This window comes from Diadema antillarum, unplaced genomic scaffold (genome assembly GCF_040938485.1).
Source record: "Diadema antillarum isolate AM-2024a unplaced genomic scaffold, OU_Dant_1.0 seq00001459_RagTag, whole genome shotgun sequence".
NCBI lineage: Eukaryota > Metazoa > Echinodermata > Echinoidea > Diadematoida > Diadematidae > Diadema > Diadema antillarum.
The window spans coordinates 990,185-1,062,273 of NW_027272204.1; the positions used below are offsets into that span (position 1 = coordinate 990,185).

At 40.0% G+C, this 72,089-nt stretch overlaps 2 protein-coding genes across 2 annotated transcripts; both read left to right on the plus strand.

Annotated features, from left to right (window-relative positions):
- The first annotated feature begins 21,052 nt into the window (after nt 1-21,052).
- Nucleotides 21,053-23,939, plus strand: LOC139709699 (solute carrier family 52, riboflavin transporter, member 3-B-like). Its single transcript, XM_071621655.1, has 2 exons — nt 21,053-22,276; nt 23,700-23,939. The coding sequence occupies exons 1-2, from the start codon at nt 21,053-21,055 to the stop codon at nt 23,937-23,939; spliced, it is 1,464 nt and encodes a 487-aa protein (XP_071477756.1).
- Nucleotides 23,940-35,480: 11,541 nt separating this feature from the next.
- On the plus strand, nt 35,481-54,658 carry LOC139709700 (lysosomal phospholipase A and acyltransferase-like). The gene is made up of 7 exons (XM_071621656.1): nt 35,481-35,499; nt 42,450-42,524; nt 50,489-50,645; nt 51,526-51,644; nt 52,108-52,206; nt 52,894-53,121; nt 54,390-54,658. Exons 1-7 carry the CDS (start codon nt 35,481-35,483, stop codon nt 54,656-54,658), a joined length of 966 nt encoding a protein of 321 aa, XP_071477757.1.
- Nucleotides 54,659-72,089: the final 17,431 nt, after the last annotated feature.

Here is a 72,089-nt window from a genome sequence, read left to right on the forward strand (position 1 = left end):
CTTTTGTTGGTGTTTTTCCCGCCGATAAATTACCAGTTTTAGCCACGAGAAGAAGAAGGAATGGAAGAAAAAGAAGAAGAGAGACTGAGAAAAAAACCGTGTCATTGATTGCGAATGTAGATGGTCACAGAGAAATAGGTTCTCATTGGATTGCTATTTACATCGACAGTAGAGGGCGTGGTGAATTTTTTGAATCATATGGTAGACACCCTACTTTATGTTCGCCCTACTTTACCAAGTTTTTGAATGTCAATGCCGATGTGTGGACGTACAATAGAAAATCGCTACAATCCAGCTGGTCTACAGTGTGTGGGCAGTACTGTCTTTATTATCTTATACGTAGAGCCAGAGGTGATTCGATGTGTAGCATTTTGTCTGAATTTAATTCTCGCACACGGGGGCAGAATGATCAGAGAGTGTACCATTACATCAACAATTATTTACACTCTCCGCCACCACTAGTAGATGCGAATTTTCTGTACAATCAAATAGCAAAGTCGTGGATGTTGAAATAGATGCTATGCTATGAAAGATATGCTGGTTCTAACGTGGTACGTCAAAGCATGCCGTAGTAATTAGATGTCTGACTGTACTGCTACATAATAACCTAACGAAGCGTGTTGTCTTTGGTACCCTCATAAGTACCGCGAAGCTGTTCATATATGTTCGTAGTTTGTACGTATAAGATATAGCTCTTTCTCTCTCTCTCTCTCTCTCTCTCTCCCTCTCTCTCTCTCTCTCTCTCTCTCCCTGTGTCGTCTTGTACACTGTAATGATTATGTCGTGACGTGACTTGATCCTATTTAACTGACCGCGATATAGTAACTTGCATTCTGTTAGCAATGTCACACGCGTGCAGAATAATGTCATTGTCTGATATGATGGTATCAGTAAGAAGTATATTCGTAGAATATAAATCGTACTGTCTTGTCAAGAAAATAAAATCTCAAATACACACACACACACACACACACACGTAGGTATATTACGCTATGTATCTTCTGATTATATTGCTAAGATTTTTATGTACATAGGTGCCATAAAGTCAGGCGTAGATATTGTATGCTCAAAATGTATGATGTATAGCTCTGTCTCTGTGATAGTTGATATTATTAAGAATTACGGCGTGAATGTTATAACCTGAAGACTATTTGTATAGTTATTTTTTATCTTATAGAGTTTATGGTGTTGCATGTTAACAATAATATATATATATATATATATATATATATAGTAAATGTACATTTTTGTACGCTATAATGTATTAACCTAACCACATCAGCACACACACACACACACACACACACATACACGCACACACAACTTCACATAAGCTACACGTTTATAATGTATTAGTCTAACCGTATTAATCAACACACACTAACACACACACACACACACGCAAACATGCAAAACCTCGGTTGTGGGAATTATTGCAGCTTAGTCTATAAGATTATAGAATGTGTAGCATAGACTCGGACAAGAGTGATACAGTTGCAAAGTTTTATACGCTGTACATGGTAGATTTATTGTCTGTACATGTTTGACTATAATACACGATTGTGGTCTCAATAAATAAATAAAGCGTTTACAATTCATATTCATTTGTCTTCATCTTGCTTGAATTCACGTGTACACGTCTTACGTAGAGGTTCGTTATGTATTGTAACATTCAGTGAATGCATAAAATATGATTATGATAATCATTACCAACGTCATTTCACAATACCATCGGGTAGGCTGAAAAAAAAAAATCAGTCGTCTTCACATAAAACTTGACGATCGTACACAAGTGTCATAAAAGTCAATAGGTACCGTTGTACTCTCGTTAAATCGTTTCGATGCATGTAAGGCATCAATTGTAATCTATCCTATAACAAAACATTACACCAAACAATACACGGCGAAGGAGCATAAAAACGTTGCGATACATGTATGGTATCAATATGTGTGACCTATCATGGCCATTCGTTTCCTCTTATTCTACCGAGACGCGGTAGGGTTAAGACGAGAAAGATAATATAAAAATGATATAACACAATACACATTCAACAATTGTCTTGATGTATCAACGTATTCAGTAACATTAGCTTAGACATTTATCGTCAAGAAAATACTATACTATTCATTATCATAAACACATTTCTCTCAAATCTCAATGCATTAGGTCGCAATAATTCAGAGACTTTCCCACTTGAAAGGTAGAGTTCTCTTCTTTTTTTTCTTTGCACGTGTAGTCATCATCATCCTTGAGCTTGCGCTCTTAGACCCTTTCTTAGTAACCCTCTTGTCTACAGACGTAGGTATGAACCCTTTAATTTTCATGTCTTGCATTGCGTTGCGTCGTGCCGTATTGACAATAAGTGATTCGGGCGTATTGCTATTGATCAGAATTTTAAGAAATTCTTTCCAACCCGCTGGTTCGTGCGTATTGCGTACCCTCATGACATCGTATATTAGATCTACTACATTTGAGCCTGGTACAATGGAATCACCAACGATCAACTCTCTATTTTTATTCAGCCAGTCGGTGCTGTCTTTCTTTTGCAGTAAATGATCTAATAACAAACTCCCTCGATGTTTTACCGAGGGGGGTAAAATCTTTAACACATCCTCCTTCAAGGTAGCGTATTGATGGTCAGACAATTCGTCGGACTGTGCTTTTGTAGATGTCGGATCATGGGTATCTGCGTGTCGCTCTCCTAAGAGCACTTCGATCGGCTTCTTCCGACTGTTTTGCTTTTGCAATTGCAAGTATCTATACAAGATGTCATTGTATCTTTGCAATTTTTCTCTATCCGATAAGGCGTGATTTTCTAGCACATCACGAATAGACTCGTCCAATATAGACAGAGCTTTACCCGTAGGTGTTTCACGCTGTGGAGATACTTTTTGCAAAGAACTAGCAAAATCGTGAGGCACCAATATCATTTTCTTGGTGTTTTGCATACTACTACTACTATTAGCCATGACAAGTACCAACAAGTTTAACAAAGAGAATCGATTCTGACAATCATACACTCGTTCGACACCTTAAACTTAATCTATTAGTATCACTTTGATTAGAAAATACATCATTTTAATAACATTGACAAAATAGGTCCCAACAGAGATGTGAGAAAACCTCCTCTCTGGACTAACATTGATTTTCGAGCTTTATAATCATTGCGTTTGTTACCTACGAAGCGCAGCTCTTTCTTGTGCCGCGATAATGCCTTCTTCTGACTCTTAGTTAATTGAACGTTACCTTTTAAGCAGTTTGCGCAACATTCGGATAGACATAAAATTAGATCTTTGTTGGCGTATTCTAAAAGAGCCTTTCTCTGTTTAGAATTACATTTATTCAAGACTTGCAGCTCCGGCAAGTGGTTCTTTAATCTACGAGACATATTGAAAGAGTGACGCAAAAATGCTACAAACGTCTATTTTATGGCTACCTGCCAGTCACAATCAACCACCACGTATTATCGTGATGCACAAAAGAGAGTAATTCTCTGATCTTACGTTTTACAAACGTACACAACGGTCAAATCGGGAGGAAATATCTTACTACGTAATCTATACTCTTCCTGCGTTTCGGGCTTCAGATCAATCAACAAATATCCATAAGGATAACGAGTGGCATCTTGGTACGCTTCTTGCAAGTATTTGCCACGCCCCGGGTATAGTTGTTTACCTAGATGAGCAATTTGCAATTTATCTCTGGGGTTCTTAAACACAATCAGATAATGACTGTTTAAACTGATGGTTCTGAGTTCTTTGGCCTGGTGAAAAAGATTTTGTACTATGAATATGACGGAGAGGTTGCGATGATGAGAACCGCGAGTGAACAAATTGGTGATTCGCGCGTCATTACCGCATTCCGACATTAAATCATCTATGATAATAAGATTACAAAATGTAGGATCTATCAGCTCGTCCAGATTGCCCGGTATGCCTTCTATTAACTGTACAAAAGGCATTTCTCGCATCATCTCTTCGTAAGCTTTTTGATAAACCCCGTAACACCATATTATCTTTTCTGGAGGCGGATCGATCATCTCGCGGTGAGAGTTTAGAATTTTCCGGACAAATACTGTCTTACCACTCCCCGTGGGTCCTGCCACTATGCAGGTAAATGGATGAATGAATTTTAACGACATGACAATGACAGTGTTTTTTCCCCTCTTCTTTCGAGAAATCGCGTCTGAACTAACGCGGTTTAGTGTCATCGCAGTCTATTTTATACTCTGATGAGATGGACATTATTTAGTGTTGCGTCTTAATAGCTAAACCAGGATGTTGGATGCGTTGAAAAAGAATGAACGTAAAGGCTTAAAGAGGTCAGTATCTGGAATTACACCATTTTGGAGGAGTTTTAAGATTTTTTCTTCCGAATGATAAGTTAAACTAAAGGTGACTACAAAAAGAAGGGTTAGGAAAGCAGATAGAAAAACTGATTTCCAAGGCATATTTCGCTTAACTGTCAAAATGTCACGTTCCGTGAGTTCTACCGGATACTCCACTTCCCCTATTACCTGCTCCTCCCCCTCGTTCACCCGTGCGCGAGAATCAGACACGTTCATCATTCTTGAGAGGCATACGCCGAAATGGTCTTTCTTGTTGTTAAGAGGTATGATTTATATTATTATTCGTGGGGAACCCATCCGTATGGCACGGTAAACAGGTTGTCTTGAATGACTCTCTTGTCGTAAACAATGCGGTAGTCTTTGCTGAGTGGTTTAGACAAAATGCGCTGTCTTTTGATATCTCTCGTGATGTGATGATTATCGGTGACCGTTACTTTGTAAGTTTCTTTGGTATTCAATTTTTTCACCATGCGATTCAAGACATTGTAATTCAGGACTTGGGAATTTTTGTAATTTAGAGTGATCCCTCTGATTTTGCACACAGTACTACCATCGTTCAATTGATAAGCGTAAGATTTTGGCCCCCTGCCACAAAAGTCACAATATAACGACCATCCAATTCATCAGTAAGATCACCGAGGTAATATCCCAAGGGAGGCGACCATTCGTCGGGAATATGTCCTCTTTCGACATAAATGATGCTATCCGTGTCATAATAGAGCACCCTATCTCCTAGACGATCTAAGATATGAAACAACTTAAGCCTGGCCTGAGCGGTAGTGAAGGCAGCTATGACCACGTTAGATTGTTTAGATAGTTCCTCAAATTCCTCCGCCACTTGCCATCTTATTTCTACCAATTCGTCAGAAACGAAGTTTAAATCTAATATTTGCTTGTCATCCGCTGTGAGAAACTCGTATAATACTGCAGGATCCTGAGTTATCTCTATTTTGGTCAAGTTATTTCTCATACCCCACCTACCCCAAAATGAACATAATTGTAATTTCGCCAGCGCGCGCATGCCTTCATTTCTCTTGATGTTTTCTTTATCTAACGCTATACCTTCGTGACGAAGATAATCCGCGATATATTTATCTCGATCGGCTTCTGACTTACACCAATCTGGCCACCCCGAGGACTCCTGTTTAATTTTCAAAAATTGATCTACGTAATACCGGAATAAACCAGTTTTTGATTCGTCGCGTGGCTTCCCAACCCAGACCTCTCTTTCTTCTTCTGCCTCCTCCTCCTCCTCCTCTTCCTCGCATTTCTGATATTGCGTTCTACGGGGGAAATGCCAGACAGATTCGATCGAGCTAACTTCATAACCCTTCCTTATGGCTTCATTCAGTTCGATAGAAACCCAAGTACCGTGCAACATCCTCTCTTCGTCAGAATGTTGGCAGGTTTGCTGATTGTAATCTCCAGCGCATGTTCTACACAATGGAAACATTAATTTACCATTGATCTTACTAGGTAGAACAGGATGAAAGAGGTCAATTGGAAGAAGTATTTTACATCGGATAAGACCAAAATAGTTGGAAACAGGTTTGAAATTGCTCGTAATTACCTCGGGATGTCCTAAGGGGTATACACCATACTTATTCACCCATGGATATAGAGAGGTGAAGTCCACATACTTGATTTTTTCGTGTTCATTGCAATCGTACAAAAGACAAGTAGCATTGGTTCTACCTCCCATGAAAGCCTCTCTTGGGTCAAGTGGTACATAGTCATCGATACCGGTCAGTGTTTTGATGTGGGGCGGTACCTGATTTTCGTCTTTCATTCTCTGCCAATCGCATTCCCACATAGTGACCACATGATACTCCTTCATAATTTGTACAATGCACGCTTCTCTAGCCAGAGTGTCTAGAAATAATTCACCCATAATCCTATCTTCATAATCTGGACTAGGCGTATCAAATTGGTAACACTTGGGACATCCATGATATTTACACCCGTAGAATTCATAGATAGTTTTGTTGCTTTCGCAAAAACCATCTACCCTGTATCTACCCACCGTTACCTCCCCTTCATTCCTCGCATGACGTATGTACGCATTCTCTTTCTCACTCATGTAAGTTAGCCATTCTATTGAGACTTTAGAGTGCTTGTAACGGAGATTATAGCCTTTAGGGGGAAGAACAGCAATGGTATTCTCGTTGAGAAAATTTCTCCTGTACACATAGTGGCAGGCCGAGGAAATGGTGATGCTTTTCTCAAAGGGGATGACGCCGTTGGTAGCTTGAAAAAATAGGTCCTGAAAGCGCATACAACATTTGCGCAGGATGTCGACATCGCTGACGCAATATGCGTGTAATTGTTCTGCCATGATAAATTCCTTGTTCTTGGATTTCTCGCTCTCGTACCATTTCAAAAATTCTTGCCTTTTGGCGCAAGACATACTATCGGGACCATAATATTTGACATCGGGTAGGGGACCCGTGTACGCCTGGTTTTTGGTCGTGTTAAAAAAGTGAGGAAAGTATCCCTTTTGCAGTTCTTCAATACCGAAAGTTTTGGGCATGTTCGCCAGAGGCATTGGTAAGAAATTGAAGGAGTCGATGATCTTGATGTCATTCAAGGAGATATCAATGCTCATGATCTTTGCACCGTTCAAAATCATCTTGGGAATGATGCAATTGCGATAGAGATAATCAAGAACAAACATCCCATCATACCCTTTCATATTGTGGGCCACTGCTATGACGTTGGAATGCTCGTCTATCAACCATTTACAAAAATCATCGCCAGTCGTGGGACCTTTGAAAATGAATTGTCTCTTTTCTCCACAATGCGTGCAAGGAGTGTCGATAGCTTGGTCACGACATTCAAAACAGGTAATTTGGGCCACGCAGTAATTGGGCACGTGTATCCCACTCTCTTGAGTGCACTCGAAATCAAAAAATATATAACTGTTTTGTTTATTTTTCTCGAGGGGTTCGGGTGAGACATAACACTGATGATTGAACGGAAAAAAGCCCTGACAGTGTTTGCAAAATTTCTTGCTACAGTCATGCTCGCGCTTGTGTTTTTTTAAGAGTTCCACGCTGACATTTCTGTCACACGTCACGCACCTGTACATGGTCTCGCACACTTTATTTTCGACATGATTTTTCAAACAAGTAGCGTTCTTAAATCTACGATTACATTTGTGACATTCTACATATTCGTCCGCTCGGCTGACTGCGGGACAAGTCGAACCGTAACACAATTTGCAAATGCGTTGGCAAGAGTGTTCGCGCCTGTGATCGTAGCCTTTCATACACTTCTCGCAATAGTAGCTTTTGTTCAAAAAGGCTTTCATGGAGGTGATTAAATCATAGTGATCGTCTGTCTGCAGAAGATAAATCGTATGATCTCTATCTTCGGGACCAATATAGGTGATGTAGTTACAGGCTCTTCTGGAAACAACCACTACTCTGTAATTGGTCATCATGGGAGTTTGTTCGAAACGTTTAATTTCCGGAATACCACAGAACTGCTCGATGGGTATACCAGCAGCTTCGTGCAACTGTCTAGCCATTTGTCTCTGTAATCTAGTACCGAGTTGAATAGATCGCTTTTGGGGGTGATTTTCAATTTTGGCTATCATGGTCACGATCGCTCTTGCACAACACATTCTATCATTGTCAGTATTATTAATGCGCAACACACATCGCATGGTTTTCAGTAATTCATCGTAATCCGTACATTTTCTCCTATTCCTCTTACCACCTACTGGCATTTCCATATGTATCACGTTGAAAGCTACCGTTTCGTCCAAGGTTATTTCTTCGTGGGACTGTAAGGTTGCCTCTAACTTTTGCATGAACACATCGTGACTTAGCTGATCTTTTCTCACAAAAGGAAGACTTACGGGCTTGTCTAACTTGGGAGTATTAAAAACGAGTCGAATCATGTCGTGATCACTAGCATCTCTTATCATATCATCTACTATACGTTGAAACAAACTACTGGCACGCGGCAAGGCATCTATCAGTGGCGTCAGTTCGTTATGAGTAGGAAAAGAGACGGTGTAATCAACAACATTGGCTTTAAATTTCTTATTGGTTCTTTGACTCACTCGTCGAAGAAAGTATGAGGGAGATGGCGACTCGTGAGAAGTGCTGGGTGTATCTGCTTCCTCCTCCTCCTCCTCCTTCTCCTCCTGCTGCTCCTGCTGCTCCTCCTCCTCCTTTTCCTCCTCCTCCGCGGTGGTGTTGGTGCCGCCTTGCTGGGCAGGAGCAGCAGAGATGTCAGGTAGTGGTGGTTCGGTGGAAAGCGGTGGAAAATGTGTTTGGCTGGTCCGGGGGCCGGCTTCGGTCGCTAGGGGTGATGTGAGTTGTGATGGTGATGGTGGTGGTGGTGTTGGTGGCAGACGTTGGTCTATATGTGAAGGTAAAAAAGAAGGAAAAAACAAAGATAAAAAAAAAAATAGAGACTGACTGGCAAAACACAAAGACACAGACACAAACACGCAGGAAACCATACATTTCTTGTAGGGATGAATGAACGTATGACACTTACCCTGGTACTGTTCATATTCCATTAACAATGCATTCAAATCGTCAAGCGAATTGCATATTGTCAGTCTCTCGTTAAATGTATTGGAATCCATGCTGCTAGAATGATAATGATGATACGTCAGAACACGGACTGTCAATTTATATTCGAGTGAACATGCAAGGTACAAAAATAGTACACGGTTCTAGGAAAAAAAAAACACAGGTAAGGGTATACTCACGTGGTGTGTGATGAAGAAGAAGAGTTACCAAATGTAATCTTCTTCATCGGGCGTTTGAACTGCCATTAGCAGCTCTAAGGGGATGATGATGTCACCATCCCCATTACGGGGCAGTCCTTGGAACATTGGTATTTGGACTCCCGGTGGTAAGGAAAAAGCCATAGTCCCCGCGGGGATATGGTCTGGCTTCTTCTCCTTCTTCTTCTTTTTCTCTTTCTTGGGGGGTGCGTTTTTCCCCCCCTTCTGAGGTGGCGGTGGTGGTGGTGTTGGAGCAACAGCTCCGTCACTGCTTTGACTGTCCATTTTTTTTTCGAACGGTTGTACTCCAGTTCTCGCAAGTTATATTTATACTGGTCAGAGCAAGGGGCTTTATGTACAGTGATTATGGTACTAGCTTCTTACATCATATTGCGTAAACTTTTTTTTTTTTTTAGGGCTGTGTTTTAAAAAAGGAAAAGCAACGTCCACCGATCATCTTACTATAGTACACTTATTTTTAAAACTTGTTTGTTCAATCTGAGACGTATGAACTCTGTATTTCGACGAAGAAACAAAGGACGCTATCCATGGGCTAATGTACTTTACAATTTGTTTTTTGTTTTTTGTTTTTTGTTTGTTTGTTTGTTTTTTTTTTGAGGGATGTGTTTTTCAAGAAAAACATAAAGACATCCGCCGGTCACCTTACTGAAGTACCCTTATTTTTAAAACTTGTTTGTTCACTCTGAGACGATTGAATTTCGTATTTCGAAGAAGCAAAGGACGATGTCCATGGGCTATCGTACTTTATAATTTTTTTTTTGAGGGCTGTGTTTTTCAAGAAAGACAAAGAGATATCCACCGGTCACCTTACTGAAGTACCCTTATTTTTAAAACTTGTTTGTGCACTCTGAGACGTTTGAACTTTGTATTTTCGAAGGAGCAAAGGACGATGTCCCTGGGCTATCGTACTTTATAATTTTTCAGGGTTGCGTGTATGTGTGTGTGTGTGTGTGTGTGTGTGTGTAATAGGATGGCATGTCCACAAGATCCCTTTTGGATAATTAAACAAATCACACTGTACACTCCTACATGCAAGCTATATATATATATATATATATATATATATATATATAGATATATATATATATATACATATATATATATATATATATATATTAGTTAAATCTCTGTTCCTCCCCTTCTATCTCTCTCTCTCTCTCTCTCTCTCTCTCTATCAATCATTATTTGTGTGTGTGTGTGTGTGTGTGTGTGTGTGTAATAGGTTCTCACACAAGATCCCGTTTGGATAATTAGTTGAACGTATCACACCGAACACTCGTACAGGCAAACAATACATATATATATATATATATGTGCAATTTTTTAACGAAAGACAAAATATCATTCTCTACTTCCCCTCCTCTCTCTCTTTCTTTCAACCTTTCATGTGACGAGAAAATACCAACAGTATGACACATCGAGACTGTAGTTCTTCTTCTTCACATTCGATCCCAATTGGATTGCTCGGCTTCAATTTTTAATGCGTTATTGACAGATTAGATAGTCAATTGAATTATTATTATTATTATTGTTATGATTATTATTATAATCATTATTATTTAATGCATAGTGCATCGCTATAATGTAACATTATCACACACACCCATGCCATAAAGTGACTAGCAGTGTAACTTTATGTATTGCGATAGTTCTTCCACCACCTCTGGTGTACGCAAGTAAAAGTGATAAAACTCCACAGCCTCGCACAGGACTATCAAACGTTCATCCTCCCACAAATTGTCCATGTCGTACACGGCGTCCAAGTTCTCTATGAACTCCGACTCCGTCAGTTGCGATATTGCTGAATCCATGTATGTGTCTATCTTCGCTTCCCAGTCTAACCACAGACACTCGTGGTGTTTCTGACTAGGATGATTCGTTTGACAACCGTAGCATTTCTCCAGTACAAGTTCGTTGATCTTTTTCATGATCACTTTGGTGGCTGTGATGAACGGTCCGGCATAGGTCGTACGGGTGATGCAATGGATATCATTGGGAATATCAATCAGGTTTGATCTCTCCCTCCTTTTCTCGCCGTCCTGATCTGCTCCCATCTCCTTCTCGTCCTTTCCGCTCGTCTCACTGGCCCTCTTCGATGTCACCATCTCCCGAATCTCATCTACCGACACGTGTTTGGCAGCGGGCAATGGTTTTATGCTTCTCATTTCCTTGTGGTGGGTAAGTTCAGCTTTGACCTATCGAAAAATTATTATTATTATTATTATTATTATTATTATTAGCAGTAGAAGTAGTCATAGTGGATATTCATTCTATAGGGGGTGGGTAAAAAATAGAAGCGCGAGTTCTGTTAGACCATCAATGATAATAATCGGGACCTTGCCAAGAAGTGCTGCGAGAATATGAATGGGAGTTGCTGTTCTCCCTCTTCCTTTTCTGCTGTTGTTGTAGTTGTTGCTTTTTGGCCTCTTTTTGCAACTGGTTAATCGCACGCGAAATTGGAAACATCGCATCACGCATCTTTTCCCACTGCTCCACAGTAAGGTTTATACCCCTCAAAGCCGCGCACATCTTGCCAAGATGATTTTGATAATAATCGCGAATGTTCACGTAGACAGTGCCTTGATATATTTTCACTACAACAAAGCGTTTTGAACCCAAGTGAAAGGGAATGGCTCCTTCCTCGAAAGTAAATGGTGACGTCGCTGACTTTCCAGCATATCCACTCGTGGAGGAATTCTACAAAAAAAAATAACAATGAAAGGAATAGAAATAACTAAAACGTAGGATCGTTTGAAACGTAGACTCATAATAATGCAGTATGTCCCTACGGCACTGTAATTAAGTGATAGACGTAATAAACTATACTTAATTTGTATTTTAATTTTGTGACAATCAACTTTTCTAAAATCATCTGTGTTAGACATATCCATAAAAAAAAAAAAACCGATAATGTACTCACCATTGATGCCGAACTGTCACCGTCCTCATTTCGTCCCTTGGAAACACCAACAACATCCCCCTCATCATTCACATAGGCACTGGCATCAGAATAACTGTAAGAGGCCATTTTCTCAGTTAACTCAAACTGCTACACGTTCAAGACAAAGATCGCAATACTGATTTTACCTGTAGAATGATCGATGTTGTTCATGTTCACTCTTTATAAATGTATCAGAGCTCATCACAATCGGCTTATTTTGCATTGTTTTCCTCTATTTTTAACAGCTTCAAGGTTATATTTTTACCATAAGTTTTCTGACCTCAGCAGTGCACTTTTCGCTCACTCTTGCATATTAGCCCTCTTCTATCAGACAACTCCTTCCTCTTCGAGGACATATTTTTACTATCGGTTTTCTGACCTCATCAGAGTATTTTTCGCTCACTCTTGCATAATTATCCCTCTTCTATCAAACATCTCCTTCCTCTCCTATTGTACAACTACGTCCTCTTCAATGTCATATTTTTACTGTAAGTTTTCTGACCTTATCAGAGTACACTTCGTACCCTCACATGTCTTAATTACCCTAGTACCTCTCACAGTTATGGCTTTATCCCGTCAAAACAAATGTTCATCGACACAGCCTCCATACTACATGTCATATTCTGTTTCACTCCCTGTCTGATATGCAAATCGATCATCAGAGTACACTTCGTACCCTCGCATTTCACAGTAGACGTCGTCCATTCATGATATACTGTTTCACTCGCTGTCTGCTCTGACCGTCGGTCATCAGAGTACACTTCGTACCCTCGCATTTCACAGTAGACTTCGTCCAGTCATGATATACTGTTTCACTCGCTGTCTGCTCTGACCGTCGGTCACTGTCTGATATGTCCGGCGCTCATCAGTGTACACTTCGTACCCGCACATTTCTTCCTCACATTGCTCTCGTTCCTCCAGCAGCTCTACGGGCTTTATCCCGTCAAAACAAATTTTTATCAACTCAGCATCAATACTATAGATTTATCGATACATTCATAATTTTCTTTTTCTCACTGTCTGATTTGCCCGCTCCTCCCTATTTTCAAGGCTACATTATTACTATAAGCTCTCTGACCTCTCCAAAGTACGTGACCTGATTTTCAACAAAATACATAGCGATACTATTTTTATATTTATTACTCTCATTTTTTCCCATTTTCTCGGAAAAATCAAGGTCGAATTTTTGACATATAGACGGGCTACACTACTTGTATAGTTTTTTAATTGATAATTGAAGAACTAATGTAAAAAAAAAATAATGCGATTTAGGTTTTGAGTTACATATTGGCTGGGAGATTGAACTGAACTACAACAGCAGTCCTTGAATGATATTATTTTGAAAGACCATATGCCAATTGCCTACAGAGAAGGGGAGAACTACTTGAGACAGATTTCATTACAATAAACGGGTAATTTGATATCTGTTGATCTGATCACTGCACAACAATGACGGCTGCATTGTGGCTGCATTAGACTGTGCTGAGAAAACGCTTGCGATTTACAATTAGGCCTTACAGCGTTGTAGACCAGCACTGATGTGTATGGGACAGTCTCCCGTTAATTAGACCTTTGTCTTAAGACCAGAAAATACTTATAAAATAAATTATCTTAAACGCAAGATCGCTGCAAATGTTCGCCGCCTTACATAAGTACCCAGAACTCAAGCAGTGCATGATCAGCCAATCTCTGTGGTTTCACTTCTGTTCAGTCAATTAAATTTTCAGTGGCATTTTTTTCATGTGCAATTAGGCCCATTCTCAGTAAAAGTGTGCAAATACGGAATTTTGGTGTCGCCGACATTCCATGACCGTTTGCGGTTCCCTGAAACCTATTAGATACTATTTAAATGTTTATGATATATCACGAGGACATTATTTGTTAAAAATAAACACGATCAAATGCGGTTGTCTGCCTTTTTGTATAAAATTTTGCTGTTAAACTTCGTTAAGACCCCCAAAACGCAGTGTCGCCGGCTATTTTAGAATTATGTTTTATTGCTCCTCTCCGTCCACAAACACACTTTCCAAATATCATTTGCATGGACGATAAGCAAATCATATGTGCTAATCACAATACTCGAAAAGTTCCAAAATTTCTATTGACTTCTTTTTTATAGCCTTTTGAAACCTGTCGCCAAATTCACCGCCAGATACGTTACCAGTTTCTTTAGTGTTACAGCATTGCGAAAATAACAAGACTATGCACTGCCCCTGAGTATATGAAACCCTGAGGATATACTTCATACATTGCAAGTACTTAAATTTTTTGTGCAACAGCTTTTTATTGAGAATACGGTACAATGTTTGAAATATCGGTTTTCTACATTTTTATTTGGACAGATACGTTACATACATTTCACGCCACCCACTGCGACAGATATTGCAATGTCAGACAAATTGTATATTATACGCTACTCCTCGGAATGACGCATCGATTCAACATTAAAGTTTAGTACAAGTGAGAAATATTCGGTAGATATCGCTCTCATAATATCATGATCGACCATATACGTTACCACAGATACGTTACCGCAGATACGTGACCGAATTTTGTTCATTGGTCTTGTGCTTCCACGGGATCAAATCTGGTCAAAATTCATCCCTTCACATTACATGCTTCGTTTTGTTGGACCTCAGGATTATATTCTTACACCAAAAGGACAGGAAATTGAAAAAGAGCAACACTTCCACATGATTTTTCTTTCTGCGTCAGTGTCTCACAACTTAATGCCAAGTTTTCCGACAGATACGTTACCACATAATCAAAATGCTGAAAAAAATTGTACATGTTTTGACAAACAAATCTTTGTGTGTTCACAATTTCCAAAGTTCTAATCTATAAAACCCAGCCACTTTCATATTCTATGCAACAACTTTTAAGGTTTATTTTACAAGACGAAGCTATGATTCAGCATAGCAGTTTTTTGCTTTTCAGATTTAGCAGATACGTTACGTATTATTCAGGGCACCCACGGTGACAAATAATGTTATGTAAAACAAAGTGTTCATAAAACAATTCTGCATAGAATGACGCTTCAATAAAAAATTAAAGTTATGTTCAAATGAAGAATATTCAGTAGATATTGCTCTGTAACTTCACCGACGGATTCATTTACGGTACGCCAGATACGTTACCTAACTTTGAAAGAGTAAAAACTAGTTTATGAAAAGCTTCCGAGAAAAGTTTCAGTGTTCTGTTGCATATTTATTCTAGTGTTTTTCAACATATGAAGAACTACTCAAGATTCATTGATAAGTTGAACAATTATTTATTCATTTTCATTAAAAGGGGTGAGCCAAATACGTTACCATAGATAAAACAACTTTTTAGTATATCAAGTTCATAGAGACTGTACCTACTTCCTTCTAAGTGCCTGCAAAAATATATTTTTTAAACCTTGTTTGCATTATCCATCAAAACTTAATGAATATTTATAGTCAGATGGATAAATACATTCAAACGTAAGATGAGAATATTCTGTGAATGAAGAACTCAGCTCTCATATTTAGGGCTCTTTTCCACTACATTTCATAGTTTAAATGTTACGTACAATGTTTAAAATTGTTAATTTGGGCTTACATCATTCATTTTTACATCAATTCATAAAGTAAATAACTAAACAGGTGATATTTATTAATTCATACACAACTAAAATTATTAGTTATATTTTACCAGATACGTTACCAAAGGCAATTCGATGTTTTTCAATAGTTATTTCCCCAGGAAAGCAATTCATATTTGTTTCCTGTGCAAATTCCAGATCGGATCGTTCCCTTTGCATGATTTGTGGCATTCAAAACTTTATTTGTAAGCGAAATTTGTTAAAAATACAAAGTGAATCTTAAGGTTATATTTTATTTCAGCAAAAAACATATTTCAACCTACAACACAGAAATAATTTCTACCAACTAGCAAGGGACGACAACGTCTTTACCTCTTGAAAAATCCCAATATCTTTAGGGGGGACAGATGTCTTTTCCTGAACAGAAATTGGATCAAAACAGTAAATTTAATTCAAAGTTAGGAGTCCATTACAACATGTAAATTTGCGGTAACGTATCTGATTGGTGATCAAAAATCATATATGATGCTCTATTTCAATCCATTTTTACTCAATGAATGGCCATCATTTAGAATGTTCCACTTTTTGTTTCGTATTTGACCGGTTTTGAAGTTACCAAAAACACATCTTTGAATGTATTACTTTGTGGTTGATTTTTCGGTTTTACTCACGTGGAATTGAACACTTAATCTGAGAATGGCCCATTAGTCTTAAATTCAAAATTGTATTTTGAAATATAGAACTGTATAAAATTAGCTGTATGTAGTAGTAAGATCCGTATGTGTTCTCTTTAAATCTAATCTGCTGAATTATTATATTGTTTTATATAGTTTACATGCACACCGATGGCACCCAATTCAGTCTTTGGGATGCTATATTGTATGTACCATTTTTGTTTGACCAGAATAAACCCATGTCTACCTATCCATACAGTGCAATCACATACGAAACATTTCTTTAAAATCCCATCAAAAGCATCAAGTGTATACGCTTGACTACCTTGAGGTGAAACGATAAATTGGTATCAGTAGCTTGAACTCGAGCCTCTGGCTAGGGCTTCACTACCGAAAGCGCATACTACTCATTTAAGTTACCACAAAATACAGATTTCTAAATGGAGTGATTGGAGCGTTACTCACACACGAATGACGAATATATATATATATATACACACACACATATATATATATATATATATATATATATATATATATATATATATCCTGTACACCCAGTCTCGGGTTAAATTCAACTGTTGTGTTGCGTCTAGAAATCACAAAGCCTGGAACTGTTTAATCAGAATGTTGAATGGAAAAATGCTGAATGGCGAATACCTATATTTTCCATTAGCTGAAATCTTTGTGGTTTGGGATTTTACAGGACCTCCATTAGACATCAGAAGAACTTTTTAACACGCGCATCAGCAGTATGCAGTTACGATGCCGCTATCTATACTTGCTCACCTTGACCATAATCAATAGTGTGAAATCAACCAAACAAGACAGAATAATGTTCCTATTTTCATGAAATCGCGACTGCTGTGCAAATTTAATGAGATGATGACTAACTTGCCCTACAACTTTTCTAATGGATAATGGAAACAATCAAACAGCGCTGTAACGATTGATTTCTTTCCATTTGATGTTACGGAACGTATCCTTCTAAACGTAAATGTGATAATTGCTGATAGACTTTAAATCTCATTGGGCTGGAGGCTATAGTTGGCGACCTGCGTGGTTGCGATAACTCAAACAGCGCTATACTCCAGTGGTATTATCGAACAATCACCTCCTCCGTAAGCGTAATCATTGCTAAAAAGTGAGCCAGGCTTAAGCCAGGCTGACACTTGCACGACTTTTGGCCACGATTTTGTCGTGGCAAGTCGTGACCAAATTTTGAACATTTCAAAATTCTCATCCCGACATGGCACGCAGGTCACGACGGGTCTACGCACACTTCACGCCAGTTTACTACTAGTTTGCGCACTGGCACGACTCGAGTCGTGCCAGTGCGCAAAATAGTCGTAAACTGGCGTGAAGTGTGCGTAAACCCGTCGTGACTGCGTGCCATGTATGTCGGTACGAGAATTTTGAAATGTTGAAATTTTGGTCACGACAAAATTTTGCCACCAGGTCGTGAACTATGCGCAAACTGTTCGTGAACTCGTCGTGAACTCGTCGGGACAATGCGAGAGGATGCGTGCCAGTGCGTGGCAGTGCGCGCCATGCCACGACTGTCACGAACTGCCACGAATAATTCACGAACAGCTCAAGTCGAGTTCACGAGTTGTTCATGACTTGTTCACAAATTGGTGCGCGTTGCAGCGTGGCTGTGCCTTCCCACTGACACGGTCATGTGTACTTCAGGCATTGATGGCACGAGCAGTTCACAACTAGTTTACACACTTCACGAACAGTATGCGCACGGCACGAGCTGTTCACGACGAGTTTACGAACAGTGACGCTTGCGTCGGTGCGGGGTATATATAGGGCAAGAAACGCAAGAAAGTCCCCTCACCCACCCCCCAAAAACGAAATCCTTCGTTTCTTACGTTTCTTTTCCGTTCCTCTTTCTTTTCGTTTCTCTTTTCGTTTACTTCCAGTTCTTCGTTTCTTTTTTCTTCTTCTTTTTTGGATGAGTGGGGGAGGGGACTTCTTTTCTTTTATTATTCGTTTTAATTTCTCCTTTTCTTTTTCTTTTTTCCTTTTATTCGTTTTGATTTCTCCTTTTCTTTTTCTTTTTTCCTTTTCTTTTCCGTTTCTTTTTTCGTGTTTTGTTTCTTTTTCGTTTTTTTCCCTTTTTCTTTCTGTTTTTTGGGGTGGGGGAGGGGGAGGGGAGTATTGTTGTTGTTTTCTCGCTGTCCTTTATTCTTTTGTTTCTTTTTTTGTTTCTTTTTCGTTTCTCTTTGGCTTTATTTTAAGGTTAAAAAGAAAAACAAATGTTTTGAAATAAGATAACAATTTATTAACATGAAAACAGCAAACAAAATATGTAGAAGTATTCAGCATGTTGTCTCTTCCACAGCCAATCCAAAAATGACCAGGGGTTGGGGAGGCCCCCTGTTTATATGGCGTGCCCAAGTCAGCACGACACCGTCCGAATTGCGCAAACTCGTCGTGCCACTATGCGGGAAGTGCGTAAACTATGCGCAAACTATGCGTGAACTTGTCGTGCCAGTTCGTGTCAATGTGGACACTGATGGGCACGCATTCGTGAACTATTCGTGAACTCGTCGTGAACTCGTCGTGAACTATGCGTGAACTAGTCGTGAACAGTGCGGAGCCTCCCAGTTCGTGCCCCCAAAATGGCACGACTTGCTACGACAAAATCGCTGCCAAAAGTCGTGCAAGTCATGCTAGGCTGACACTTGCACGACTTTTGGCCACCATTAAAAAAACAACAATACTCCCCTCCCCTACTACCCCCCACCCCCCCCCCCCCCCAAAAAAAAAGAAAAAAAAAGAAAAAGGAAACAAAAAAGAAAAAGAAAAAACACGAAAAAAGAAACGGAAAAGAAAAGAAAAGGAGAAATGAAAACGAATAATAAAAGAAAAGAAGTCCCCTCCCCCACTCACCCAAAAAAAGAAATGAAGAAATGGAAGTAAACGAAAAGGGATACGAAATGAAAGAGAAACGGAAAAGAAACGCAAGAAACAAAAAAAGAAAAAAAGAAACGAAGAAATGGAAGTAAACGAAAAGGGATACGAAAAGAAAGAGAAACGGAAAAGAAACGCAAGAAACGAAGGATTTCTTTTTTTTGGGGGGGGGGGGATGGGTGAGGGGACTTTCTTGCGTTTCTTGCCCTATATATACCCCCACACCGACGCGAGCGAACGCCACTGTCGCGCAGTAGTCGTGAACTGCTCGTGCCATGCGCAAACTGTTCGTGAAGTGCGTAAACTAGTCGTGAACTAGCTCGTGCCATCAATGCGTGAAGTACACATGACAGTGTCAGTGGGAAGGCACGGCCAACCTGCAACGCGCACCAATTCGTGAACATGTCGTGTGCTACTCGTGAACTCGACGTGAGCTGTTCGTGAACTATTCGTGGCAATTCGTGACAGTCGTGGCATGGCGCGCACTGCCACGCACTGGCACGCATCCTCCCGCATCGTCCCGACGAGTTCACGACGAGTTCACTTCACGCCAGTTTACGACCAGTTTGCGCACTCTCACAACTCGAGTCGTGCCAATGCGTGCCACAGCATCGTGCAAGTGTCATCCTGGCTTTAGCCTTGCATAAGTGAGTATCTCATTGGGTTGGAGACTAGTTGGCGACCTGGTTTCGACTAGAGAGTGTCCCTAGTCAGTGCCAGTGGCCATGACGTCTCCACGACGTCTTCTGGAATGTTGCCGAGTCTCCGCAGGGAGTGTGCGAGACGAAAAAATGTTCGATTTTTTTTTTCCGGAGACTCATTCCAGTCTCTAGCTGGTCGCGGAGACGTCTCCGTGACGTCTCTTCCTATGAATAGTCGTGGAGTCTAATGGTATTTGAGAGGTCTCCGAGACGTCTTCGCAACTTGGCGGAGACCCTTTGCCGACTTATCGGAGACGTCGCGGAGACCTCAGATCTCCGCGACTGACGAGACGTCTCCGCGCCCTCTAGACGAATATAGTAATCTTGCTTGGAGACGTCTCCGTTGTCGTCGTAGAGTCGCTTTCTTGGATAGAGCGCAAGCCATTGTGTGTGTGTGTGTGTGTGTGTGTGTGTGTGTGTGTTTGTGTGTCTTTCGAGTCGCACGAGTTGCGGCGACTGATCAGTCACGGAAATTCCCTCTTGTGAGATTTACCTTTTTAACCACAACTCTGCATCAATTTGATCGAGGGTTGTGATGCTTTTGTTTGATTTTAAAAGGAGATCTGCCAAAGATTTTTTTTTTTTTTTTTTTGGTCGGGGCGTGTACTTAGCCGTCATATCATGAGTATGAGTTTCACTATTCAGTGTTGTAAAGATACATGCGGAAGGTATAGGTACAGTTACCTCATTGTATACTTGTTGAGATTTTTTAAAACTATACCCACCATTTTCCTTGACTACATAACGCTGCGGTTTAATTTCATCTTGGATGGACAAAACCTCTGGAATTTTTCAATAAAAAACAAAAACAAAGGACAGTAGCTAAGTATATGCTGATTATTTTTCTATTCGATTATCATCATTGCATTAGGGTACATTCACTTGTTTACTCAAAGGATATTTTCCAGAAATTCAGTTAAACAAAATGATTTTCCAACTTATCTGGAATTGCTGATACAGTGTATTAGAAGAAAAGACCTTTTATGGTTATTGTGACTTGTTAATTGTAAATATTCGTTTTTTTTATTGATCTCTATTTGCTCTCTTTTAGGAGAGACTGAATTAAGGAAGGAGTCAATGATCACAGAGTCTGACGTTTCAAGCCTTGCTGCTCCTCAATGACCACATCATCATGGCGACTGACTCCCGTGTCTCCTGGTTCGTCGCTCTTCTCGTCGTCCTGTTCGGTGGCGGAGCTTGGATCAGCATTTCAGGAATTTGGGTGGAAGTGCCCATTTTGATACTACAGGGTATTCCCGAACAATACGAGATAAATTCTTACATCACGATCGTCATACAGATGGCCCTCGTTGGACCATTAATATTTTTGCTATTCAACCGATTCGCACCGAAACGATGCTACAGGCCGGAAATTCCAGTGATCTACGTGACAACGTTCGTAGCCACTTTTGGAACTCTCCTAGTGGCGTGCACTTGGGACAAATACACCGTTTGGACAGTAGATGGCAAACTTCACAGCACTGCATTTCTGGTTCTTCTATTCTTCATCTCCCTGGTTGATGTATCTTCCAATGTTACCTTTGTTGGCTTCATGTCAATCTTCAAATCAAACTACCTTAACTGGTACTGGGTTGGGCAAGGCACGAGCGCGCTCTGGCCTACACTCGTGATGGTGATACAGAAAGGGACAAATCACAATCAATGCGTTGAAAACTCTACCTTCATCAACAGGACCTGGGTTGGTAATTACTCTGTGGTGTACAATTGCACGGAATGGACGCGTTCGAGGTCTCAAGTTGAGTTTGGACCAACGGCATTCTTTTACGTTCTCGCTGCGATGATGCTAATTTGTCATCTCTCGTTCGTAGGATTAAATGTGCTTCCTTGCGCGAAACGCGAGTATGAGATTCCTGAAGACGGACGCCGTATACACCACGATCCCTGCGGAGGACTATTTAAGAGCCAGGGCGACGACGACAAGGAAAATGCGCTGTTACTTTCAGAAAGTGTTGAAATGCCAGCAGCAGCAGCAGAGACTGAAGCAGAAACAGCGTCTCACACAGAGCCAGACCGCGTGCCACTGTCCACATCACAATACATTTTCCTTTACGTCATCATCTTCATGGACTTCTTTGTGATGTATGGTATAATGTCACCGATTCAGAGCTACTCAGGGAGTGCATATGGACAGGAAACATACCAATGTGTGGTCATCTTTCGCAATATAGCCAAAGTTGCAGGGTTTTTGCTGTTTCTTGTGAAACCCGTTCACAATTTTCCTGTAGTCATTGTAACCTTCTTGTTTGGTTTCGTCGCCTCCATTTACGGCCTGACAGCAGCTGTGATGAGTCCGCACCCGCCTCTAGAAGGACTGTTCATCGGCAAGATACTCATTGTAAGTAATGTAGATGTATAGTACCGTCGGACTTCAAAATGAAAATCAGTTGATCAAAAGGAACATCTTCTGTTAGAGTCTGTATGGAGTTGTGTCAACACGAGTTAGAGGCGGGAATTGTTTCCAGAGGCTGATCTATCTGATTATAAGGGGTGATGATGACGACAATACAAGCGGGGCTTATATCCGATATGGAATTAATTCAGGAATTCTTGCAATTTTCCAAAGTATACCAGCTCAGATAACATCAAAGCCCTTTCACAAACATTTTACAGGGCGGTCAATAAAATTGACAAAAAGAAAAACCCCAACAACAGCAAAACATTTCCAGAAGTTTTGACAGAAAATAGAATTGTTTTACGAGTTACCAGATTAATACCCCTTGAAAACGAGTAACTACATGTATAACGACAATGAAATCATTTTTATAACAATATGTACACCTCATTAACCCCTTACAATTCCTAAACTGAAACACTCGCCCTGTTTGTTCTATTCCTAAAATTGTATTTGTGAATTTGCGTTTGTGTGGGTTGTTTTTATAAATAAGTTTCCAATCTTCCTAGAGATATATCATTAGTTTGACACTCGCTCGATGACGAATTATGTAGGCCTATACATGTATATAATTTTTTTTTGGGTTCCACTTTCTTCTCATCTTCCCCGTTTTAGAGATAAGCTTTAGATTTGCGACGCGGACTTTATGAGTGGAAATTAAAGTGTTCTGCGCATGCGCAAGACCGCTTACTGTATCAAAATCGATTTTGTGTCGTCTGAGTTCATGACGGTTCTGTGCCATTTTAGCGTCCGCTCAGAATCACGACGCAGAGAGCAGCTTGATGCCTGCCAATTCTATGACGGACGACAATGGAGGCGCTATTCTGCGTCTTCGCGAAACGGTCGGCACAACCGTTCGCATCGCAAATCAGCAGCTCCCTATTTTCTGTCTGTTATTGCCCATATTGTTCTGCCTTTTCCCTTATCATTTTTCCTGATTGGACTGATATGAAATATTCTTATAAAATAAAATCGATTTATAACCCCTCAAAAAATCCAACAACCTGATAATTACTCGAACAACATCGTCACCTCGCTGTGAAAGTCCTTACGAGCTTCAACCTAATCATAACGCGCAAAGGTTTAAAATCATTGCTACGTTTTTCCCTCAAGGGTTGTATAGGCGGTTGGCTTTTCACATAGGCCCTTGCCATCTTTCTTAAGATTGGGTTTCATATTGTTTGTGCATTGTAACAACTGACCTTGCCCAAAAGGAAATAGATCTGTACCTGATTATTAAGAGCAGTAACAAGAGATATGATCTAGACGAATGAAATTTAAAAAAAAAGATAGTGCAACTTTATAGTGTTCTCTGTTCCACCGATGCATTACATACGGACAGTAATGTTCTCTCGTGTACTTTCAGGTCATCGCGTGGATTTTTGAAGGGACGTTTTTCATCTACTGTCAGGCAGCTACCATGTGGATAGTGCGAAAGGGGAACAACACGAGACACCATCTCATATGGACGGGACTAACGAGTCAGATTGCGGCCGTGCTAGGAACAGTGCTGATGTTTCCCCTAGTCTCAGTCTTTCATCTCTTCCAAGCAAACAAAGCCGGCCACTGTGACGGCACAATCACTTGCACGGAATTCCACCTTTAGGGATTTAAACCATTCAATATTTCAATATTTTTGTCTGTTTGTTTGATTTGATTAATAATATACAAATATCGACTGCTGCAGAGGGAGATAGTTTTACCATGGCCCGAAATAAAGCAGTCGATATTTGTTTTATATCCCTCTCGAGCATTTTACTATGATTATGGTTCCCTTTTGGAAAAAAATGTGCAGGTTTCGTTAGGCCGTAGCAGTGGCAGTGCAGCAGCAGTGCTTGCAGCGCGTAGCGAACGACACCGTTGGTTCCTACACACGAGCTACACTACAGCGTGCAAAACTCCGAAAGATCGAGGAGGTCCAGGACTACGTTAAGCGTTAGAAGTAGGTCTAAAGCGGCTTGGTTACCCACATCATCTTCAAAATCGCTTTTAGTTTATTCCTAATTCGTACCTGATCTGATATGGTGTCCTTCTGCTGCAATCATTCCTCCGTTACTTAAAGGACAAGTTCACCTTCATAAACATAAGGATTGAGAGAATGTAGCAATATTAGTAGAACACATCAGTGAAAGTTTGAGGAAAATCAGACAATCCGTTCAAAAGTTATGAATTTTTGAAGTTTTTGTGCAGTAACCGCTGGATGAGAAGACTACTGCAGTGTATGAATAACTTAGAAGTCACATGCGTACAACAATATAAGGAAAATATAAAGAGAATTTCACAAAATTCCATCTTTTGAAAAAAATACACATTCCCTTGACTCGTTACTGACAAATGTTATGGGTAATATTATTCCCCCTACCTTTAGAAAGAGGCAAGTCAAGAGCTCCTTTATTATGCGAGAAAAGTGAAAATATGTTGAATTTTCTTTTACATTTTCTTTATACTGTTGTACGCATATGACTCACAAGCTGTAGTAGTCTCCTCATCCAGCGGTTCCAACACAAAAATTTAAAAAATTCATAACTTTTGCATCGATTGTCCAATTTTCGTCAAACTTTCACTGATGTGTTCTACTATTATTGTTGCATTCTCTCAATCCTTATGTTTATGAAGGTGAACTTGTCCTTTAAAGCGCAGTCACTTTGTCAATAATTAGCTGAACTGAATTGATCTCACTAACGAATGGTCTACACACACACACACACGCCATCGCACCACAGATTTACTTTCTGTAATGCCGTCGCGCAATTTTAAATTAAGCGCTGCTAGCACTAGCTGCAAGCCACGCACAGGACTGTCGCTCAAAAGTATCGCTACTACGCGCACTGCGTACATTCTTAAGTGAGAAATGTCAATATCGATCACACGATCACGATTGGGTGCAGATCGTGGATTCCCGAAAGTACTATATCCCGCTGGCTAGTAACCAATTGCACCGCATCCAGCTGCTCGTAGCTAGCTAGTAAAACTACACCATGTTCGTGCTCTGTACAATCCTATGGCAAGAAGCTTTACATGAGGGATATAATAATCATTAATGATATACACGTACTTACTATACATAATTTATGACCTTGAATGCACTATAATTGCATATTAAATGGGTTAGCCAAATACCGGTTAGTGATTGGCTAAACAGAGTCACGTGATGGAGGTACATTCGTTATGTTCGCCCATGGGCGAACATTCTTGGTAATGTTCTCCCATGGGAGAACATTTTCACGTAACAATGACAGAAGGACTAGGACCGGCCACCCACGCGCGCCGTGACAGTGAATTTGGCTCTGCGCGAGCGAGCGATCGAGTGCGTTGTGCTCTGCATGCATGCTGGTGGTTGCACAGATCGTATACTAGTATACACTGTAACTACAGGCCAGTCGCTGTGTAGCGCACTGCGTATTGTAACAGCGTCTGATCGGGCTACGCTAGCTACGCGTGAGTACACTGAATCTCTACGATCTTTGGTGGTTGACGTTGACGTATTTGACCAACCCATATAATATAACAGATGGTGATTTTTGTTGTCGGGAACATGTACCAAACGTTCCATCCTCAGGGTTTGAAATGCTATTTCGGGAGGCTATAAGTCCCTCGACTTCGTCTCGGGACTTATAACCTCCCTCAATAGCATTTCAAACCCTTCGGGTGGAACATTCGGTATGTTCCCTCCCCCGCCAGTCATCATCTATATAATGTGCGACAAAATAATGCGCAATTAGCCAATAGTGCAGTTTTATCAATTTTCATCGAGGCAGAACGACGAGATGAAATTTGCACAAGGGCTAATGAATGCATTTTGTGTGGAGTGTATATTGGCTAGAATAGTGCATGAAAAAGCATCTACCATTACTTGTGAAATGAAGTGAAATGAAATGTAGTGTATTTATTACATTCATTTGTCTTGGCTAGAGGGATTCTTCGTCCAAGAATGAACAGGGTATAAAGGCCTATTGTTCATGACGTGTAATCAAATCAATGAATTTTACGTGTTACCAATTCGACAAATCACAAATTTTCATATAAAATTCACTATTTACTGTAAATGACAGAACTTCACAAAATATTCAAAAATCATGTAAATAATAGGCCTATTACATATGAAAACAATTATTTCTCAGCTGACAAATTCGTTACAAAAAAAAAATATGATGGAGGAAAACCTGAAAAATCATACCTTGTATTCATATATAGGTTATACCCTTAAGTGACGTTATGGCTAGAGGTATGCACAACAAACATAATGATAATTACTGCAATATTCTAATACACTAACTACATAACTCTACACACACTGATTTTTTTTTTGTCTTGCACAAAACGTTCATAAAGACAGCTATCATAAAGATATTGAGTGCTATATGAATGAATGACAATTGGAAAAAAACTGACATGCAAAACAAGAATATATATTATATTATTACTATAGCTGAGACTATAAGAGACTATAGCTGTATTTGCCTATCAAGGCTTTCAGTTTGCTTATAACTTACATGTTTGGAATTATTTTACATGAGAGGATGTGGAATTCCAAAATCAAAGGCCGTTGTAAACTAGTGTCCTTTGCGTTCTTAACAGAGGTAAATGATGAGGTTGATGATTGTCTCGTGGAGTAATGATGAAAATGTCTTTAACAAAATAGAAATGCTGCTGGAAGCTCTTGTTTGTGTTGTAGGTTTAAAAGTAATAACTCAGATGTGAACATGAAATAGATCACCACTGTTTGAGAATAAATATATTTGATCAGATCATAGAGATAATCTACTAATTATTGTAGCAACCATGAAGTATTCGAGTCAGAGTTCCTTACTTTCTGGCGAAACTTATTACTTAACAAAGAAAAGAAAAATCAGAAGAAAACTAATGTAAGAGATGTATGATGCGCGTATAATACTATATGTATACTATGTGTGGGGTATTTCCTTCTTACAGCCAGTGTATTGGACATACGATCTTTCTGACCTATATATAAGCAGCTTAATTCAAGTGTGGAAATATTTCCTTTGTAACGTTTACTTTACCTCCCGCGATGATAGTGTTATCTTCAGATCTTGGTATTTGCTTGAGAATAACCGAGGGATGTTGGAATTTTGCTTTGAGTAAGGTGTTGGGAAAACAGTAAGTTATATAAAGATATGGGACTTGAGAATGCCATCGAGGTTACATCTGATATTGAGGCATATGCGAGGTTGACTTTAACATTATTGCATAAGTAATTAATGTTTGTTTGCAAGGAAGGAACGACAGATTCACGTACTTTGTCGAAGGATGTCATGTGTTAATGTTAACCACAGTGCAACATAATAACGACACTGATTTGCTTAATTACGTGTATGCTGTCTGCATCTCATTATTTGTAACCGTCTCATGAAAAGTATAGATTGGTGGCTTTTTTTCTTTCAAAAGATTCCTGAAATGTAACAAATCTACATTTTCTTTACTGCTGAAGATTTGCATGCATTTATTGGAATAACGTCGCAACAAAAATAAAGACTAAAAGAAATGACTATTACGATTAATACTCAATGTCTCTAATTATTATGAATTGTATGTTATAACTGGAACCCTGTTCAGATAATTGGCGACTTCTAGCAACACTAATACTGTATGTAAAATAGTTTGTCGGAGCCCTGTGTATATGGTGTATGCGGTTAAAACTTCAGATTCTTACGTTTGAAGTCCTGAATTCGAGTCCCACCTTGCGTCCTGCGTCTATCGGTATTGTGAAAGGAGACCAATAAAGTTGACTATTATACGTAATTATTATATAATTGATTAAAAATCCATGAATGAAATCGCAGTGAACTGTTTGTGATGTTCTTTTCTTGCAGGATATAATGGAATACCCTTTTTCGTGAAAAGAAAAAAATATATAGGCAAAAAACCATCAAGGATAGAACAATGAATCTTGTATAATGTGAAGAAATATTGAAATGTAATGTTTCTTTTGCTAAACTGCACATTTCTTTTTGCATTTTACACCCTCCACCTATACACTGAAATGGTGTTTATATATATGCCCGTATCCCATAATGATGCCAGCATAATGATGAAAGCAGATATTACATACATGTACTTGCAAAGCGTACAAAATCTGTTTGGAAGGCCCTCTTGGCGTACACTAACGGAAACATACAAAATGAGACCTGCCTTCTTCTTCTCGAGTCACTATGCTGAAAGCAATGTCAGATTCTTCCAATCTGCCATAGATCTTCTTGTGCAAGTTGTGTGCCAGGCTCTGATAAGGGTGAACGGGCAAGGAAATGTTGCATAGTCTGCTCCTCTCAACACAGGCAGGTGATGTCATCATTCTCACTATACCTCTTCTTTGCTAGTTTGGAGTTGCAGCGGCCAACAGCACTTCTAAGGCGATTGCAGTGTAATGACCAGACAGACCATGCCTCACTGGTGCCAGATGGTGTAGTTTCCTTATAGGGCTGATAGGAGACACTGGCATGAGTAGACCATGGACCTACTCAGATTTTGGGACAGCGAGATCAATATCGAGAAAAGGGGTCTACTGGACGGTAGATGTCTCTCTTATTTTGTGTTTTCACTGATCCAGTCCTTAAACTACTATTCGCTAACTGGTTTACAGCAATTAGCGATGTTGATTGAGTGAATGCAGCACCATTAGAAGAACACATGGACAGTGACGTTTGCGGAAAATCAGATAAACCATTCAGAAGTTATGAATTTCTCAAGTTTCGGTGCTGCCATCGCTGGATGTCTTTCACACATTTCTTTATATGAAAGTGCCAATATACCAAAGCATTTTTGATCAGGCACGTTCTGGGAATTTACGGCGTCACTCAAAAGGCTGAGCCAGTGCATGTGCGGAGCAGTTTGATCATTTGCCTACGTCTTAGCGCAATATTCCAAGACAATATTACACTACATTTTGGGCCGTATCATAGCATTATACGATAAAAACAAAGTCTTCAGATGCAGAAATTATCTAATTTACAAATGCTATATACCTGGAATAATCACTGATCATGACCTTGGCCATAATAATCAGCATAGTAGCAACACCCGTACAGCGACGGTGCCCCTGCCCTAAGGGCCTATATTGATATCGATTTAGTTTTTATCTGACACAAAATGTATTTCATTACCCATCCCCCTTCCCCTCTGAAAGAAGATACAAACCCCAAAATCAAAGATAAACGCATTATCAAAAAACAAACAAACAAATAAACACCCTAACAAACAAAGACAGAGACATTACACATCACATACTATGTCATAGACGTAATTGGCGTCTGAGTCTGAAGTTTGAGGTGACGATGAATCATGAAGAGCAAATTAAGTAGGTTGTGTCCTGACTCCTGGATCAGTATACCGGTAATTAACTACAGTGGAATTCAAGCAACTGTAGTCACATAAGTGAGACAGAACACGTCGGTCCAATTTGATTCCTTCCAAGGCTGAACTTCAAATCAAGAGGTATATTATTATTATGTAGGTCTACGATGTAGCAGTATTATGTCGAGCACGACAACCTTAAGCACCCAAGTGAGCGCATTCAAACCCTGGCCATTGTTTAGGTGTAAATCACACACTCCCATCAGCATATATCATACACATCATTTTATTGACCCCAGTGCAGATTTAAAGTTTTGTACAATGAGTTGAAAATAGAGCAAAATCTGAACCCAACTTTAAAATACATGAATCTATTATTCTTTAGCCCGTTTTTGTCATTGTTTAATTCAATTGTTAAAAATGTGTTTTCAAATTTGTCCCAGACACTCTGGAATGTGCGAATCATGCTCCATTCAGCTTCATCTTTTGTTTATTAATATTGTGGGTTTTTTTTTTTAGCTCACCTGAGCCAAACGCTCAAGTGAGCTATTGCGATCGCTCTTCTTCCAGCGTCCGTCGTCCGTCGTCCGTCGTGCGTAAACTTTTTACATTTTCATCTTCTTCTTGAGAACCCCTTGGCCGATTTTCACCAAACTTGGCATGCAGCATCCCTAGGGTGATAGGATCTCAATTTGTCCAAGTGGGCACCATACCCCACCGGGGGGTTCCCAGAGGGGCCCAAACCCCCCAAAATTAAGGAATCTTAAAAAATCTTCTTCCCTAGTAACCAGAAGTGATAGAGCTAAGTAAATACTATGAATTAGTATATTGATGACTGTAGTTTCAAGTTTGTTCATGGCGGAATCAGGGGTGCCCCCGTTGGGACCCAGGGAAGGGGGGTGGGGAGGGTTCCTAATGGGGCCCATATTGTACATTTTCATCTTTTTCTTGAAAATGCCATTATGAATTTTCACCAAAGTTGGCAGGTAGCATCCCTAGGGGAAAAGAATCTCATTCCCATCAAATGGGCACCATGCCCCACCTGGGGGGGGGGGGGGGGGCAGGGGGCCTAAATTTGGACCGAAATTGTAAATTTCCATCTTTATTTTTTTGAATACCCTGTCACAAATTTTCACCAAACTTGGCAGGTAGCATCCCTAGAAAGATAGAATCTCAATTCCATCAAATGGGCACCATGCCCCACCTGGGGGCCCCAAAGGTCCCACCCCCCCCCCCCCTCCTGTAAGGAATCTTTACAGATTTTCTCTGGAACCAAAAGTGAGCTAAGTTGATACAATGAGTCAGTATATTAATGACTGTTGTTTCAAGTTTGTTCATGAGATGTGGGAAAATCAGGGGTGACCTCCCCCGCCCCCACCCCCTTGAGACCCAAGGAAGCGGGATGGAATGGGGGGGGGGTCCAAATGCGGGCCTAAATTTTCATCTTCTTGCTGAAAACAACAATGGGTTTTCACCAAATTTGGCAAGTAGCATTCCCATGGGGATAAGATTTCAAAGTGTTTGAATGGGCACCATGCTTTCCTTGGGGGCCCCAGGGGGTCCAAACCTCCTAAATTAATGAATATTCAACCATATTTTTCTCTAGTTCTAATCAAAAGTGATAGGTCTTTATGTCTTTTTTCCCCAAGCTGCATAATCCAACATTCTATAAAGTACAGTGTAGGTATTTTTACCAATGTGATGGAATATGTAAATGGACACCATGCCCCCACTCTCAAAGCTACCCCCACCATAAGTTTCCAATGTTCTCAGGAAAGAGTCTGCAAGAATGCATGGAAGGTGAATTTGCAATACTCAGGTGAGCGCGTGACCCCGGGGTCTCTTGTTTTTCATTCAGTTTCATGCTTTAGTTGTCACCCAACCCATTTTTATGAATTACGATGTGCAAATATTCGTCAGTCACAGTATCTGAGCACGAGACAGCAAAATCAGTTTCGTAACACCTTCCTAGTTCAGTCGAGCTGGTGGCATTCAATTTCGTCAAAGTTTCACTCAAAATCGCATCACGTGTACTGTAGTACACGTGTATACAGTATTTTAAGTAGTATAACGCTGTAATCATTGCCTCAGTTGAATCATTTTCCTTCTACGTTCCTCAGAAAAACATGTTTTCTTTCCTTTCTAGCACCCATCCAGTTGCCTAACACCTGTCCACTCGACTGACACACAGAACTAAAAAAAAACCATACATCGTGATACAATAATGTTCTTAGAGAAAAGATGCAGTTGAAGCATTATATAACTCATATTAGATAGACGTTTACATTGTACATAGCATTCTTGATTCAATAAAATGTCTCCATGAACGTAAAATACAATATACAATAGGTAACATACTCAACGAGCAATGGATAAAAAGATTATTAATGAAGGTCTCCGCCACTGGAAGGTCCACGTAACACTATAACTTTATAAATTTTTAATGGCAAAATTAATTGATTTAGTTGAGATAAAACAAAACGACAAATTTAATCCCACCATTTCTGTCTCACTAAGTGGGCAGAGGTAAGTTTGAGTCACAATCAAAGCATTTGAACTCTGATTTGAAAGCATTTGAACTTGAGTTGAAACTGATGAAATTGAATGGAGAGGCGACGAAAATGGGCCGGGTAACCTATACTTATTAGTCCACAGGAAATGATATTGTGTCTGTTTTTCCAACAGTTGTGATGAAATTTGTGACATTGCTAAATATTCTAGATATTTCAGCCGACAACTCATAGTGATTTCAACGCAGACGAGAGCAAAAAATGCAAGAGAAATTGAAACTTTTAACATTTCTGTTTTATGAAATGAAGTTACAAAAAACCCAACTCTGAAATACTATATGATAAGAAGTAGAAAAATCGGGCTTGTCATTTTATTAACAGGGCTGTAGGGTCAATAGCTGGCCTCTCCCAAAGCGTGTTGGTTACTGGGCATTTTATTCTTGCTGAGCTTTCTCGTCGTTTGTTTGTTTGTCTGTTTGAAGGCGTTTGTAATATGCAGCATTACAGTCTTTTTTTTCTTTCTCTCTCTCTCTATCTTTTAAACAGGACCATGCGGAGAAACATTTTATTTTTGCGCATATCTTATCTTCCCAAATAACAAGTATGTGATTGAAATTCAGAGGTAGCATTATACCCAGAATTTATCTTCTTAGAAATGTGGAATTTGTTCTCCAGTTCAATATCTGTTATTGTCAGATTATTCGTATATATCGTTTGCGGTTTCGCCACTATACTCAAGGAATCTTTCCTGGTTTGTTATTTTATGTACACGTACACGTATATGTATTTGATCGAATATCATCTATTGACCATTTTATTTCAGGGCCCCTCAGAAAACAGTGTGTTCTATGGAGCTACCCTTGGCATTACTGAAATAAATAAGTAAGTGAATAAATAGATAGATAGATACATACAGGTGCGGATCCAGCAATTCTGTAAAGGGAGGGCGCAACAAATATTTCTGATGCCACTTCCGGGTTTCATCTCATCTTTTTTTCTTTTATTTCTTTTGATCCGCCACTGAGATACATATGACAAGGCAGCATTTTGCATGAGATATCTATCCCGGTTGGAAATAAGATACTGTAAAAAGATACCGAGAACAAAGACGTCTGCTTTAAAAAAAAATAAATAAATAAAAACCAACCAAACAAAAAACAACAACAACGAGAACAAATACTGTGCATTTGATCATGCTTGTCTATACTCTTTTAGAAACACGTTGGCAAATCTAACAAACGTGGCTAAATTATTTACTGTATCCGCTGCAGGAGCAAAAGCAACATTGCTAGCAGAGTTCTCTATGCCACATCCCAGGTGACCTCAGATTCATTCAAGCGTATGGCACAGTGAGCCTGGTTGTTGCTGACTTCTACTATAAATAGTCACCTGGAGTGGAGCAAACCACGAAGGGTTGGCATCTTTTTCGTCGTCTCGTGTCAGTAGGCCCACGTTACAAGTAAGTGGACCACTTACTAGGGTTAGCACCACAGAATTCATGTGGTTAGCACCCTGCTTATATTGCTAGTCATGAACGAAGTATAGTTATTACGTGCGTGAGTCGTGGGTAATTCACACCAGGGAGGTGGATCTCTTTCCACATCCCTGCTCACACACTGGACCCGTCCTGATCATGGGGGTAGGAACCCCCCCCCCCTCTCCCTGATCTGACCAAGGAGGTTGAAGAGATGGAGTAACGACAGTTATAGGACCTACTCCCTTTGATCTACGTTCGAAGCCGCCGCTGAAAAATATTTGAAGCATGTGCCAAACAGGATCTGCCGCGCAGATACGAAGACAATAACTCTTGTCTCATCGCATAATCACCAGCCACTTTCAAAGGAAGATTGTCTTTGTGATGGTAATTACTTTTCGCTATCCCTTCTTATAAAAGGTAGGTGGTACAGACACGAGGATGTGCGAACAGAAATTGAGGAAAAATGCTGAAATGAAGATGAAAGTTACTCGACTGGGCATACCCGGGCACTAATCGATATATCTATCAATAAAGAATTATACTTGAAGATTATTACATATTAATTTCATTTGGGGAAATTAAGTCGAAAAGTGATAAAACCAGCTTTCCAGGATAGTACAGTTTTAAACATTTTCACATAATACAGCTCTGGTTTACATTTTTGCGCAAATTTCCGAACGCAATTGACTTTTGTTTTACACGCTTTCTTATTAAGTAACATTTCATTTCATTTAATAAATAAATAAGCAAACTATGGCCAACATTATGATAACGTTCAAAATGAATCTTTAGGGTGCTCAGCAAGACGGCGGCGTGGAACATAGATTATCAAAGGCACAAGTGCACCTGTGGAATTCTTTTGTACATCAATAGAAATCTGACAAAAGTTTGAATAATCACAGCCACTGGGAACTCCATGTATAAAACCTTGATCACTGATCTGACGGAGCGTTTTGTCTTACCAGAGAGAGCGGGATGTTTGCACATAACATTACTCAGTGTGCGACTTGGGAATCGAACCCGGGTCCTTTGATTTTATTGGAGGACCGACTGAGCCACATCACCGCCCAGATAACACTTATTACACTATACTACACTAATTAAAATCCCGCGTACTTAGCCATGTTAAGACGTATTTCTAGTCGGAGTAAAATTTTATGGCGCAGCAATTAGAATTCAAATTTATGCTTATCTTACCACGACCCTGTGTCCACACGACGGTCGTGGGAAGAAACTCCGACCATTTTACCACGGCCTTCGCGGGGATCTGACACCATGGAGGGTCGGTGTAACTTCCGGAAATGGTAGCGCCGCGCACGTCTACCATACCATTGTTTGTTTTTGTTTGTTTGATTGTTTGTTGGTTTGCTGTTTGTTTTTTGTTTCGTTTTTACCAGCGGCAGTTGTCTTCTCCATTCTTGTTGATAGAAATAATTCTGAGCACTAGCTTCTTCGTCGCGATCGACTAAGTTAGAATTGCACTACACGCGCACGTGTACTCGCAAAAATGTCAACATTGCGATTTGACCACGGAATTATTACCTAGGTCGTAAGGTATGTAAGTTCAGAGGATACTCCGAGGGCTCGTCAGCACGGGTAATTTACTCCGACCAGGGAGGTGAGACACCTCCCTGCTCCGACCGGCTAGTCGTGGTAGCGAGATGCTCCTGAGAAAAACTCAGGAGTATCTTGTTCGGAGGAAGAGGTCGTGGTAAGTTCCTTCGACCGGAGGAAGTTACCACGACCTTGTTCAGACGGGCACTACTCCGACCTCTCCTCCAAGTTACTCCGACCAAGCTTCCTCCGACCCTTCCTCCGAAGTTACTCCGACCAAAACTGCCCTCGTCTGAACATGGCTCTTGCCGGAAAAGGTGTGACAAGAAGTTTTCCTGCTAAAAGGTATGACAGGAAAACTTGGCTGCGGGTAAATAAGATTTGCGTGCGCACCTCCGGGCAACCACCGGCGAGATACTGCGTGAAACGGGTACTGTTATTTGCGGAGACCTCCGGGTAGCAAATTTAAAATTGTTCCCCGCAAGTCACACGCAAGGCTTGCCCGGAAAGGTGTGACTGTATGTCAGGGCCTGTAAGAGATCAAATCAGTTTAGACCTATCATTTGACATTTTGATATCTGGGATATTTTATGTTCATGAACCCGCTTATTGATTAAATAAAGTTTGACAGCATAATGTTATGTAGAAAGAGTTAGTGAGATCAGTGAATCTGGATTAGTGAAATGCCAAGCACCTTTGAAGTTCCCTATTGAACAGCTAAAGGCCGTGTCACACCTTTCCGGGCCAGCCTTGCGTGCGACTTGCGAAGAACAATTTTCACTACCCGGGGTCCCCGCAGATGACCCTCACATGAAAGTTACTAGCACGTATCTCACCCGTAGTTACCCGGAGTTGCTCACGCAAGTCCCGTTCACCCGCAGGCGAGTTTAAGGCCCTGTCATAAAACACCTTTCCGGACAAGCTAGGCGGGCTTGTTGCGTGTGGGGATTTTCCATCACGCCATGACAATGTTTGCAGGCGGATAAGGATTTGGGCAAGTTTTGCATGCGTCTAACCTGCTGGACCCGTGCTACTTTGGGCCCTTATACGCTCTATTTCCGTGTGACTTGCGTGTCAGGCGCGTGGGTGGCGAGTGAGGGCTGAAAAGTCGGTGAAGGAATGGCAGAAGTCCCAAAGAATGTCATTACCTTGACGCATACGGGGACTGCAAAAGTACCTGCGTTATCCACAGCTGCGAAGTACCTACGTGCATGGGAGTTGCTTGCGAGGTGCTGCCCCAGTATGTCACTCGTAGCTGAAAATGAATCGGTTTCAAAGGTCTCACGCATGCAGGTCACACGGAATACACCTAAGTAGCAGGTAAATAGCACGCGCCATAGTAGCAATAAGAAGCAAGTACAGAACTCGCCAGCATTCTTGTCCGCACGCAGAAAATTCTCCTGCGTGCTGGGAAATCCCTACTCGCAACAAGCCTGCGTAGCCTATACCCGGAAAGGTGTGACAGGGTCTTAAACTCTATTACAGAACACCAGAAATCTGCGTTAACTATAGCCGAAGATCCATCTTTTCCCCAGTCTTTTGACAACAATTCATTATTAATTTTTGTCACAACGGAGCACAAGTTTGAACAGTCGCACATTTTTTTTTTTTTTTTTTTTTTTTGTCAACAGAGGGCGGCTATCCCCTGTGGGCAGCAGTGCCGTATGGTGGGCAGGTTTAACCGCTCTGCCTGTGGGACATGCGCAACGATCCCCTATTATTGGGACGACACTTTGTCAAGAGTTTTAGCAATCAAGTGGGGTGATGATAACAAATTGTGTCCTATCTAATTTTCCCGACTTTGACAAAATGCATAGATTCCACTCCTTCCCGTTGCGTTGAACTTTTGGTATTTCGCACTGGATGGGTAAAACAAGCGAATCTATCACAGACTTGAAGAGGTCTGGATCACTTTTTATTCAGTTTGTACCAAAAAGTAAACGCGAAGATTAAAAATATCATTTAAAGGTAATTTACACAATAATTCTTTGTTAAATCAGACAATCGAACTGCTTAATTTATTCGAATAGTGACCCGTTCTAGTTACAATCATGTAGATTAGTACGAAATTGGGAGGGGAGAAGGTGTGGAGAGAGAGAGAAAAAAAAAAAAAACACAGACGACCACCACAGCCTTTTCATACGACTTTATTACCCATGCCTAAAGAATGCAATTCTGCTTTATACCACCTTTTGAAGTTCCAGTAGCGCGGGGATTCGTACAATGAGAAAACTTACCTTATTAGGATATATTCGAGAAAATGTGAATGTTTGTTTATAGTTTTTATTACTGGTTTCTATGTAAATACACACGCAATCTCGATTGGAGTCGAACGTTACTGATGAGCCAGCATACGCTTCGGCTTTATACACAATCTGTATATAACTCGATGACGAGCAAGCACACAGCTGCGTATAGTAATATACAGTTGAACCTCTCGTATCCGGACAAGTCGGGACCGGGGCTCATCCGGATAAGGGATTTGGCCGGATACGGGAGACTCAATACTTTATACATGTACATATACATACACATGTACTGATGTAGCCCATTGTAGTACCACATGTAGTAATGTGTATACTGCAACCTTTTCATTGTTACATTTTGGGATGTTTGGGGATGTTGAAATGTCTGAAGGTAAGCAATTTGGAAGGAAATTTGATGCAATGTATGTTAATCATATTGGAAGTAATATGTAATTCATGTGTGTTTGGGTAGGAGTTCTCAAGGAGTTGGGAATCCCCTTTTCTTCCCGTAATTATTATTAAAAAAAATCACGGCGAGATTGCGTCCGGATAATAGAGAGATCCGGATAAAGGGAGGCCGGATAATAGAGGTTCAACTGTACTAGTTTCGAATGTGCCCCAGTTGGGCATCGGGTGTGGGGGGGGGGGGGGGGGGGGAGAGTGATTCTATCCGTACCCTGCTCTCCCCACATATCTAGTTCGTTTTCCTCTTCTCTATATCAATACGCTACATCTTTCAGCTTACTCTTTATAAAACTCTACTAATTGTTTATATATAGAGCTATTCATGGTACAGCACCAGCGTACATACAAGAACTTGCAGAGTTAAAAACATCATTTCAAACATTTTATCATCTTCGAAGTTCACGGGATCAAACATTATTGAAATATCCACCGGGGAAATCAAAAGTTACTCTTGGTGACAGGGCATTTTTATACGGTTCGCCAAAATTATGGAAGGCAAGCAGTTACAATTAATGAGTTTAAGGCCAGGTTAAAAGTCATCTTTTTAAGTAATGCATTTTCTGTTTGAATTTCTTGTATGCATGTCATTTTGTAATGCGCAGTAGAGTATATTATTATAGTAGCTGCGCAATATAAATGTCCTTTATTATTATTATTATTATTATTATTATTATTATTATTATTATTATTATTATTATAGCAACTCGGGAACAGTGCCTCCTTGCATGACCTTGATGAATATGAAATGTGCTTAACCATGAATGTAATTGAATTACAGCATTCTATTCTCTGTGAGTTGCCAAAGTTTATCAACGTGATCCCAATGATATCTTCTAAACGTATATTATCCCTTAATTCTACTTATGTTTAACTTGCAGGTCCCATGCATAATGTCACCTTGACACAATCCCGAAATAAACTACAAGTAATCTTGTCTAATTACTAGAGTCAAGATTTTCCACAACAAAGCCAAACTGCAAAACATGCTCCTTTGTATTATTATGTACAGGGCTCCATGCCAACTTTTTCTTTTGGTGGCCAGAAGGGGAAAAAAAGAGAAAAACATTAAATTTCCTGGTTTTTTTTTTGTAATGAGTTCAATATTTAAGTTTTACCATAGTAAGAATTGGAAGCTGGACATATCTACTCATATAGACCTCAACAAACTCGCAACACTCACTCTCAGGCACTCATTCAGTCATTTTCATCCATCCTTTAACCAAATTTAACTGCTGAATGGTGAAGACGAAGTATAAATATTCATTGACAGGCACATGGGTTGCAAAATCTAAACATAAATAAATGGCATCAGATTACATGCAAATAGTTAAGAAGCTAGAAGAACATTATAATTTATTTCTATTTCTCAAAACACAAAAGACAAAGTTACTTTTATGTCCTTTTGAAGGTTTCAAAATTGACAATATGAACATCTGATAGCCACTTGAGGTATTTCAGGAAGGCAGTAAGACTTCCTAAAGTCAAACTAAACACACTCACTGCATGCATTTATGCATTTTCGGCGCAAAGAGTTACGACACTATTGACATACTTAAAAAAAAAAAAAAATTGGTGGCCCGAGGCCCAAATTTGCCCTTGTTTTAAATTAGGTGACCCGACTTTCATTTTTTGGTGGCTCCGGACCACCGGGCCACCGTTAGTGTCGAGCCCTGTTATATACAGTCACACATGAAATAATCTAAACTGGAACTTACAGGGCCTACGCTTCATAAGAGCTGTAATCCGATTGATCTATAGTTTTTAAAGTATTTCTTTCAACAGTTTTGGAGTTACTTGTAAAATGTACAATTTCTGTAAACCTTATAAAAATCTAAAAATGTTCATAAATCATGTTCTATCTAATACATCTCGTGTATGCGTTACTTGTAAACTGTATTGATTTCTGTAAGCCATACATCATCAAAAATTAAAAGAGTTTCGTTATTCTCAACATCTAACAAATATTCCAAATCTTGCATCTGAACAGAAAGCTGGTATAGGCCTATTTGCAGATAGTAGGGCCTATAATATAATAACGTAACTGCGTGGGCACGTAAAGCGACAGGGCTGGCATAATTAGGATCATTGTAGAAATAATTTAAAATGTAAGTAACGTACAATTTTTCCAGGCCATATAGGCCTACCCTTTCTTTCATCTTACCCAAGTGGCAATTACACATTATAACTCTTGAATTTTCGTTATCAGTCGACGCAGGCCAAAATATTCTTTATCCCAGGCCAGGGCACGCTCCGGGGGGGGGGGGGGGGGGGGGGGGGTGTTTCACAAAGGTGTTCTTAAAGTTACGAAGGACATAAGAACGACTGGTGATAAGTTCTTATGTGCTATACTTATCAGAATCTCAATAATTCAGCACAAGATCTGATCACCAGTCGTTCTTAAGTCCTTCTTAACTTTAAACCTGTAAAATAAAATGGAATGTCCCAGACCCCTTCATAAATTCGTACTAAAGATACCAAAATAAATGAAGAAAAAATTAATTAAAAATCATTGATGCAGTTTAGCATAAAACTGAATACATGTAGTTGCAGATTTTGAATATGAATTCCTCTACAAACTACATCTTGGTGTGAAGATGAAAGCTTTCCTCATGGAATTTGAAGGGACTATATTTCATTGGGTGCGTGTACGGAAAATACTAGTAGGTGATTTTTTTTTTTTTTTTTTTTTTTTTTGTGTGAAAAGAACTCGTAGTCTGGCTTTGCGGACCCCTGGACAGAGTTTGAGCCAAAGAATCTGCCTTGGAAATTTGATGGATGACAGCTAGGGTATAGCTCACTAACGAGTCTTATCCAGGTTAGTGAAGATGAAACACCTCATTCCTCTCAGCTACTAGTACTGTATTTGACATAATTTTTTTGAATTTTGAATTCTAAAACACGTCTCTATGCGGAATTTCCTATAGGGGGCATTTCATGAAGCATTTTTGTCCGACAACTTGTCGGACAAATTTGCTCTCAGCCAAAACTGATGCAAGGATTTGTCAGACGAAATATCTGACAAAACGCTTCATGAAATGCCCCCTCAGCTTGTGGACGTCTATGGCGCGCTATTTGCCCAATAATTCCGATAAACTCAGTTTATCGCCGATAAACTTCGTTTTTCGACGACCAATAAACTTAGTTTATCGCCGAAAAACTTTGTTTATCGGTCGATAAACTCAGTTTTTCGAGAGAAACTCTGCTTATCGACTGAAAAGCTAAGTTTATCGCAATAAACCTAGTTTTTCACTCGATAAACCTAATTTATCGCTTGATAGACTAAGTTTTTCACTCGATAAACAGTTTATCGATAAGTTAAGTTTATCGAAAAACTAAGTTTAACGATAAACTCTGTTTATCAAGCGGAAAACTAAGTTTAACGATAAACTGTTTATCAAGCGAAGAACTAAGTTTATCGATATAATCATTGTTACTTCAGCTTTCTTGGCGAAAGGGGGCGCTAGTACGGTCGAAATTAGCTGCAGGATTAGGACGTAGAGTTTGGCACGCAGTGCCACGTACTAGCCGCACACTTGCGACTACAGTACCCAATAGTCACGACGGCATCCCACGTGAAACATTAACGCAAACCAACACAAAGGGCATGTTGTCTGTCAAGCCTCAATGGGATGTGATAAATCCTCTATGAACTGGTCCTATACACGACCACGAGCAGTGGCAACGCTCAGAGCCGTACGGCTCTACTCTGGCAACACTATTCAAAGCTCAAAGCACCCACTACTGACAAATCTTGAATAACTCTGATTATCGATAAACTAAGTTTTTCGGCGATAAACTTAGTTTATCGCGACAAACAGAGTTTATCGCCGAAAAACTAAGTTTATCGACAGAAAAACATAGTTTATCGCGATAAACTGAGTTTATCGCCGAAAAACTTAGTTTATCAGTCGATAAACAAAGTTTTTCGAGAGAAACTCTGTTTATCGAGCGAAAAACTAACTTTATCAAGATAAACTAAGTTTTTCGCTTGATAAACAGAGTTTATCGAAAAACTTAGTTTATCCAAGGAGCTTCAAACACAAGCTCCTTGGTTTATCGCTCGATAAACAGAGTTTCTCTCGAAAAACTTAGTTCATCGACTGATAAACTAAGTTTTTCGGCGATAAACTAGTTTATCGGCGATAGCATAAACTAAGTTTTTCGGAATTATTGGGCAAATAGCGCGCCATAGACGCCACTCCCACAAGTACACTCCTTCCGCGCGCGCTCACATGACTCATGACAACAACGGATGAGTTTGTTTATTACGACCACCATGGTGTGTAGGTAGGGTTGTACCATGGAGCTACCTGTAGCTCCATGGTTGTACGTTAGGTCCATGTTATGACATCACGTTCACCGGCACTTTACAAGAGGCTAGCCCGCTAGCTAGCCACGCACAGTACACACACGGGGCTGGCACACCGCCGCGCCGGCTGGTTTCGTTCACGTGATCCCTCACATTGTAAACACGGCGCAGAAGTCCAACGTTCCGCTTTTGATATTCCTGGGAATAAAAGAAACAATGTGTTATTTGCGTTGGTTTCTACTACTAGTCGTGCTATTTCTCTCACTTGCAAGACACTCGTTCTCTTTTCCTCCATTCTATGAGGGTCCTCCGGTTGTGCTGAGTAAGTATGATTCTATGATGTACAAGTGAAATATTGATGTCTCTAACCCTGGCTGTAGCTCCCACAGTAACCGCAGCAGTGACCCTATTTATGTTACAGCGCCCCGCGACGAGGCGGGGTTACTCCCACAGTATACTAGTAACTGTGTAACGGTTACAAGGAGCGTCCCGGGATTACTGTCAAAACATGATACATGTATATTGTACTGTACTGTTAGTTCAGGAGTTATACGTTTCGTTTCCTCCCTTGCTCTCCGCTTGGGGTCTTTTGGAGGACCACTACCAAGTACCAAGTACTGGTACGGCGGTAGGAGCTGGCGCCTATATTATAAGCCAGTTCGGGGTTGGGTAGCCCCGGAGACCGCGCCGCCAGGCGCGGTCCTGGCGGCTTCCCCGCAGTTTCGCTTATGTTACAGTTCAAGTATTCTGTGCGCTTGTGCAAGTGATTGTGAATTCTGTGAACATCGGTGAGCTGCTTATAAGACATCATTTTGTGCATCACAAGCAATGAAATGCATCAAACAGTCGCCGATGATAGTCATTTAGGTTTCATCGACCCATGTAAGTATTCCTAGTAGTTTCTGTCGAAAAATTAAGGAAATATAGCGCCGCAAAGGCACCCGTTTGTTCAACATGAAGATCTTTTATGGGAGCACGGCGCAGCCGCCACACTGCGTGTGGCGGCTGTCGCAGTTAGGGGTTGGGTTCCACTTTGAGCATTAACAGGAAAAGGTCATCTGTACCAGCAGAGCATGCTGGTTTTCAAATTCACTAAGATAAGCATCTGTCATGTAAATATAATGATTATTCAAGTGATCCTCTGTGGTGCTTGCCAGCCAGCTTGCTGCAGCACATCCACCTGACAGCAAAAGCGGTATCTGACAATATTAAACAATAGAAAGAGATTGTTAATACATTCAATGCAAAATAATGAAGTGGATGCTTTCCAAAATGCCAATGGAAGGATCATTCTGGTCACCTGGTCTACACAAGTTCATCCTTTGTCTGAACATGACCCTGTTGAATTCCATAAATTGTTACGTTGGGCAAGCCGATGTCTTCTGTCGCTTGAGACTAGTGGCCTTACCTAATCAGTTAAGAAAGAAGAAAAGTCATTAGTACCCATGTGCCCATGACTGATGAGCTAACCCTGAACTGGCTTATTGTCAAACCATCATGCAGCAACCCACACCCTCTCTGGATACAAACTGTATCAGATACGGCGGCCTGTCTGTCTTGCAAACCACCGCTGTTTACGCTGCACCAGGTCCACTGCTCTGGCACTGCACTGTACTGTGTGAAATTGCCATCATATTTTATATCTGGATCTGGTGGGATACTGTACAAACTCCACATCAGGGATATTAAACGTGCAGGCGTGGTCAAATGAGCGGAGTGTTTATAGTTTATAATGTGCTTTTTGGATAATTTTCCCCAAGTCAAATAAATATAACTTCTGTTTAAATGTGTTTAGGCTGGGAGCTTCTCTGATATCCGGTGGAAGAAGATTCCATTCAGCACAGGTTCTTGGGAATAAAGAATACTTATAACAATCATTTTTCTTGATGTTTTTAACTTTTAAAGGAGATAGACTGTTGTTGCCTTGTCGTCCTGCTGTTTTCCATTGGGCTTGATTGCAAGTGAGACGTGTCCAGGGCATTAAAATTGTAGACCGATTTATAGAGTAATGTCAGTCTAATAAGGGCAGCCCTACGATGTTCAAGTGGTTTCCACTCAAGGCGTTCAAGCATGTCAGTGACACTGGAGGTTCTGTGGTGGATGTTGAGGACAAATCTAGCAGATCGTCGTTGAATAGCTTCCAGCTGAGTTACTGCTGAGTTAGTCTGGGTCGTACAAGGGTTTTGTAGGCGATGGATTTGACTTTTGACGAGTAACTGAAGAGATTTCTTCGCAGGAGGCTAAGGATTTGGTTTCCTTTTGAAGAAACACCTCGAATGTGATTTGCCCAGTTCAGTTTATTGTTTAATTGGATCCCTAAATAAGTATGATCTGTGACAGCCTCCAAAAGAGAAGGGGAAAATAGAGAACGACGTGTAGTTATAAAGTTTGAAATGACAATCTGTCGAATGTTTGTGCCCTGTGTGAGCTTATTCTACACCTCGTATAGGGGTTGACATAGTTTTTAATAGACTTTCATACTTTAAGTTTAAAGTAGTTGACAAAAAAAAAAAAAAAACCACGTGAAATCTGGTGACTGGCACCACTGACCCTATTAACCCAGGCGCGGGGCGCTGTAACCCTATACGGTACATGGAGTCGCTGCTGCGTTTACACTGACCCTTGAACTCATTTGGACAGAGTCTAGGGTCTAGACTAGTTTATGATAAATTTGTATAGAGCCTAATTGACATCACACAGACCTTGTCAGATTCCCCTAATTTACTGTAAATAGTCTACCCAAGATATGAAAAAAATTGATGTAGGGACCTAGGAGTACAGTGGACATGAATGTTGTACTGCTACTGTACTGGACTCAACGTATACAACAGACAGCTGACATCAGTGACCCGCTACAACAAAATGATCCTAAAGTCGGGCGAGGTCGATTATTTGAAAATTGCATGATGTAATCCCCTAATCTTTCTGCTTTAAATTGATATATAACACATTTTATAAAAATAATCGGCTGCGGAGATATCGATGTTTATAAAATGGGTTCAAGAATGTAGCCAATAGGAAGCGCTGAAATGAGACACACCTCCTTCCTTTACTTCAGTACAACTGCACTGCCTGTAATCCTATGGTAGATTGCCGATCGTCTGTGCGCGCGGCGGCTCCTTTGATGAATTGCATGCATACGCGTACGCGCTGTCAATCCTGTAAACAACTTCTAGTTCGGGCTGCCGGCCGGCCGGCCTGTCTTCCCTTGTGCATAACATATGTTGGCGTACGTACGTATACTGTACTGTCTGTACGTACACTTTGTACAGTACAGTAGACCAAGCGTTATGGGACCGGACGCGTACATGGAGTCACTTTGAAGAGCAAATCCAACGATTTAGCAGGTTAATTCTCACGCCGTTTTCAGAGTATGTTGTCTAGTAGGCCTATATGAGGAGTCTATATCAAGTCTTTAAGGTAAAGGGTGCATATTCTATGTAAAATAAGTAAGTTTTCATGCGGGTGTCCGGAAACCCAACCCGGCCCCCATTATACTTATACACACTGTACTGTATGTGCGGGACTTCCGCGAGTGCGACGTGCGTAAAAGTTTGGGACGAACATCTTCGGACGTCTTGACCCACAAAGGTACGTGAAAAACGCTGAAAAATGATGTTAGTTTTCGAATTTTCGACCCATTTTATAAAACAAATGATGCACAGGATTATTTCGTGGCGTTAGTGTAGGCGTAGCTCACTCTCGGGTATTTACAATGTAGTGCAACATGCACTCGGCTTCGCCTCGTGCATGTTTCACAATTGTAAATACCCTCGAGTGCACTACGCCTACACTAACGCACTCTATCCTGTGCATCATTTGTATATTAAAAGAGAGCATGTCGAGACGTCTGGAAAATCACTGTTTCGAGAAAAGCGCCCTAAAAGTCTTCCTTTCGACGCAATCGCGATCAAGGGACACGCAAGTCAGTTTTCACCTCTGGACAATAGAAGGTAAGCCCTAGCAACCCCCGAAAAGTTCATTCAAGCACATCAGCGTCGGCGGTCTCCTCACCAACCAATCAGTGACCAGGATGTGAGAAGCGACTGAGCGTAGCGCACCCTGCCCGCACGCACCAGTCGACTGGGCAGTGTGCGAGCTTCACGCTTCGGTTAGCAGCAAGCAGCAAACCAAACTGACCAATGAGATCACTCTGGTCGTTGTTAGGGGCGGAACCTATCTGTGGCGCTCAATCCAAATTTTCGAACCAGTTTCTGCTTCGTTGAAACGCCAAAAAACATGGCTCAGAAAAACGCTGTTTTTTGGTCTTTCCTTTGATCATTTTGCTTCAAATTTTCGACAGATGATAGAAGACATGTTAGACTCCAATAACATATCAAAATCAGAAAATCGTAAGTTTTGACCAATTTTAATGCTCTGACTTCAAACTCGATTTTCACGGCTTCGACCGTGCGAGACTTTAGGACCTTTTTGTTGTAGCAGGTCACATATTGTACTGTAGTCTGGGATCATAGGAGTGTGTGTGAACCATTCAGTGACTGCAGCCCACCCTCGGGTTTATTTTGTTTTTTGTTCGTGCCTGTTCACAAATGAGATCCCTTCAACAGTCACCTTGACAGTCATGTCATGGTACTTCCATTCTAGTCCGATGCCATGGCAAACATAGACTACGTGTGAACATATCAGAGGATGATAAAAGGTTCTGCTCCACCGGTATTCAAACATTGATGAATCTAAACACATTATCTTCTTTTGAATGAAAATATCTAATTGAGTTTCTCTGTCCTTGAGATCAAGACCTGAAAATGAATTTTTAGTCTTACATAGAAATTCATGTTTTGAGCTGATCTATATGAGTCATGGAGGATTTTTGTCATGAATATGTACAATGTAATTCTTATTTCCACATCAATAGATTTCATGTTCTTTGCCTTCCGATAATGGTTAATAGCATATTCAGAGTATCATGATAGACGAATACGTGTTATGGTTCAGCAGGTAATGACCATGGATGGTCCAAGGTCTCTTTCCTGGTTGTCGTCTGGCTGCAGTGGATGTTTTCCCATTTTCATAGGCTATATGGACACTTTTATCTGCTGTATTGCCTAGATTGTGGTCCTTCGAAGGAGCAGGAGACTCTCATCTATTGGACCTGCGGTCTCTTGCTCTCACAAGTGTTCATTACTTTGTTACGTTTTAGCAGTCATATGAACATTCTTATTGAACTAGAGTGAGATTTCACCGCAATTTTTGCAGATCGAGTCATATGAGTAGCTTCTGGATCAAGACTCGTTCCAACTTGGCTGCCTGTACAGTAAATTCTCCTCCAGGCCAAATCTTGTAAGATGATGTTCATGTGGTTACCACAAAGTTCACCTGCAATGGCTTTTCTTCCCACCTCCGTGGTCTAATAATTCAATATGTGATATGTACAGTCCTGTATATACAGGAACCAGCCTGATCCAATACAGACTTTATGAACATTTCAGAATGTTGTATGAAATAGGTTAATCTGTATTTGAAAGTAGTTGAGTGCACCATCCTCCCCAGGTGGAATTTTGCATTAGAATTTACTGTTTATAGATACCAAAGAGTGGCTCATTGAAGCATGGTACCATCATTGTGCTCGCAATGCATACTGGTAAAGATCTTTTTGTTGACAGTTGTTGTCCTTGTGGTCCAAAGTTCAGCACTTGTTTTGCATGATTATATCATCATGAGACTATTCCATATTCTGTCCTGTGTGAACACTGTTATCGGAGCTTCATAATTGATGCATTTACAGGCTGTAAGTGTAAAGGAGAATGGCTGTTCAAATACATTCTAATCAACTTTTGTAGACATGCACTTGTTTGTGTTATTTTGGTCAAGGCTCAAGCATTGCTCTTGAACACTAGTACCACAGACAGTGTTGTAGGCATGTGGTAGAGGGAAGACAGCTCCACCCTGGGCAGTGAGATAAACCTCTTGCCATTTGTTAGCTTAGGCTAGATTACAAAACAACAGCTGTTTTCGGCATTCATTGTATGTGTTTATTCACTGACATTATTTTTGCATAATCCCAGCTCACAATGATATTTTCATGAACAAATTTCTTGTATGAAAGCATATATACATTGTGATGTCTGGCATTGTGGCCCTGTTTGAATATTATAGACCATATGTATGTCAAAGAAGAAATTTGTGCATGGACCACATGATCCAGAGTATGTGGGGCAATCACGCTTCCGCCATGTGATATATTGTGCTTTGGTAGAAAATCAACAACATGCATGATATTCAAAAGTTTGTTCACTGGCACAAGTTAGTCAGCCAGGCTTGCCGTTTCTTACACGTGCCTCTAATTGAAAAAACAAACGGTGAGAGGAAAAGGAAAGTAGGAGAAAACTTAAGCAAAATGAAAAAATACCCCCGGGTGGACTTTGCCTCCGAGGTGACCTTGAAGCAGTGCCTGCTAATATCATCTTAGAAATGCTTCTGATTACAAACAAAAGTAAATAAATCTGGGCATCTATTTTGTCATTTTGTTGAGAGAAGATAGCAGTATTTGAGCTATTGATTACATTTTTCTCTATCATAATAACAATAGCAAAATTCACATTTTATGAGATGTAGATGTCCAGTGTACAGGGCTTTGCATAAAATCACCTCTACCAATTTCACAAGTGGACAGTCACTCATACCCTATGCATCCTAAAATCCCTTTCACGCTAGTCACTCAAGGAATTACCGGGAAAATTCAAGGGGGAATCAGATGTGGAATACCCAGGAAAAAATTTCTATCAAACTAGTGAGTGAGACCCAAGTTGAATTTCTCTAGATTCTGCTCTGTTGCATTATAAGCACACATTATGGTGCATGCCTGAAAATGCCAGCAAGATGTTGTTGGTATCTTCACCTTCCCTTTCAATTGGGAGTTTACCTGTGATGTCTTTCACACGACAGCATCACCTGGGACAGTAGGAGTCCCTGGGACACTGGGGAGTTTACCAGGGATAATTTGAGGGCAAAATTTCTGAAAAAGTCACCTACATGTACAGATGTAGCATTTTTCCTTGGATTTCACTTGCGAGATCTTTGATGCTACAAGATCTCCCTTGTGAAATCAGGGAGATCTCAGGTAAAATTTTTTAGGTTTTGAAGTGGTGTAGAAGGCAATCACCCATTCACTTTGACTGTCCAACAGTAAGATTGTAGTTGCCCTGGGCAAGCAAGCATGTAAGTTTGTAGCACACAGCAGTGTTCTGTTTTCATCCCAAATCAGGAGCACTCTCAGTATCAGGGATCAAATTGTGTGTTAACATGCTGTAAAAGCTACTGTAAATGAATGACTTTACTCACTCTACAAAAGTTTTGAAAGCAGGAAAATTATGCACATCCAGGCAGGTGTAGGGCAATATACCCTTGGCAATTACCCCGACCCTTCCCCTGACCCTAACCCTAATCCTAATCCTGCTCCTAACCCTAACCCTAACCCAAACTCTAATCCTAAACCTAACCTTAACCCTAATCTTTACTCTAACCTTATCACTAATCAGTATTTAGCTGGGGGTAATTGCCCTGATAGGCATCCAGGCACTATATTGCTCTGATAGTGTGCATGCATCATGTACAGGGCTGAACTTAAGTACTGATGTGGCTTGCATATGATATGCACTTTGAGTGTCTAATAGAGATGTATCATACCAGATGGACATTGGATTTCTGCCAGATCTCATTTTGAGTTTTTGATCTGTTTATGATCTGTTTTTGGTTTGCATTTTTCAATGGTGAGAGGATGGTGGGATGATTATGACTGTGCAAACAGCCAGATATGATATTCAAAAGTTGTGCAGGGCAGGGATGACAAGGGCTCATTGTGTTGGTCAAGACTTTGACCAGTATGCTGGCTTGGCACCAGACACCCATGTGCCTGATGATTTTGGCCTTATGAAATGTGCGCCATTTAGGCACTAGAATAATCTCATTTTCCTTCAGAACAGAGTATGTTTTCATTTTTATGTACGGGTATTTCATTCAAAAACACTGAGAGATTTCTCTAAAATCATTGTCATGCAAAGTCTACAAGACTATTTTCTATTGTCTAGATTTAAAGTCATATTGTTGGTTTTTTTTTTTTGTATATTTTGATACACTAAAATATTCTAAGCTATTCAGTTTTTCATTGCCTTTTCTGTTTTTATTTATCAGTTTTAATACAGAATGCCAGACCTTGTTCTAGATGTGCTTTTAAAAGTTGTTGGCCCCATAACCATGGAAAAAAATTTCTCTTCTGTAATGATATTATATTACTTTCATTATGTTATTCCACACTATAATCTGCAGTTCCCGGGGATGGAGGCTGCCAACTGCAGGCCACCCTGAACAGAACGACAACCTTGCATCCTTACATCTGTTCAAAAAAGAGCGACTTGTTTACGCTGTGGCTCAACCTGGACGAGTTTGTCCCCTACCTCTTCGACTGTTTCATCGACAACATCAAGTGCGTGCCCATATTATACAGTTAAACCTGTCTATAAAGGCCACTCTTTTTGTTTCCCTTGGGTATAGGCAGGCGTGACTACTAAGTATATTCTCTTCCCATCTCTTTAGTAGTGTTTTGACCTGTGAAAATGTGCTGTAAACGCCAAACAGTGTTTGCAGAGTTCTGTTGTTCCTCTGTCAAAACAAAATTAACTTTAGATATCAAACATGTTTTAACACTGAAAATGACTGTGTAGGATGGAATTCCTACCAGTGTACGAGTTAATTTGTTGATTAGAGTAAACGAAATACCATTTTATGATGAATGGAAATTGCCAACCTACAGTATACAATTGTAGTTATTGCATGTCCCTATCTAGCCTTATTGAAGTCCCAAATCGATTTTTGTGTATCAAGTTCCCCCCCCCCCCCCCCCCCCCCCCCCCCCCCCCCCCCCGTTTGGTTAATCACATGGCTTATGGGTATATAATGAGTCCTGTATAAAGTCAGTTTTTCATTTCGGGCCACTTCATATCTTTTTTCGGCTGCCAACATTTCAGATTGAAAGGTTTTAATGGTCTGAATGGATCGCCAGAAAAAAATAGGTGGTGTTAAGGCCTTTGTGTGTTAGGTAACTGCAAACTCACTCGTAGCCATATCATTCATCAGTTACATTATATTTTGGATCAGTCCTTTATAAGATGTGGCGTTGGTTTTCCTAAATTGCAATGTGACGTAATCTTCCTGTTGCTGATTTAGATCAGCAAATTATTCAGTGCTGTGATGATTTTAGTTCCTCCTGTACTATTATCTCACACATTTTCTTGTTTCTTTCACTTAACCCCCCCCCCCCATCCCCCCCCCCCCCCAACAACACACAACCAACAACACACAAACAGATTAATCTATGATCCAGACACTCGAACGAGTCTAGACACACAAGGAGTTGATGTCATTGTGCCAGGCTTTGGAAACACCAGTACAGTGGAATGGCTGGACCCAAGCAAAGTATCCTATGGTAATGTATGCTAAGATAGATATATGATATGCTCTTATAAGTATGTGTGCTTTGATAATGCAAACTTAGGCTTTTCAATGTAATTCATGTTTGTAGCAGACAGCTTAAAGAAATGGTATAGTTTTGGTTTAGAGGGGCTTCAGATTTCCAACTTTTTTCTGTGAAATGATTAGAAACCACTTATTAAATATAAAAGAGCATACAGTCATAAGAGGAATTCAAAGTTTCTTTGATGAAAATTGGTTTTGAAGGGGCTGAGATATCCAAAACATGAGATCTTAATAGAACATTGGTCCCCTCTTTTGTATAGATACCATTGACTTGTCAGAAATACCACTTTCTCATATTGTTATTGATGGTATTGATGCTTAATGATGTAACACTATTGCACGGTAAACCTGTGGGAAATATTTGCATGACTTTTATTTCACAGTTCTATTGACTCTTTTCATTGGGTCTACAGGCTCCTACTTTGTCCACCTGGTTGATGCGCTCGTCGATTTTGGCTATGAGAGAGGGGTCAACATTAAAGCCGCTCCCTATGACTTTCGCAAAGCACCAAGTAAGTTTGCGTACAACTTTTCTGTAATACAGTGTCTTTAGCTAACTATTGCTTCACTATTCTTGTTTTAAGTGTTCAGACAAATGCTACATGTTCACATCATTTGATTCAACCATCGATAGCTTATTTGACACCTGTTAAACACCGCAGACATCAGTTTGTCCATCATTTTTACTGGGTACTGTAAAAGTGGATATTTTAGTGCGACTAATTTTTCGTTCCTTTACCATTGTGTACCGCCCGTCGTTTGTAAGTAGGGATAACGAAAAGTAATTACCATCACAAAGACATATCTTCCTTGGAAAGTGGCAGCCTTCCCACTCCATGGTATCCCAGGCTACTGGGTCTAGGCAGCCTGTTTGTTGTCAAGTGCCACATTAGGAGACCCTCTCAGAGTCAACTGGTGTCATTCTGGTGTTTGAAAGCATACACAACTTTCAGTGAGCAATCTGGCTTGCCTGTGTGTGAATGATGAGTGATACCAAAAGAGAGCGGAGCTCTGACAGGTCAATGACCTTTGCTACTTCCTCTGCACTTTGAACCTATAATGTCTGAATTTATAAAATATGATGCATGTATTATAAATGTACGTACTGTCTAGAAAACTAATATTTCTCACAAAAGAGTTGACGAGTATTGCATTTAACCCACACCAAACTGACTCCAATCTTGTCTTCATTCGGAAAGACGAGGGAGCCACGTACTTCTGGAAGCTGCAGCAGCTGATCGAGGAGACGTACGAAGTGAACGGCAAACAGCCCGTGGTCCTTATCTCGCACAGCTTGGGGTGCCTCTACACTCTCTACTTCCTCAACCAGCAGCCAGAGGCCTGGAAGAATCGCTACATCCAGGCCTGGGTACCCATCTCGGGCCCCTATGCGGGGACCACAAAAGTCATGAGGGTGTTGACCTCAGGTAAAGACCATTTAATGATGAACTATACTGATGACGAGTTTGTAAACCTTTCTCCTTCTTGCTGGTGTTGAAAGTCACACCACTTGATTTTATGTGAGGACTCAAAAAAGGTGAAATGGGTCAACCGAGTAAATCCTGAGTTTTTTGTATTTTCTGAAAGAGCTATCCGTCTACATTATTTTTTAGTTTGGGATCATGACGTGAATGGGAAAGTGTGTTTCAGCACTTTTTACTAGTATATACCGGTAACCCTTTTTTGGGGGGAGAGTAGAATGATCAGGTGTGTCTTAGAGGCCTTTTTTTCATTTCTTGAAATCCTTTGCACACTCTTCACTTTCAAGTCTAATAAATTTTGAAAGGATAATGCTACAGCTTTGAAAGTTGGCATTAATCATGGACAGAATGTGTTAATAGAACATGCTCAATTTCAGCATAATCTGATAATCCCTTCATTGTTCTTGCTCCACTGGTTTACATCCTGTGTTTTGTCCCTTTCATCGCTTGGCCAGCATGGCTTGGTAAAGATTAAACGCTTGAATAGACCCTGTACTTCAGAGCCTCTTTTCTCAGTTCACACATTTCCAGAGTGTGTGCTTTCTTTCCAGTATTTAGATAGGTTAGAGGAGTCCATTTGAATTGAGTTATACATCATTTTAAAGCTTAGTTAGAGTTTGCTCTTTCAGAATCTGCCCTTTACTAAAAATCCATGTCTGGTGACTTTTATTTGGTTTTGTGATGCAGGGTCACAATTTCTACCTGGAGTCATACATTGATCAAAGTTACTCAGTACATCATTTTGATTTTTATGAATAAAATGTGTGTACAGTGACATAGATCTAATGAAATTTGAGATCTATGAATGGATGCATATGTGGTCAATCAGTGAAAATCAGAGACTGTCCTCTGGAAGATGTAATTCTCTCTGAGGTACATTTTCTTGTGAGAAAATGTTCATTTGTAAACATTTATATGAATGTCTGCATTCACATTCAGTTTACAGTTGCTTTCTTCCCACATGCTGTGATACTGACTCGACTCTATTTCATGGCCTGCACAATCTTTGCTCAAGTTGAGTTCCTGCCTTTCTCCAATGTCCATTTTAACTCGATTGACTAAAACTCACCAATGCATTCAGTAAACCAACCATACAGCAGGTACGGTAGAGCTGTGAGTAGAGGTAAACATACATTATGTATGTAAGCCCTAGCTGCACAATTTAAGTAGTGATTGCCAATCACTCCATGTTCGTAATAATGGTCATCCTGCAGGGGACAACTTCAGTGAGTACGTCATACCTTCCTTGACCGCACGCCTAGCGCAGCGAACCTACCCCAGCACCTACTTGCTCCTGCCCAATGTGGACTACTGGACGTCGGAGGAGGTCATCATCAGCACGCCCGACGCCAACTATACCACCAGGAATTACACTCAACTCCTGAAGGACCTGGACTATCCCACGGGACTGTACCTGCTCAATGACACGGCGGGACTGGTCCAGGATATCAAGGCACCACGTAAGGCTGTGCCAATCTTGTAAGGGAGTTATAGAAAGTAGATCTGAGCTTGGTAGCGGCAGAAGTTAAATCTTGCCAAGGTAGAATAACTTCCATTTCCACAAGTTTGGGATATGATACTGTGTCAGCTTGGGTATGAAGCAACAATCCTCACATCTTCTGTATGCTGCTTTCACATTGTATACTTGATATGCTGCATAGAATTCATTGTTGGCAATGCCAGGATTTATCATTGTAAATTCTTATTTAAAGAACCTCACAGTCAACTGCGTTTCACAATTTATATACTTTTGTTGCTGTTGTTAGTTTGTGCATGAGTGTGTTACTGTGTGTGTGTGTGTAGTTTATGTTTGCCAGAACAATGCTAAAGAATTAATGTGAATTATGACTTTGATTATTATTTCTCCTGATGTTTTGCAGGTGTGCCCGTGTTTCCGATCTACGGCACACAAGTTGAAACGGAAGATTCCTACACATACACCAAGTTCCCCGACTCGCAACCAACGATTAAAATGGGTCTCGGAGACGGCACCGTCAATCTACGCAGCTTGCGAGCGTACAGGAAGTGAGTGAAGAGTTAATTTCGTGCTAACCAACCATTCTGATGAAAACTGAGCTGTTCAGATTTCTAAGGTTTTGGGACCATGAAAAATAATGTTCTGATTTTTGAAAAATTGACATAATCAGATTTTTTTAAAGAACAGTCGATTAGTGTATCATGAATATAAACCAACTTTAAGACTGTTATCTGTCTTATCCAGATGGATGCCTGTGTGAAAATCACCCGTACATAGGTTTTATATTTTAAGGAAAATTGTCTCTAAAATAGGCCCAGATTGCGTCACAGAGCCTAATATAGAACCCCAGGCCTTCCAGAGCTCTGAAGGTGAGTCCTGGACCCGGGCCGAAGGGACTTTGTGTGCATTTTTTTTCCCTTTAAAAAGTGTTCAGATTTCTGAATTTCAAAAGTTGGCAAGTACAATTTTGCTGAATCCATTCCTTGGTGGTCTTTGTCTTGTCTTTGAAATCTTTTTGCTGTACGGTCTGGTTCCATATTTTAGTTGGACCCAGCCTCATGGAATATGGCACCAGATCGTAGGTATTTGCCTGTATTTTGTGAACAAGCAGAGGGTATTCACTAATATTACGTGCCGCTTCCACTAACTTCCACTTGAGTAAGATCATCAAATTTTGATATTTCAGATATTTGTGAAAAATCAAGATTTATCAATTTGATTCATCAATTTGAAACAGTATGATGAATCATTGCATTATTTTGGTATTGTTTGCTATTTCCCTCAAAAACACTCCTTCTAGAGAAATGCCCCAAAAATGTTCAATCCAAGTCAGAATACTGCAAATAATCGCAACTGAGTACCACTCCTCTTTATGTAGGGACTACAAATTAAAAGCCTGATACTTCCTGGTTGGAACAAGTGCCCTGTATCATTACTGCTTGCCGTCATTGCACCACTGATGTTTTGCAACAATATTGTTCAGACTTGGCATGTCGTTAAAGGGGGGGGGGGGGGGTGGGGAGAGTCTCTAAAAATATGGCAAATTACAAGATACACAGAACCAATCTTGGCACACAATTCCTTTTGGTGATCACTTCATTTTGACTGAGTTCTATACAGATATATGAATAAAGACTGGAATGTTCAGACATATTGATTCACATTGTGACATGACATCCACAATGATGTGACATCATCTGGATAAGATAACATCATTTGGCTTTTGAAATTGGTATTAAACTTAAGATCTCAATGCACACTATTTACCTCCACAATTTTTAGCTGTCACTGCTACAGCCTGCACCAGCAGACTGACCCATCATCACCTTATCCTGTTACAGTCGATATTAAAGGACAAGTTCACCTTCATAGACATGTGGGTTGAGTGAATGCAGCAATATTAGTAGAACACATCAGTGAGAGTTTGAGCAAAATCGGACAATCCGTTAAAAAGTTATGAATTTTTGAAGTTTCTGCTCACTCACGGCTGGATGAAAAGACTACTATAGCTTGTGATGTCACATGAGTACAACGATATAAAGAAAGAATAAAGAAAATTCAACATATTTCCATCTATCTCGCATAAAAAAAGAATACTCGACTTCTCTCTTTCAGAAGGCAGGGGGAATAATATTACCCTTAACATATATCAGTAGCAAGTCGAAGAAATGTGCACTTTATTCAAAAAGTAAAGTTTTGTGAAATTCTCTTTTTATTTTCCTTATATAGTTGTACGCATGTGACATCATACACTGTAGTAGTCTTCTCTTCCAGCAGTGACTGCGCAGATACTTACAATATTCATAACTTTTGAACGGATTGTCCAATTTTCCTCAAACTCTCTCTGATGTGTTCTACTAATATTGCTGCATTCTCTCAGTCCTTATGTATGAAGGTGGACTTGTCCTTTAAGTGGGTCACAGGGTGTCAAAAGTTTATATTTACCCCATTTTCGTTGAGAGAATGCGCAGTCTGTGACCCACGTATCGTCCATCACTTGAGCAAAGGTGAAGACAAGTTGGGCCACTGTGAGAGCTGTTGCATTGACAACTGACAATTCCAGAGGTAAATCGTGATATACATGTATTGAGACCAAAAGTTTAAAACCAATATTTCAAATGAGGAACCAATATGGATGAGCTTCTACTCTAATCATGTAGCTTTCATAATTATCTGCCATTCCTCTACTAACTTTCCATCCTCTGCTCTTACTCGTGTGAAGTCCCATTCTCCTTTAGTCCGATTTACACGCAAGTCATTTATCCAGCACTTCTCTCCCCGGTTCACACCCATCTCGTTTTCTGCCTCACAGGTGGAGACGCGAGCAGCCCCAGCCGGTGAGGGAGCACGAAGTCGAGGGCGCGATCGGCGAGCACTCCCTCATCCTCACGGACCAGTCCGTCTTCAAGTTCATCATCCGGGAAGTCCTGTCTCCCTTTGTATGGCACCACCCGAGGAAGAATCCCCGTCACTGACGAGATAAATGATGGCCTGTGTGGAGGATTTCAACGCTCCCCTCTCAAGCGACTCACTGAAATATATCTCTTCTGCAAACTAGACTAGAGGTCTACACTCAACAGAGTGAGGACCACTGAAGGGGAGATATCTATTTTATGCAGCTCCACATTGTATTTACACACTTTGCCGGCTTCCAACGATGTATGGCCTTGCCATCCGCGATGCAGAAAGTCAGCTTGCGTGCGCTTGAGGTTCCCTGTCAAATTTGAAAATGTCCAAGGTACTGCTACGCCAAAGATGTCATTGTTAATCAGTAACAGTTGTCGATGCAACTCTTGATTTCCGTCTTTATTAGTCGTTACGTATGGAATGAATGCAGTGCTCTCAAAGGTGTTTTTTTAATGACATTCCATTGATGATTATGTTTTGTGTATAATTGTGTGTCAATAGATGGCCTAGCAGAATCTGTTATTTGCTTGTTAATCAGCTGCAAAGTAAAACATGCAAAGATGCAATTTTACATTAATATATGCACTTTGGACATTCTGCTTTCTTCACTTTTACAGATTTTTCATGTTTTATTTTAGAACCTGTATGCCTCCGATTTCATGACAATCTTAATATTTTTACTTTTAGTTTGCCTTTTTTTTTAGAGAACTTTTTAGACTGCATTCTTTGGTTTTGTGTGTATGCTGGATTGAGAGGGTGGAATAACAAAGTACTTGTCTTATCAAGTACATACATGTGTGTTCGTGTAACAAGATCGACCCAGTTTTTTGTGGAGTGATAATGGCAGTGCTTCCTGATGTGTTCTACTATTTTGCAAAAAAATATGTGAATTTGAACTAAAATGGCAACAAGGATTGAACCAATGCAATAGAAATATCAAGGTGAATAAGTGGCAAGTGAATGAGGTACAGGGTGGCATATATCATGCAAGTAAGTCATGTGTAGGGAAATTTTGAATGTAAGAGGCATGGATTACTGAAATACTTTGTGGCTGGTTTTGCAGAGACCCCAACCCTCCCACTTTGAGACTTTTACATGTAGAACACAAAATCTCCTGCTCTCCCACTTGAGTTTTTCCCACTTTTTGAGAGTAGCTTTCTTCTTCCTAACTTTAGTTCTGTCATGTGTGTTCAAAAATATGAGAATATTATAGCACCAGAAAGCATATATAGCCTAAGAGCTTCCAGGGCCAATAAGCACGTCATAGACCCCAGCAAAAAGGAACTTTGTGCCCCTGATGTGCAGTGCGCTTAAATAATATCGTGGACAATTTTGTGCGATCAGAGTCTCCAGTTTGCTAGGGGGTCCCGGCAGAAGAATCTTCATTAAGAGATGCTTTGGGTTGGAGCCTAATATGTCAGGTAAATAAAGAGATTGGGGAAGTAATTAGCAAAAATTTGTAAGATTAATTGACAAATTAGAGGAAACTTGAAAAGCGTGAAGATAATTCTGTATAATGAACGACAGTTTTCTCCTTCAGTCAAGACTTTTCTGGCAACAAATTCCTCTCTTTGAATCGGGCATGTGTCAATGGAAACTTCCCCATGTATCATGTTGTATTTGCCTTATGACACACCATGTCTTCCAGTCAACAGTTCATGTTTTCTTTGTTTGGTCAGATCCAGGCAAGTTTCGTTTCGGACAGCGTCAAGTTGTATCTCAGATAACCATACCGTTAAAAGGGAAAGTTGCGTGAGATTCCCTTTTTCGGCTCTCTAATGAATGAAATGAATTTGTAATGGTACTCTTTTAAAAATATTGCTTCCTTTTAACATGTTACAGCTAATCGTATTGATCCTTGCTGACAAGATAGCAAAGGGTTTTCAGATTTTGTATTTTTGCATTGGTATATTTCATGCCAGAAAATTTCCACGATATGAAGTATTTCCTCATTACGTGCATGGTTTCTGTTTTATGTTCCTGTTTTAGAAATTCTTCCTCTAGGCAGGATTTCTGTGACCTGCAGAAAGGTTGTCTCAGGTTTACATTGTACTGGTATTGGTGTGGTATTAACCCATTGAAGACTAGGTCCCGAGTATATTCGGGTGGGTATCTATGGGAAATGCGTGTTGTAGCACAATCAGCCCGTCCTCAACGGGTTAAGAGAAGTCCTGCACTGTGTTTTGTTTTCGATATACAGTCTCTGTACTATACATATGTGTACATTGGTTGCTGCAATAAGAGAATGCTAGAATGGATTGTATTTATTGGCCTATATCTCACCAGAAATGGGCATTAATTTGTAGAAATGCCTTCATTTCTCAAATATCTATATTTCTGTGATGGTGTACATGTCAGAAATATGTTGGAATTTAATGATTGATAGTACAAAAATTATTGATTTCATGGAAGAATTTTTGTATAACGAAGTGGTACGTTATACCATAGTTGTTACATACAAACAGAATTTTGCTTGTTGCGACATGAAAAAGGAAATGTGATTGCATATTATTAAAAGTACATTGTCTTTGATTTGTTTTCAAATTGCTGCAAGCTTGATGAAAGTGACTTTACTGACCCCTGTGATGCTGAGCAATGGGGCGAGTTCACCTATATATAAGGTTGTTTCAGCAGCAGTATCAGTAATGGTTGTATGAAGATGGCACATCCATTTTGGAAAAAAAGTGTCATTTGATTGATCATGAGTTATTGATGCCAGCCTATTGGATGCTGTGAATGATACCTCTTGGTTGTTGTGATGACTTGGTAATCTTTGAAGTCGTAGTAAAGGCAAACTCCGCTATAGTACACTCCTGTTGTAAGAGACACATGGTTATAACAAAATTCTGGTTACAATGAAGTAAAGAGTCTTACTGCTACATTATATGCTCAATGTTCTTTATTGCTTATTCATTCAGTTATAACAAAAATTGAAATAACGAAAGAAAACTGCTGGTCCCGAGGATTTTGTTATAATGGGAGTCCAATGTATAACAAAGTTTGCCAGGACCACCGATTTTACCTCATTAGGACAGGTACCTTGTTTTAAATGTACTTAAAGACACTAGATGAACATGGTAATGGACAATAGGGACTGCCAATTTCACCTCATTAATTACTTCATTGTAAGCAAGCCTGTTATGACGCAGTTGCCCTGTACTGTAAAAGTGGAAATTTTCACGTTATGGAAATTTTCACGCCTTTCGCGCACCCAGAAACTAGCACGAAAATAAAAGCACACGAATATTCTTGCTTCCCATATGTTCCTGTGCGTGATGTCTTGATTCTGCAGAATTAAAAGCACACAAAACTCTTCTTACCCAGCCAAGCGCAAAAAATTGTTTGCGTGAAAATATCCACTTTTACAGTAATTAATATCCTCATGCTTTGATGTACTTCTCTGCAGGAGTTATCCCCCTGTCAGTTTCCATGTAGTGCCATCAATTGTGTGTGTTCTGTCTGTGAGCACAATCCGGTATATGTTTTACATCTTTTCAGTTTGCATGTTATATTTTCAGTGCTCTTCTGAGCATGATACTAAGACTTGCTGCAGGGGATGCCTTGGAGTTCTTATTCACTTCACTCAAAAATAAATATGGAATAAAAATGTTGTGACTATTGTACTAATTGCAATAATTTAAAGATGATTAAATTTAATGTACTGTACATTGAAATGCAGTAATTTGTGAAGTTGTTTCTGTTGTTGTTGTCTTATTATATGCTTGTGTGGAGGTTGGGAAAATTTTTTGGCAATTACACAACTTGAGCTGCCTTGGATCTATTTTTGTAACCAGTGGTTTCATCGGTTATGCAAGCCTTTTACTTGTGAATTACTGCATGTACACTTACACTGTACATGCGTGAGAATGCGTTTTGATGTGTAGGAGTCATCTTTATACTAGATACTGAAACACATTGTTTATATCTTCCTCATAACTTGGTGAGTAGTACTGGTGCAGAATTGTTAGCTTTATGAATATGATTTACTGGAGTTAGATTAATTGAAACCAAATATAAAAATCCTTGATGCTGGATTCAGATTGGCATGACTGTGAGATAGATAGATAGAAAGATAGATAGATAGATAGATAGATAGATAGATAGATAGATAGATAGATAGATAGATAGATAGATTGATTGATTAATAGATGATAGATAGAAAGATAGATAGATACTGTATACGCCATATATTTCGCTAGTCTAAATTTTTGCCAATCGGGACATCCCGACAATTTCACGAGTGGTGAAATTCACAATCGTGGAGGCCTGTATTGAACGGAGAGGTGTACAGGCGTAGGTCACATTCACATCGGGATCAGAGTTAATGATGTAAATGTACAAACACAGCAATACAATACAATAATTATTCACATTCAACAGGTTATTAAAAGAAAATGAGCCTTATTACATTTAATGAAAATACACTGCATTTCTCTTTCGAAATATTTGGTTGTGTTTTTTTTTTTTTTCAAAAAACAAGTTACACACAACTAATTTTTTGAAGAAAAAAACCCCAACCTATTTACACATAAGTAATTACAACTGAAAATAAAATCAACTGATTTAGAATACAACTAGATACATGATTTAGAGTTACATCTAATTCTATAGATTTCTCACACTCTTTCACACAATGGGGCTTACAGCACTGTAATCTGCATCTAAAAAACTTCACTTTAACAAGTCATCCACAGCACAACACACCAGTTGGCCCTATGGCTATTCCATACACACATATACACTGATGCAGGCACATTACAAAAAACATAAACCCAACTTTATCTCAACGAAAAGAACTGCACTGACAGGAGTCCAAGATAGATTTGAATGGATTCACTTTATTGCAATGTTCAAGGTGATCATAAAAGCATCATATATACTATATACATGAAATATATCATTGTACAGCATACACATTAATCATCAGTTGCACACTAGAAGGCCACAAACTCTTGCAAAGTCAAGGGTGTGAATGCCCTTTTCCCTTGTGTTGCTATGACAGAATGTGAAAGAGTGTGAGGTAACTACATTCATCATTTCTGAGAATTCTTTTTTAAAAAAGTCCTACATATTTTGATAAAGATGAATACCGAGTCTTTCTTACAAATTTGAAACATGAAAAATCAGCCTTCAAATGTTCTGTTCATGACAAAAAAAAAGAAAAAATGTACTGATGAAATAAGGTGCATGTGAGTCACTGTGTTGTAATCACATAATGTATCCGCAAATGAAAAATTGACAAGTTGAAAATCGGGTAGCAAAAGATGGACTCGAGTAGGGTTAACTATCTAAGACAAAATTAATTAGCATGGGACTTGGCTTATATATAGTGTACGTATGTATCTATATGGGAAGTGAATTTCTAATTTTCTGGGTTTGACCAATGACAGAGCTCAGTCACATCAAACTAAATATGTAGTATATTTCTTATGTGGTAATGGTGATAATAGTAATTTAGACTGTGCAGTCAAGAATCCATCTAGGTTTGCAATTCAGGTGCACTAGAGAGAATCCTTCAGAAATAAATACCAAACAATTTCTGTCCAAATGGTGGGTTCGTTGAAGCTTCATACAGAAAGCAGTATGATAGAAGGAAAATCACATTTCAATTTCACGAAAAGTTATGTTTTTATGGAAGGAGTCTAAAAGCTACAAGCCCTCATCATTCATGCATTTCAGTATGCTGTATAACACATAAAATCTTTTAAATTCCCCCCCTTTTGTGATTCTATACTTTGAAATATTTGTTGAAAATTTGTTTGTGAACCCCACCCCCCTAAAAAAAAAAATTAATCTAAGGAAATTCTTTGCACTATGACTATGGCTGGTTTAAAGTCAAAACCAGAATTTGGGGACTTATGGATCATAGCACATTTTTATTGTCTTTTAAATCTAATTATTTTCAGAATGCACTGACTCTGATCCATGGCATATATCCTCAGCATCTAGCCAAGAAAGCAGAAACCATGAGGGTTTTTGCATGGAATGCACTCCTCAAAAATGCAATTTTCTCCAAATGCCCATGCAATGCAAAGTGTGTGACATGCTGTCCATACTCGTAACTATCTCTATCTCTATCACTATCTCCTAAGCAAGGAGGTTGAAGACAGCCATGACCGAGGTAAGGCATAATGGAAAAGCCTGGCTGAGGCATTGGGTGTAGTGGTTAAGGTAGGGGTCTCGAAAGCTAATGATCGTTCTGAGACCACTCCAAAGGAAGAGGAGGAAGCTTCACCTGATAACACAGCCAGTTTTGACCAGCCTGACAGCAAGCCCCAATTGGTCAGGTGGAAAAGAGATTGGCGAGCCGGGTCAAAAAGACAAATTGACCTTCTCCAGTGTGGCCTGTCAAATTGAAGCTGGACTCCGAAAAGGATACCCAGAAGATGAGGTGGTGGAAGCTCTTTCATTTTCTCTATAGTTATACCTGCTGCCTTTGTGCTTGTATGTTTTATTTGCATGTATCAAAAATATTAATAGGTCCAATAGAATCAAGCTGATTACCTCTTCTTTAATTCCATCTTCAGATGACCATATGGAACAATCATACCACCAGCATGAACCAGCATCTTCATCTGATCAAAAACCAAAACTGCCTTAGCAACAGTAGAAGGTGATTCCATGTTACCCAGAATTGGGTCCAATTCTGGTCATTTAAAGAGCAATTTGGTGAATTTTAAAATCAAAAGGCATACATGTAGTTCTTAAATGTAACATTGAAAAAAAAAAAGGAGGAAAAAATAGAAATGACTGGTACTTCACATATTTGTGAAGTAATTTCATTATGCCTTACCTCGGTCTTGGCTGTCTTCAACCTCCTCGCTTAGGAGATAGTGATAGAGATAGAGATAGTTAGGCATGCGGACAGTTGTTGAATTTAAAAGCATGTGAGGTTTCACTCTTTTTTTCCCCCATTTCAATCGAATTTCTCTTTCATCAACACATAAACTATATATGCACATTATGCACATTTCTTAATGAAGAAAATTTTTAAAACCTGTTGTCCTTGTTCTTTTCTAGTGCACGGCTCCAAGGTCGTTAAGAGTGTCGTGGAAGCAGGGTATGACATCTATAAGGAAGCACTTGAAAGGGTACAAAAGGACGATCATTTAAAAAACTACCCTACAGGCCGAGAAGTCATTAGAGTTTGTGAACTTTTGTTAAAGTCCCCGACCGATGAGAGCAGGAAATCAGCCCTCGGACTTGTTGAGAGCGTACATACACAGGCATGTGCTGGTGATGCATTTCCTGTTTGGACCAGCAGCCAACGAGAAAATTTGCAGTGCCTTTCACCGCCTTCGAACACAGACATCTCTACAACATACCTCGCAGACACTTCTTTTTCAGAGCAACATAACATCCATACCCCAAACTTCACATCCTACTTCTTCACATCATCACACTACACCAGAGACTCATTCAGCCTGATGAAATCCAGACCGATGACTCAGCAAATCTCACAGAGCATGATGAAAATGTCTTGAGATATGTGGCTGGCTACATCCCTTTTGCATTAAGTAAAAGATACACCAAGTCAAACTCCAAATTCTACAGGACTTTACAATCTTGGAGGGGTTCAGACGAAGACATTGTTGCAGATACATTTCTTGCGCACACATGTACTTGGACGAATCTTGTTAATAGAGGGGGGCTTTTTCCCTCTCTCTCCCCCAGCACAGCTACCTCCCACCTCTTAAGACATCATCTCTTCCCCCCCCCCCCCCCCTCTCCCCTGGTACTCACCCTGGCAGGTTGGGTTCTTATCTATATATGTTCAGTAAACATAGGGCAGTAGCTTAAAACAAAGAAAGTGTAGTGAAAGTGGCAGCCTCTCTGGAATTGACCATGGACAAAGCACAGAGGCAGGGGCAATGTCAAGGGTATAAAAGGCCATTGCACTGCAGTCTTAGATCCAGAGAGCTACAGAATTCAGAGAGCTACAGAATTCAGAGAGCTACAGAGTTCAGAGAGCTTCAGAGAGTTCCAAGAGTTCCAAGAGTTATATCATCAGGAGCTCAGAGTTATACCAGAGAGCCCAGAGTTTGTACATCAGAGCTAACAGAGCTACTACAGGTGATCCTGCAATAAAAGGAAGCAGAACAGCAAGGAAACTACAATGGCTCCTACTTTTCTTATTTACTAGCCTGATTCTTGATCATGTTGATGGTGTATGAGCTATGATCTGTATGTGTGAAGAAAATGCATGGCACTGATTGTGAGAGTGGGTGACTCTGTGATGTGCCTGATGCATGCCTGTGCTAGCTGGTATATTTTCAGCTCCGAATCCTAGCTTGCTGAAAGACACACATAGACCACACAGAGAAAAACACTACAAATGGTGGCAGCGGTGGGATGTCACTGTGGTATGATGGCAATCACTTTGTTCACCAGCTCTGCAGTCAGAGCCATGCATTTATAATCATGTACGTCGTATTGGTCAGAATTACCAAGTATTATATATTGCCCAGAATAGGCAATAGACTACATGACATGACAGATTTAAAACTCAAAGAGATGCATACAGGCTTTGGCTCTGAATAATGCTAGTAGAGTATTATACAAGTGACATGCCTTAAAGTACGAAAAGCCATAGTCTTTTAGACTAATTATAGAAAGAGGTATGTATTTGTGTCATGACAAGAATTATATCCTCAGCAATGGCTGTAACTATTTCTTTTAGAACTCAGTAAAGAATATCATATGGAATGCAGAGGTATGTAAGACTTATGAAGCTTGCCAATATACTCATAGCCAGCCAGTAAGACCCATGAACCAGAACCCATATTTGTGAGGAATCACAAACCAGAACTCATGAGCAATAGTGTTGGACAGTCATGAGCATTCACTCATGAACCAGAAATTGTTGAGTATACAAGCAAGCTATGATTTGAGCGTTACTTGCAAGCCACTATAATACTGAGTAAGGTGTGACTTGAAGTTATACCCAAAAAAAAAAAGGAATGTGTGCAGCTAAGAAGAATAGCTACAGCATAGAAAGCAGATGAATTAGAAATCTGTTCAGGAAAAGGAAGGAAAGAACATAATTATTATGATTATAAATTGCAAGATAGCAGCCTTCTTTCCTAGAACAGCAAGAACAGATTTGTATATTACATCATAGAAGACAGATAAGTTTTGCCCTATTGAGTAGAATGTGCCATGTTCTGACAAACATCGATATGAATCACGCATGCTTTGTATGATATGTGTGTAATGTGGTTAGAATACGTTAAAGGTTGTAGTAGAATATTGTATAGTCTGGTCTGGCGAGAGAGTATTTGCCTAATGCAGAGAGTATTTTCCAAGGTACTCTGAGTAGTTACAGAACAAAGAAGCATACATTTAACTTGATCACTGATCACTGGTAGTCTGTGTGGCTGATTAAATGGAAGGGTAATTGTGAAAGTCTGCTGTGTGCGGTACTTACAAAAGAATATACCCTTAACATGATGAGCGAGCATACAGAAAGAGATCAGGTGGGAGGAGGTGATGCTGAAGTACTGAGACTAAGAGAAGAGTTGAATCGCTCCAGAATGGAGAAAGAACTCCTAGAATGGCAAAATGAGAACTTTCAGACTAGACTTAACCACATAGAAAGAACAATGGAAGAAATGGACGAAAAGCAGAGCACAAAGATTCCACAAAGCAAACCAGAAGTAGATGCTACATGTACCTCAAAACCAAATTGTGACTCAGAAATACGTTTCAAACTGCCTCAATCTTTGACGGCCAACAATGATGAAACGTCAAGCTATTTGTCTGGGCATATGAGTAGAGATAAAACACTACCCATTAACATGGCAGACACTCCTTATTGTAACCACCAAGCATTTCCAGCAATGCATCCATCTTCGACCCCAGGTGTGTTGAACCAAAAAGAGAAAGTACAAGAAATGCACACCCCCTATTATGGTCATACAAGCCAAAGACAAACAGTCCTAATTGGGGGTGGAGGCCTATATGGTCCCTCTTTAGATATGAATGTGGGGCAAGCTAGATATCATGAGGCCATTTCCATCCATAGACAGGATGAAAAAAGAAATCTTGCACATAGAGAAAGCATGTCTGCTATCAGAAGCGAGGTACCACACATATGAAGACCACAATTATGATACCAGATAGATATAATGGCATTAAACTGCATGGCAGGAATATTTCCAGCATTTTGAAGCATGCAGAGAAGTAAATGAGTGGAGTGAAGAAGTAGCTGCCCATTTTCTCGTAGCTAGCTTGAAAGGGAGTGCCCTAAGAGTCATTAGTGACTTAAAGGGGAAGTCCGGACGATTACCAGCCGTTTCCTGTGTAAAGATCAATATTTTATGATCCTACTACCTTTTTCCCGATGAGAAAAGACCATCAGATACATTTATTATGATTTTCTGAAAAAATAAGATAATTCTTCTTGTTCGAATCCGTCGCGAGCAGCCCGTCGTCCTATCTGTCCCAGCGTGCATTGCGCATGACGTCGCGGACTCACTTTCCTCAGATGAGCACCTCCAGCGCAGCCCAGCCACGCATCGATCTCCCATTGCACTGCTGACTGCGGCGCGGTATCTGCCTGCCTGCCTTGGTCTGCCTAGTTGGCGCTACCGCAGAAGTCCGTACACCGTCTAGGAGTGCTGTTGCCAAACACTGTATTCCTTCATTCAAATAATCTTCGATATATATAACATGAAACCCTGTAACGATTAATTTAAAATAGTTTTAAAGTAATAAAATTTTTATTTTATTGAAATATTAATGTATTGTATTTTTTATCGTACTTATTTTTGTCCATCCCATCATTTACAATTCATAATGCTCGCACAACAGGCATACGCAGGGCATGCAGCGGTAATACATGCATAACCTATGTACTACACAAACAGTACATCTCCATGCTGCTTCCAAATACTGAATCCGATCCGCGATCGTGTATTTTTTTCCCCGACTCTGAGTAGTGTGATTCATATACTGTGAACAATCTGAATCTGAATTCTGTCAATTTCAAAATTATTGCCTCATTTGTTGTCCGAGACTGAGTATGTCTGACAGTGGTAAATTACGCCCGTATAACTTTGAACCGCGGAAAAAACGCCAGCGCCAGCTTCATCGAAGTACCGCCGCCGGTGGGGAGAATGATGAGGCCGCATCGAGTAGCTCCCGCTCCCGTTGCCAGAGCTCCCCATCGACACCGTCAGCGATTGAAAGTACCAGTAGTAGCAGTACAACTTCGGCAGCTGCTGCTCAGGACCGCAGTAGTGATCGTGTGGGCAGTGTTTCGTGGTGCAGTTGTTCACATTGTCAACCAATGGACCAAGAAGTTGAATGTTTGTGTTGCCACGAAATTTCAGCTGTAGAAAACTTCATCCTCGAGAGGGAAGAGCAGCAAGACGACGCAGAATCAAAGACAAAGTGTGTAACTCTTCTCGATGATCTCAGAATGTGTTGCCTTTCTAAAACTGTATTGGAGATGGCGAATGTGATGCAAAGGTGTGCCAAAGGATACACAGAAGCACCACAGCAATCAGATAACAGGTAGGAATTTAAGGCCCTATGCTATTGGCTATTTCCTAGGATTAAATTAGTGCTTGAAACCCGAAGTTACTTGAGATACGGAACCATGGCGTGGAAGCTCTAAACGCAGATGATTACTTCCAGAGTCTCATCTGGCCAGCCAGGTCAGGAACACACAAACACACACACTAAAAAACAAGACAAGGCAACCAAAACAAAACAAGACAACCAAACATTCTAAACTAAGCTAAGTAATGTTAAACAACAAACAACCATTGCCAAGGACATTGCATTGCTTGGATTGGCAAGGGCAATTAAGTGTGTTCTTCTCTTCCATGGCTGTACATGACACCATCGGCATGTCATGGCACGTACCGGCACCCCACCTAATTCACGACCAGACAGACACTGTCTGTCTTTGCGAATGCGACTTCTCAACCTGAACCGGTGACGCCAACATTGTGCCCGGCTATGTGTATACTACTTACTAGTGGTAGTACAGTTAAATACATTGTAGTTACCGGTACTCGCATGTACCCCCTCAACTATAACAAATTGCTATAAAAACAAAACAAACAATAGTACCGGTATACAATTAGCTACGTACTAACGTACTACATTGCAGGTAATTTGTCTTATTTTGCCTGTAGTGCATGGTTGATGAGTTGTTGCATACCGATACCGGGAGCTGATTTTACATGCCAAATTATACTTGAAAAAAAAAAAAAAAAAAAAAAATTGGTAATGCATCATTCTCAAAGAATTATTGAATTTCAGCAGCCATGTCGTTGGTCGTTTCAACGGAGCAATTTTTTTCTTTTTGCTGTAAAATAGGAAAGATACATTGTAAATGCAGATGTTGTACCATTTATGCATTTTGTAGTGTTAGTCAAACTAAGAAATTTTGAAATGAAGAAATCAAAAGTGATGTTGAAGCAGTCAATCTTGACTTTGAATGTCTGCACATTTTCACCTTTTGCAGGATGTACCGGTTCACAGCATACAAGTCTTTCACAGCAATGATACACAAGACACTTGGGAAGCGAAACAGAAGAGTGATTCCTTCATGTTGCGTGTCAAAGATCAGGGAAACTTACCCGGACAACAATGGACACTACACAGGATTTAGGCATGGACAAGTAGTTGCCCAACATGTAGCAGATCTGTCAATCTAATTTTTTTTTTAAAGATAGTACATACATGTACAATGTATGTCTAGGTTTCCTTTGTACCTGTTAATTACCTCCTCCAAGAAAGAAGGTTATACATGTATTTCCATCATTGTTTGTCAGTTTGCAAAATAACTCGAACGGATTTGAACGACACTTGCAGGACAAGTTGGTAACGATGCTAGGAACAGTGATCCAGGATTTTTTATGGACTTTTTAACATGTTGCCAATAGAATCAATTAACTTGGGAGTTTACAATGATCGTTTATCATCCATGTACATGTATGTGAGATTTTGTCATGCACACTAAAAGTGCATGCTCTGCTCGGGTTTCGGGCAACATGCTGGAAGCTGAGTGTGTGGTGTAAACAAAGCATTGTATACGTTGGGAAATTTAGCAATTTCTGTAGTGTGCATGGGTGGAAATGAGTTGTTTAACAAAGGTCTGCACTCTCCAAGTGCTTTTCTAGTTTTCATTGCTTTTGATGCATCATACAAATGTACCATGTACAATGTGTTTTCCTGACAATGTGATCTGTACTAAAAGTAATTATCAATCCTACAGGATAATTCCTTTTAATCACCTGTGTTTACTTCAGCAATTTGCACTTATTGCATAATATAAATGTACAGAAGGCTGCATAACTGAAGTGAAACATTTTGTTTGTATCAAAATATGAAGTTTTGTTTTTCATAACTGTTTTATATTATTCTCGATGATGTTACTGTACTTTTTTATACATGCATGATGTACAATATTTGTTTATTTATTTGGTGCCAAAATACATCAGGGAGTTTGTTCTTCATTGAAACAAATCTTTATTTCATCTCCTGCATTGCCTGAATAACCCACACATAACATTTGTATATTTTACATGCGAGTTCAGCTGTAATAATGTTTAACGTTCAGTAATAAATAAATTCACTGCAAAATGTTGACATATAACTTGTACATGTAAGTACATGTCTTTTGTTGCCAGCAGGTACTGTACTAACTAGTAGGACAATGCTATATGTAAATGCAGTAACACTACACTGTATTATCATTACTATGACAGTCATTACTTGCAAATTAAAAACATAATCGGTAACCCTTCTGATTATTGTCCAGACATGAAGCAACAGCATTATAAAACTTCACACCGTGTGTGTGTGTGTGTGTGTGTGCTGATGTCTTTGTCTTAATGAGAATGTGGTTGGATGCATGCGCTTGTATGCAGGAGTGTAGCTATGTACCCTCTTCTTGCGCCATATGGGGGGGGGGGGGGTCGGGAGGATAGGGCTTCTTTGGCACATGAATGACACTTCCTGTGAAACAATTTTGAGCACCCCTCACTCCAAGCTAAAAGTTTTGCATGTGTGTTTGTGATCGTGTGCTTGAATGCCGATTCTTTGCATTTTAAAGCCTACGTACATGTAGATTAGCATTATTTATCTTATTACGGTAGGTAAGCTTTTATAGGCAGGTGAGACTTGCATGCTTGTATGTTTGTTTTTGTTTTTGTTTTTCCATTCTACCACTGCCGTGTCCCTTATCATTCTTCCGAGATAACTGCTGACAAAAATTGATGCCAACTTCAGATACACAATGTTCACTGGTAATGAGAAAACTGAACAAGAGTCTATTTTGAAGTCTCAATATCAGATGAGCTGATGCCACAGTCACTGTACTGCAGTGCATACTCATGTACAATATTGTACTTTTATTTAAGTTGCAAAGTTGCTTACTGCTACTGTTATACTGCATTACAACAAACAATGCTTCCAAACAATGTCAATATGCTCAACATTTTTTTTTAATCGATGGCAAGGAGTAAAGAAAGTGCCCCCCCCCCTTTAACCCCAAACAAATTGCTGAGCATCC

Bases quoted from the DNA above. Each gene is read 5' to 3' on its own strand.
- LOC139709699 (XM_071621655.1), top strand. From the start codon at position 21,053: ATGGCGACTGACTCCCGTGTCTCCTGGTTCGTCGCTCTTCTCGTCGTC. The intron at 22,277-23,699 runs GTAAGTAATGTA...GTGTACTTTCAG, and splicing joins TCATCGGCAAGATACTCATT to GTCATCGCGTGGATTTTTGA.
- LOC139709700 (XM_071621656.1), top strand. The intron at 50,646-51,525 runs GTGCGTGCCCAT...ACACACAAACAG, and splicing joins TGTTTCATCGACAACATCAA to ATTAATCTATGATCCAGACA. The intron at 52,207-52,893 runs GTAAGTTTGCGT...TCATTCGGAAAG, and splicing joins TGACTTTCGCAAAGCACCAA to ACGAGGGAGCCACGTACTTC.